Source organism: Lissotriton vulgaris, unplaced genomic scaffold, assembly GCF_964263255.1.
Source record: "Lissotriton vulgaris unplaced genomic scaffold, aLisVul1.2 SCAFFOLD_301, whole genome shotgun sequence".
Taxonomy (NCBI): domain Eukaryota; kingdom Metazoa; phylum Chordata; class Amphibia; order Caudata; family Salamandridae; genus Lissotriton; species Lissotriton vulgaris.
The window spans coordinates 547,049-607,996 of record NW_028244321.1 but is presented as its reverse complement, the minus strand read 5'-3'; the positions used below and the strand labels follow the sequence as shown (position 1 = coordinate 607,996).

Genomic DNA, 60,948 nt, shown 5'->3' with positions numbered 1-60,948 from the left:
GGGGAGAATAGAAAAGAAAATGCAGTTTTATGAAGTGTGTTTGCCTAATCCAGCTAGCACTTTTATTTTATTTCTCTATTTCTTTTATTGGTAAAGTAAGTTTCAAGTGCATGCACAGGTACGACCGAGAGAGCCAGGGTATAATAATTTCAAGCGTTTGCCCCAGCACTAATGAAGGACGAGAGTTATAGCAAAGATATGAAAAGGGGAGCGATAATAAATATGTGATATGGCAATAGTGACACCAAAATAAGCCACCTATTTATAAAACTGACATGGAAGAAATACTAAAGGTTAACTTCTGAAATTGTAGCCGATGTTAAAAAGATTCTCGTTGTCGGCAGGATTCGAACCTGCGCGGGGAGACCCCAATGGATTTCTAGTCCATCGCCTTAACCACTCGGCCACAACAACTGACTGTAAGGTGTGTGCACATAATCTGTATGCAAGTTTTCAAGGTGTCCCACAGCAAATTCCTGATATTCTGCAATGGACTTTTTAAAAAAAATGTTTTTTTCAGCAGGCACATTCTCTCCTAAAAACAAAAATTGCATGCGTGTATCTCTAGTTTGGAATACCATAGGCTTGCATGCATACTCTCATGGGTCACTCAAGTTTTTTGGACCCTATTGCACTCTGTTTTCGTGCTGCTTTTAGTATATGGCCCATATTACAGAAGTCTACCATCTTTGAGTATTTGAGGCTCCTTTGTAGGTGCTTTATATTTTTTCCTTGAAGAGCTATATAATAAAGGGGTCCGGGAAAGATTGCATTTATGGAAGATAAAAGAAGGCCCACTTGTCTCACCAAATGCTGTAGAGAAATCTGATGTTTTACTCATGTTATCCTTAGTTCGTTTTTGTTAGACCTTGCATTCTTAAGGTGGTCCCAACCCCACCTTATTGCTTTTCACCTCCGCATTTTGCTGTATCTTTTTGTTGGCCTTAGGACTCTGATCACTTTATCGTTACTAATCAGTGCTGAAGTGCACATGCTTCTTCCCTAATCATGTGTATAATTGGAGTATACCTGACTGACAGATTTAATTTACTTGAAAGCCCCTTGTAAAGTGGTATACCATATACCCAGGGACTGATTGTGCCGCCCAAAGAAATAGCATTTCAAACCTGTCTCAAGCCTGCTACTGCAGTGCCTGTGCTGCAGTGTACTGCCACTTCGACTTGGCATTTAAAACTACTTGCCAAGCCTTAAACTCCAATTTTATTACATATCAGTAACCCCTAAGGTAGGCCCTAAGTAGTCCTAGGGGCATCATGCTATGTAAGTAAAAGGTAAGACATGTACTGTGGTAGTTTGTATGTCCTAGTAGTATCAAACAGTATATTACATTTTTTACTACTGTGAGGTCTGCCCCTCTCATAGGTTAGCATTGGGTATTCCCTTATACTTTTTGGGGGGTAATTCCATATCAGAGAGGAGAAGCCTTATTTATTTATTGATAAATCCTGTCTACTGGTGAGGTTGGATTTAATCTTACTATTGTATAAATGCCATTTTTAGAGAGTCAAAGAATCAAAAGAGGGCCTTGACTCGTTACTCAGTGAGGCTGAGTCCAACTAATACTAATAACCAACAGAGGAGCCAAAACTGGGGTTCCAATAAAAGAACTGGTTTCAATGAGGGTTGTTTTGATTAAATCAAGTAACAACCGGTTGACTTGTTAAACCGAGCAATTTTATTTTTTGCAAGCGGTCTTGTTTTCAAATTTTAACACATTGTTTGTTGTGCGTGGAAAATACAAAAATGAACAATGAAATACGTTTTATATACAATATATACAGACATATAAATGCAACATATCATACACACTTGGCCATACATTCATACACAGACAATACAAAGTGAATGAAAATACAAAAAACGCTATGTCCAAGCAACTGGCAAGAAATCAGTAGAAGATAATATTTTCTATTTTACAATGTCGTTGTGATTGTCATGAGATCCCTCATGAAACCAAATTTATGAAAACTCTATTTCGACAAAATAATGGTAGCCAGAAGCGGGACAGAAAAGCTGGTCGACGCGTTTCAAACCCCTAAGAATAAGTGGGGTTCTCCTCAGGACCGGATGTTGGTTCTGAAATGTTAAAAATAACTAGCTTTAGCAAAGTGTTATAGAGCGACTATCAAGAAAATAAGACAAGGGCTCAACTACCAGAAGACAGCTGGCACTCCCTACCTCAATCCATAGGTTCAATCGACACCTTGAGAATATCTAATCAATGTTGTATTTCCCAACAGGTTTTTAACAGCAGCTGTGTGAGACAACAAAATACGTACAACAACGTTTTAGTGAGGTGCGCAACTCTCAAACATCATTCATCTTGCTTGCAGAGGGAACGTTACCTTACCTGCGAGCAGACGGATTCAATGGCGCTGCTTTGTTATTTTCTTTAGCGGCTGCTCCTAATCTGTAGGGCGGGGGCGAAAGCGTATGTTAGTAATGAGGCGGTAATCCGTGGGCGATATAGTTCTACATCAAACGGGTTGGCATACCGAGGCTGGAGCAAGGCAGAAGTCCTTCTCCCTCGCTGGTGTGTACGGATCCACCGTCTGGAGTCCTCGAGTAAGGGTGTGGCTTCAGTGCTTCCTGGTTGGTGTATAGGAAGGAGGGAGGCCCGGGAATTCTGGGACTTGTAGTCCAGCGACAGCGCGCTGAGAAACGGGAGTCAGAGGAAAGCTGGTTTACACAATCGGCTTATAAATTTCAGAAATTTCGTTAAGTCCTCTTGTGGCAGTGTTAAACTTCATGATGAGCATTGCTTCACGTTGTGCTAGTCTTGCTTCAATGTCCCCTCCTCTAGGGTCATTTTCAATTTTGGACACAACGGTCCAGCGTAAATCGGTAATCACATGTTTGCACCTAGTCCAATGGTTGACTAAGGGGGCATTCTCTACCCCTCTGCGGATACGTGATTTGTGTTGCGTAATCCTGGTCCTTATTTCCTGTGTTGTTTTGCCAATGTATACTGAAGGGCAAGGGCAGATGATTGCGTAAACAACGTTTTTAGATTTACAGTTCGTAAACGTCTCATGTTTCCAGTGGGTATCCTCGAATGTAAAAACTGTGTCTTCAATAGTTTCACTGCAGCAAGTGCACGTTCCGCACTTATGGTGCCCTTTTGGTGAAGGTAAACCAAAGATACTTTGTAGTGTGGGAGCCCTCGTCATTGGTAACGCTGCCCTGACAACGTAGTTGGCAACACTTTTGTCCTTTTTATACGCAAAGAGTGGTGGGGCTGCAAGATCCTCATGCAGATTTTTTAATAAATGCCAGTTAGACAAAATGAGCTTTCTGTGTGCGTTGGCTGCCGGACAGAAAGTGGTAACACATACTATCCTTTTAACTTCGGGTCTCAGTCTTTTTTCTAACAATGTCTCTCGCGGTGTCCACCACGCTCGTTTGAGTGAGTTTTTTAGTAATTTTTTAGGGTAGCCTCTCTGGATCAAACGATTCATTAAACGTTCAGCATGAATGAAGTACTCTTCTTTACTTGAGCAATTTCGATGTATTCTTAAGAATTGTCCAAAAGGAAGATTTTGTTTCAAGCTGCGGGGGTGGTTGCTGCTGAAATGCAACGCTTTATTCCTGTCCGAAGGTTTTCGGAAAAGTGTTGTGCTTAGGCCACCCTCACAGGGTGCCACTTTCACATCTAGAAAGTTGATGGATACATTAGATGCTGAAACAGAGAACTGAATGTCTATTGTTCTCGAATTGAGCCAGCTGACAAATTGACCAAGATCTTCATGTCCTCCAGTCCAAACCATGAATATATCGTCAATATAACGCATATAATGCGAAATACTCTTGTCAAAAGGATTGGTCTGGTAGATAAATTTCTCTTCGAATAGCCCCATAAACATGATGGCTAGCTCCGGGGCAAAGGGGCAACCCATTGCCACTCCTTTGATTTGATAAAAGAACTCCGAGTCGAATGAAAAAAAGTTCTTCTGTAGCGCAAAGCCTGCCAGGTCAAGGATAAACTTGGTGGGGACTCGCACTGGTCTTTCCCTTTTGTCCAAGAAAACTGTCAGAGTTTCCAGTGCTTGTTCTTGAGGGATCTGTGTGTATAGAGACACCACATCGAGTGTCACCAGAAGTTGACTGCTTTGATCGAATTTAATGGTGGAAATGCGATTAAGGAAAGCAGTGGTATCTTGGAGATGAGCCGGAATGGTTTCGATAAAGGGTTTCAAAAAATGATCAATATATTTAGCCACAGGCTCAAACAAAGATTCGCAGCCTGAAATGATAGGTCGTCCTGGAGGATTTTTCTCATCCTTATGTAATTTAGGGAGTACATAAAATACGGGCGTCCTTGGGTTTTTGTTTTGTAAGAATGCGAACTCCTTGGGACCTATAATCCCTTCTGCAAAGCCCCTTTGGATGATGTCAAATAATTGATTTTGTAATTCAGATGTAGGGTTCTTCCCTATGCGTCTATAGCAGTTCAGATCGTTAAGTTGACGGTGTACTTCGGACTTGTATTTGTTGTAGACATTCAGTTCTCTGTCTCAGCATCTAATGTATCCATCAACTTTCTAGATGTGAAAGTGGCACCCTGTGAGGGTGGCCTAAGCACAACACTTTTCCGAAAACCTTCGGACAGGAATAAAGCGTTGCATTTCAGCAGCAACCACCCCCGCAGCTTGAAACAAAATCTTCCTTTTGGACAATTCTTAAGAATACATCGAAATTGCTCAAGTAAAGAAGAGTACTTCATTCATGCTGAACGTTTAATGAATCGTTTGATCCAGAGAGGCTACCCTAAAAAATTACTAAAAAACTCACTCAAACGAGCGTGGTGGACACCGCGAGAGACATTGTTAGAAAAAAGACTGAGACCCGAAGTTAAAAGGATAGTATGTGTTACCACTTTCTGTCCGGCAGCCAACGCACACAGAAAGCTCATTTTGTCTAACTGGCATTTATTAAAAAATCTGCATGAGGATCTTGCAGCCCCACCACTCTTTGCGTATAAAAAGGACAAAAGTGTTGCCAACTACGTTGTCAGGGCAGCGTTACCAATGACGAGGGCTCCCACACTACAAAGTATCTTTGGTTTACCTTCACCAAAAGGGCACCATAAGTGCGGAACGTGCACTTGCTGCAGTGAAACTATTGAAGACACAGTTTTTACATTCGAGGATACCCACTGGAAACATGAGACGTTTACGAACTGTAAATCTAAAAACGTTGTTTACGCAATCATCTGCCCTTGCCCTTCAGTATACATTGGCAAAACAACACAGGAAATAAGGACCAGGATTACGCAACACAAATCACGTATCCGCAGAGGGGTAGAGAATGCCCCCTTAGTCAACCATTGGACTAGGTGCAAACATGTGATTACCGATTTACGCTGGACCGTTGTGTCCAAAATTGAAAATGACCCTAGAGGAGGGGACATTGAAGCAAGACTAGCACAACGTGAAGCAATGCTCATCATGAAGTTTAACACTGCCACAAGAGGACTTAACGAAATTTCTGAAATTTATAAGCCGATTGTGTAAACCAGCTTTCCTCTGACTCCCGTTTCTCAGCGCGCTGTCGCTGGACTACAAGTCCCAGAATTCCCGGGCCTCCCTCCTTCCTATACACCAACCAGGAAGCACTGAAGCCACACCCTTACTCGAGGACTCCAGACGGTGGATCCGTACACACCAGCGAGGGAGAAGGACTTCTGCCTTGCTCCAGCCTCGGTATGCCAACCCGTTTGATGTAGAACTATATCGCCCACGGATTACCGCCTCATTACTAACATACGCTTTCGCCCCCGCCCTACAGATTAGGAGCAGCCGCTAAAGAAAATAACAAAGCAGCGCCATTGAATCCGTCTGCTCGCAGGTAAGGTAACGTTCCCTCTGCAAGCAAGATGAATGATGTTTGAGAGTTGCGCACCTCACTAAAACGTTGTTGTACGTATTTTGTTGTCTCACACAGCTGCTGTTAAAAACCTGTTGGGAAATACAACATTGATTAGATATTCTCAAGGTGTCGATTGAACCTATGGATTGAGGTAGGGAGTGCCAGCTGTCTTCTGGTAGTTGAGCCCTTGTCTTATTTTCTTGATAGTCGCTCTATAACACTTTGCTAAAGCTAGTTATTTTTAACATTTCAGAACCAACATCCGGTCCTGAGGAGAACCCCACTTATTCTTAGGGGTTTGAAACGCGTCGACCAGCTTTTCTGTCCCGCTTCTGGCTACCATTATTTTGTCGAAATAGAGTTTTCATAAATTTGGTTTCATGAGGGATCTCATGACAATCACAACGACATTGTAAAATAGAAAATATTATCTTCTACTGATTTCTTGCCAGTTGCTTGGACATAGCGTTTTTTGTATTTTCATTCACTTTGTATTGTCTGTGTATGAATGTATGGCCAAGTGTGTATGATATGTTGCATTTATATGTCTGTATATATTGTATATAAAACGTATTTCATTGTTCATTTTTGTATTTTCCACGCACAACAAACAATGTGTTAAAATTTGAAAACAAGACCGCTTGCAAAAAATAAAATTGCTCGGTTTAACAAGTCAACCGGTTGTTACTTGATTTAATCAAAACAACCCTCATTGAAACCAGTTCTTTTATTGGAACCCCAGTTTTGGCTCCTCTGTTGGTTATTATTTTTAGAGAGTCAGCATTTCTCTGCACTTACTGCTCTATTTGCATGAAAACCTGTCTTCAATTGACGTCTGGATTGGGCTGCGAGACAGCTACATATGTGCATTCCCTGTAGACAGCCACAACACAGGTCACTCAACTGCAACTGCATTCATCTGCATTCTGATTGGCCTGGGGGAGAGCTCCGCTCCCCTTACCGCAAATATGTTCAAGAACGATAATTTATGTCAGTAAGTACAGTATACCTACATCTTATAATCATGTGTGTTTAAATAATTTGTCGTTAGATCGTTTAAATATTGAAAAGGATCTGTTTTTAATAGACATTTTACAAAAACAACTGGTACATTTGGGAATTCTGTAAAGGAAAAACCCAACTGCCGTGACATTGCCAACCACAATGCCGTGACTCGGATTCGAACCGAGGTTGCTGCGGCCACAACGCAGAGTACTAACCGCAATACGATCACGGCGAGCTACTTGGGCTCAATAACGTACAGTGACATGAAGAAATTATAATTCTGAACACTCAGGGCTACTCCTGTGATAGGCTGAATGTGTTCATTGCTTCCTCATTCCTTATACAAAGGCTTTATCTCCTCAGTGGTTGATAGGCTGAAACCGTTTCCTGGCCGCCTGCTTGTGAACTGGCAGGAGTCAAAGTTCACACATACACTGGTGGGCCTGTGATGGGACACCAATGCAGAGAAACACACCTGGCGCAGATATTCTATTCTGTTTATTAGACCTGCATCTCCCCTGTACCTCCTCAAGCCATCTGTATGTGAAGCAAGAAAGAGTTAAGGAACGGTCCATCTACGCTTTTATTGGGAGGATGCTGCCGTGAGCTCCTCCCAGCTAATCACACAAACAGCAGTAAAGCAAGATAACTACACAGTTAGGGGGGACTACATGGTTAGGTTTTTGAGGAATTATTGAAACTGACCTCAGTGACCCATAATCAGAGCTGTGGCTAATGACTGCATGCCTAATTATGATGAAGCAAGCACCATGGCTCGTAGGGGCCCCACAACACACTTTTCTTAGCTCATTGAATTAAAGTATAAACTCCTGCCATGTGTGAGTGGTAAAGGCTTGTTAATTTTGTTGCTTTTCAAATTCATGTCTGACAACAAGACGAAGGAACATTGGGGCATCATACGCTTTGGAAAGTAGCCACCAACCGCAGAGAAAGAGAGAAAAGGGAAAAGACAGGATGAGGTGTGGAGAAAACAGCAGCAGGTACAAGGAGCTCAAATGAGATTAATGGCGCCTGAATAGAGCACGTAAAGGAACAGTTACAAATCTAAGAAAAGGGAAAGAAAAGATTAGGAAAAAACACAGTAAGAGCTTGTAGATGAAATTCTCTTCCAGGAACAGCAGGTTAAGAGAAATTACACAGGGAGCAGTTAAGCTTGTAACACGGGGGAGAATAGAAAAGAAAATGCAGTTTTATGAAGTGTGTTTGCCTAATCCAGCTAGCACTTTTATTTTATTTCTCTATTTGCTTCTTTTATTGGTAAAGTAAGTTTCAAGTGCATGCACAGGTATGACCGAGAGAGCCAGGGTATAATAATTTGAAGCGTTTGCACCAACGCTAATGAAGGACGAGAGTTATAGCAAAGATATGAAAGGGGAAGCGATAATAAATATGTGATATGGCAATAGTGACACCAAAATGAGCCACCTATTTATAAAACTGACATGGAAGAAATACTAAAGGTTAACTTCTGAAATTGTAGCCGATGTTAAAAAGATTCTCGTTGTCGGCAGGATTCGAACCTGCGCGGGGAGACCCCAATGGATTTCTAGTCCATCGCCTTAACCACTCGGCCACAACAACTGACTGGGAGGCATGTGCACATAATCTGTATGCAAGTTTTCAAGGTGTCCCACAGCAAATTCCTGATATTCTGCAATGCACTTTTTAATAATGTTTTTTTCAGCAGGCACATTCTCTCCTAAAAACAAAAATTGCATTGGTATATCTCTAGTTTGGAATACCATAGGCTTGCATGCATACTCTCATGGGTCACTCAAGTTTTTTGGACCCTATTGCACTCTGTTTTCGTGCTGCTTTTAGTATATGGCCCATATTACAGAAGTCTACCATCTTTGAGTATTTGAGGCTCCTTTGTAAGTGCTTTATATTGTTTCCTTGAAGAGCTATATAATAAAGGGGTCCGGGAAAGATTGCATTTATGAAAGATAAAAGAAGGCCCACTTGTCTCACCAAATGCTGTAGCGAAACCTGATGTTTTACTCATGTTATCCTTAGTTCGTTTTTGTTAGACCTTGCATTCTTAAGGTGGTCCCAACTCCACCTTATTGCTTTTCACCTCCGCATTTTGCTGTATCTTTTTGTTGGCCTTAGGACTCTGATCACTTTATCGCTACTAATCAGTGCTGAAGTGCACGTGCTTCTTCCCTAATCATGTGTATAATTGGAGTATACCTGACTGACAGATTTAATTTACTTGAAAGCCCCTTGTAAAGTGGTATACCATATACCCAGGGACTGATTGTGCCGCCCAAAGAAATAGCATTTCAAACCTGTCTCAAGCCTGCTACTGCAGTGCCTGTGATGCAGTGTACTGCCACTTCGACTTGGCATTTAAAACTACTTGCCAAGCCTTAAACTCCAATTTTATTACATATCAGTAACCCCTAAGGTAGGCCCTAAGTAGTCCTAGGGGCATCATGCTATGTAAGTAAAAGGTAAGACATGTACTGTGGTAGTTTGTATGTCCTAGTAGTATCAAACAGTCTATTACATTTTTCACTACTGTGAGGTCTGCCCCTCTCATAGGTTAGCATTGGGTATTCCCTTATACTTTTTGGGGGTAATTCCATATCAGAGAGGAGAAGCTTTATTTATTTATTGATAAATCCTATCTACTGGTGAGGTTGGATTTAATCTTACTTTTGTATAAATGCCATTTTTAGAGAGTGAGCATTTCTCTGCACTTACTGCTCTATTTGCATCAAAACCTGTCTTCAATTGACGTCTGGATTGCGCTGCGAGACAGCTACATATGTGCATTCCCTGTAGACAGCCACAACACAGGTCACTCAACTGCAACTGCATTCATCTGCATTCTGATTGGCCTGGGGGAGAGCTCCGCTCCCCTTACCGCAAATATGTTCAAGAACGATAATTTATGTCAGTAAGTACAGTATACCTACATCTTATAATCATGTGTGTTTAAATAATTTGTCGTTAGATCGTTTAAATATTGTAAAGGATCTGTTTTTAATAGACATTTTACAAAAAACAACTGGTACATTTGGGAATTCTGTAAAGGAAAAACCCAATTGCCGTGACATTGCCAACCACAATGCCGTGACTCGGATTCGAACCGAGGTTGCTGCGGACACAACGCAGAGTACTAATCACTATACGATCACGGCAAGCTACTTGCGCTCAATAACGTACAGTGACATGAAGAAATTATAATTCGGAACACTCAGGGCTACTCCTGTGAAAGGCTGAATGTGTTCATTGCTTCCTCATTCCTTATACAAAGGCTTTATCTCCTCAGTGGTTGATAGGCTGAAACCGTTTCCTGGCCGCCTACTTGTGAACTGGCAGGAGTCAAAGATCACACATACACTGGTGGGCCTGTGATGGGACACCAATGCAGAGAAACACACCTGGCACAGATATTCTATTCTGTTTATTAGACCTGCATCTCCCCTGTACCTCCTCAAGCCATCTGTATGTGAAGCAAGAAAGAGTTAAGGAACGGTCCATCTACACTTTTATTGGGAGGATGCTGCCGTGAGCTCCTCCCAGCTAATCACACAAACAGCAGTAAAGCAAGATATCTACACAGTTAGGGGGGACTGCATGGTTAGGTTTTTGAGGAATTATTGAAACTGACCTCAGTGACCCATAATCAGAGCTGTGGCTAATGACTGCATGCCTAATTATGATGAAGAAAGCACCATGGCTCGTAGGGGCCCCACAACACACTTTTCTTAGCTCATTGAATTAAAGTATAAACTTCTGCCATGTGTGAGTGGTAAAGGCTTGTTAATTTTGTTGCTTTTCAAATTCATGTCTGACAACAAGACGAAGGAACATTGGGGCATCAGACGCTTTGGAAAGTAGCCACCAACCGCAGAGAAAGAGAGAAAGAGGGAAAAGACAGTATGAGGTGTGGAGAAAACAGCAGCAGGTACAAGGAGCTCAAATGAGATTAATGGCGCCTAAATAGAGCACGTAAAGGAACAGTTACAAATCTAAGAAAAGGGAAAGAAAAGACTAGGACAAAACACAGAAAGAGCTTGTAGATGAAATTCTCTTCCAGGAACAGCAGGTTAAGAGACATTACACAGGGCGCAGTTAAGCTTAACACTGGAGAGAATAGAAAAGAAAATGCAGTTTTATGAAGTGTGTTTGCCTAATCCAGCTAGCACTTTTATTTTATTTCTCTATTTGCTTCTTTTATTGGTAAAGTAAGTTTCAAGTGCATGCACAGGTATGACCGAGAGAGCCAGGGTATAATAATTTGAAGCACATGCACCAGCGCTAATGAAGGACGAGAGTTATAGCAAAGATATGAAGGGGGAGCGATAATAAATATGTGATATGGCAATAGTGACACCAAAATAAGCCACCTATTTATAAAACTGACATGGAAGAAATACTAAAGGTTAACTTCTGAAATTGTAGCCGATGTTAAAAAGATTCTCATTGTCGGCAGGATTCGAACCTGCGCGGGGAGACCCCAATGGATTTCTAGTCCATCGCCTTAACCACTCGGCCACAACAACTGACTGTAAGGCGTGTGCACATAATCTGTATGCAAGTTTTCAAGGTGTCCCACAGCAAATTCCTGATATTCTGCAATGGACTTTTTAAAAAAAATGTTTTTTTCAGCAGCCACATTCTCTCCTAAAAACAAAAATTGCATGCGTATATCTCTAGTTTGGAATACCATAGGCTTGCATGCATACGCTCATGGGTCACTCAAGTTTTTTGGACCCTATTGCACCCTGTTTTCGTGCTGCTTTTAGTATATGGCCCATATTACAGAAGTCTACCATCTTTGAGTATTTGAGGCTCCTTTGTAAGTGCTTTATATTTTTTCCTTGAAGCGCTATATAATAAAGGGGTCCGGGAAAGATTGCATTTATGGAAGATAAAAGAAGGCCCACTTGTCTCACCAAATGCTGTAGAGAAACCTGATGTTTTACTCATGTTATCCTTAGTTCATTTTTGTTAGACCTTGCATTCTTAAGGTGGTCCAACCCCACCTTATTGCTTTTCACCTCCGCATTTTGCTGTATCTTTTTGTTGGCCTTAGGACTCTGATCACTTTATCGCTACTAATCAGTGCTGAAGTGCACGTGCTTCTTCCTTAATCATTTGTATAATTGGAGTATACCTGACTGACAGATTTAATTTACTTGAAAGCCCCTTGTAAAGTGGTATACCATATACCCAGGGACTGATTGTGCCGCCCAAAGAAATAGCATTTCAAACCTGTCTCAAGCCTGCTACTGCAGTGCCTGTGCTGCAGTGTACTGCCACTCCGACTTGGCATTTAAAACTACTTGCCAAGCCTTAAACTCCAATTTTATTACATATCAGTAACCCCTAAGGTAGGCCCTAGGTAGTCCTAGGGGCATCATGCTATGTAGGTAAAAGGTAAGACATGCACTGTGGTAGTTTGTATGTCCTAGTAGTATCAAACAGTCTATTACATTTTTCACTACTGTGAGGTCTGCCCCTCTCATAGGTTAGCATTGGGTTTTCCCTTATACTTTTTGGGGGGTAATTCCATATCAGAGAGGAGAAGCTTTATTTATTTATTGATAAATCCTATCTACTGGTGAGGTTGGATTTAATCTTACTATTGTATAAATGCCATTTTTAGAGAGTGAGCATTTCTCTGCACTTACTGCTCTATTTGCATGAAAACCTGTCTTCAATTGACGTCTGGATTGGGCTGCGAGACAGCTACATATGAGCATTCCCTGTAGACAGCCACAACACAGGTCACTCAACTGCAACTGCATTCATCTGCATTCTGATTGGCATGGGGGAGAGCTCCGCTCCCCTTACCGCAAATATGTTCAAGAACGATAATTTATGTCAGTAAGAACAGTATACCTACATCTTATAATCATGTGTGTTTAAATAATTTGTCGTTAGATCGTTTAAATATTGAAAAGGATCTGTTTTTAATAGACATTTTACAAAAACAACTGGTACATTTGGGAATTCTGTAAAGGAAAAACCCAACTGCCGTGACATTGCCAACCACAATGCCGTGACTCGGATTCGAACCGAGGTTGCTGCGGCCACAACGCAGAGAACTAACCACTATACGATCACGGCGAGCTACTTGGGCTCAATATCGTACAGTGACATGAAGAAATTATAATTCGGAACACTCAGGGCTATTCCTGTGATAGGCTGAATGTGTTCATTGCTTCCTCATTCCTTATACAAAGGCTTTATCTCCTCAGTGGTTGATAGGCTGAAACCGTTTCCTGGCCGCCTGCTTGTGAACTGGCAGTAGTCAAACATCACACATACACTGGTGGGCCTGTGATGGGACACCAATGCAGAGAAACACACCTGGCGCAGATATTCTATTCTGTTTATTAGACCTGCATCTCCCCTGTACCTCCTCAAGCCATCTGTATGTGAAGCAAGAAAGAGTTAAGGAACGGTCCATCTACACTTTTATTGTGAGGATGCTGCCGTGAGCTCCTCCCAGCTAATCACACAAACAGCAGTAAAGCAAGATAACTACACAGTTAGGGGGGACTGCATGGTTAGGTTTTTGAGGAATTATTGAAACTGACCTCATTGACCCATAATCAGAGCTGTGGCTAATGACTGCATGCCTAATTATGATGAAGCAAGCACCATGGCTCGTAGGGGCCCCGCAACACACTTTTCTTAGCTCATTGAATTAAAGTATAAACTTCTGCCATGTGTGAGTGGTAAAGGCTTGTTAATTTTGTTGCTTTTCAAATTCACGTCTGACAACAAGACAAAGGAACATTGGGGCATCAGACGCTTTGGAAAGTAGCCACCAACCGCAGAGAAAGAGAGAAAGAGGGAAAAGACAGTATGAGGTGTGGAGAAAACAGCAGCAGGTACAAGGAGCTCAAATGAGATTAATGGCGCCTAAATAGAGCACGTAAAGGAATAGTTACAAATCTAAGAAAAGGGAAAGAAAAGACTAGGAAAAAACACAGAAAGAGCTTGTAGATGAAATTCTCTTCCAGGAACAGCAGGTTAAGAGAAATTACACAGGGAGCAGTTAAGCTTGTAACACGGGGGAGAATAAAAAAGAAAATGCAGTTTTATGAAGTGTGTTTGCCTAATCCAGCTAGCACTTTTATTTTATTTCTCTATTTGCTTCTTTTATTGGTAAAGTAAGTTTCAAGTGCATGCACAGGTATGACCGAGAGAGCCAGGGTATAATAATTTGAAGCGTTTGCACCAGCGCTAATGAAGGACGAGAGTTATAGCAAAGATATGAAAGGGGGAGCGATAATAAATATGTGATATGGCAATAGTGACACCAAAATAAGCCACCTATTTATAAAACTGACATGGAAGAAATACTAAAGGTTAACTTCTGAAATTGTAGCCGATGTTAAAAAGATCCTCGTTGTCGGCAGGATTCGAACCTGCGCGGGGAGACCCCAATGGATTTCTAGTCCATCGCCTTAACCACGCGGCCACAACAACTGACTGTAAGGCGTGTGCACATAATCTGCATGCAAGTTTTCAAGGTGTCCCACAGCAAATTCCTCATATTCTGCAACGCACTTTTTAAAAATAATGTTTTTTTCAGCCGGCACATTCTCTCCTAAAAACAAAAATTGCATGCGTATATCTCTAGTTTGGAATACCATAGGCTTGCATGCATGCTCTCATGGGTCACTCAAGTTTTTTGGACCCTATTGCACTCTGTTTTCGTGCTGCTTTTAGTATATGGCCCATATTACAGAAGTCTACCATCTTTGAGTATTTGAGGCTCCTTTGTAAGTGCTTTATATTTTTTCCTTGAAGAGCTATATAATAAAGGGGTCCGGGAAAGATTGCATTTATGGAAGATAAAAGAAGGCCCACTTGTCTCACCAAATGCTGTCGAGAAACCTGATGTTTTACTCATGTTATCCTTAGTTCGTTTTTGTTAGACCTTGCATTCTTAAGGTATTCCCAACCCCACCTTATTGCTTTTCACCTCCGCATTTTGCTGTATCTTTTTGTTGGCCTTAGGACTCTGATCACTTTATCGCTACTAATCAGTGCTGAAGTGCACGTGCTTCTTCCCTAATCATGTGTATAATTGGAGTATACCTGACTGACAGATTTAATTTACTTGAAAGCCCCTTGTAAAGTGGTATACCATATATCCAGGGACTGATTGTGCCGCCAAAGAAATAGCATTTCAAACCTGTCTCAAGCCTGCTACTGCAGTGCCTGTGCTGCAGTGTACTGTCACTTCGACTTGGCATTTAAAACTACTTGCCAAGCCTTAAACTCCAATTTTATTACATATCAGTAACCCCTAAGGTAGGCCCTAGGTAGTCCTAGGGGCATCTTGGTATGTAAGTAAAAGGTAAGACATGTACTGTCCTAGCTTGGAAAACGAAAACAGATCAATCCAGAAACAATATTTTAAACATATATAATCAGGATCAATCAACCGTCTCTTCAGATTATGTCGCAATAAGAAAGGAATTCTTCAATTTCTTCACTTCAATATATAAGGAGGACACAAATCCAACAGAAGAAGAAATTGAAAATTACCTTGAAAAGATCCAACTCCCGCATTTGACGGAGGAAGAGGCGGAGCTTATGAATTCTGAAATAACAGTAGAAGAAGTAAGGAGCGCCATAAGTCAACTAAAGAAAGGAAAAGCGGCAGGTCCAGACGCATTGCCCAACGAATTTTATACCGCGCTGAAAGAAACACTAATCGAACCTCTAACTGAAACGATGAACAAGATATATCTGGAACATGAAATGATCCCAGACTCATGGAACAATGCCACGATAAGCATACTGCTTAAACCAGGAAAAAACCCAAAGATCTGCGCATCATATAGACCAATATCGCTCCTAAATTGCGATTATAAGATCTTCATGAACATAATAGCAAAAAGAGTATCTAAAGTTATGCCTAAATTAATCGATCAGGACCAAAAGGGTTTTATAAAAGGCAGACAGATACAAGAAATCACGCATGAACTAATAGCAACAATCGACATAGCGATACTGGAAAATCTTCCTCTTACACTTATCACATATGATGCCGCCAAAGCTTTCGATTGTGTAAATTGGGCTTTTCTAATCAAAAGCATAGAGAAAAGCAAGTTCGGTTTCAACTTCATCCACATGGTTAGCGAAATTTATTCGAACCCAAGAACAAAGGTAGCTGTCAACGGCAACCTTACAGAAAATATTGAGATCCAAAGAGGCACAAGTCAGGGATGTCCTTTATCTCCATTACATTTTAATTTATATATTGAACCCTTGGCATGCTCCATTAGAAATAACATCAATATCACACCTTTCAGATATTTACAATGGACAAGGAAAGTAGCGCTCTACGCAGATGACCTAATGGTGTTCACGGATAATTACAATTTCTCTAAAATGGCAATTGATGAAGAAATGAATAAATTTGGAAAAGTTTCAGGATATCTGATAAATACTGACAAAACGGAGATAATGAGCTGGAACTCACAATTAACTTCACCGCTTTTGAAGGATAAAATAAAATATTTAGGAATTACCATAACACAAGATCTTGGGAAACTAGCGGAAATAAACCTCAACCTAATTATGAATGAAACGAGAAGGCTCTTCAAAATCTGGTCAGGTCTACCATTAAGCTTTTTCGGTATTCTAATATAATTAAAATGTCAATTATTCCAAAATTTACCTATCTTTTCAATAACATTCCATCAGAATTCGAGAAGGATGCCCTAAAAAAAATACAAGGAGAAATATCTAGCTTTATTTGGTCATCAAAGAGTGCAAGAATTTCATGGAATAAACTCAGGAGAAAGAAGGAACAAGGGGGCATAGCAAGTCCAGATTTATATGAATATTACAGATCCTTCCAATTCAAAAACGCTAGAGTCTTACTGAAAGCACACCAAGCATATCCAATATACTTGCAATACCTGACAAATGGCGAAGATTATTTCCTCTTCAAGTTTGGCCACCCGAAATTTTTCAAAAAAGTCAAACTAAAAGTTCTGAAGAATGCCGTCAAGATCTGGAATCAAATAAGATCCATTACACAGATTCCATATTATAGTAATATGGCTCCAATTTGGGACTCCCCAGGCACCCCTGACTGTTTAAAAGACTCTTTATCAAAACCACTTAGGCAGCATGGCATTGAAAAATGGGGACAACTTTTATCTGGACACTCCCTGATATCATGGGATCATTTGCAAATAATTACAGACCGCAAAATTTCAAAATTTAAATATTATCAACTGAGCAGTTGGGTAAGCAACATTCCAAAGGGAGCCTCAGATCCGGAAAACCTAGAACCAGAAATGGTGGGTGAAACGGTATTAAAGAAGGAAGTATCAAAATGGTATTGGGCATTAATTGAAACAGAAAAAGAAGAATTAACAACTGCTGAAAAAATATGGAAGAAAGACTTACAATATGAAGCTTCAGACCTTTGTCAATTCTGGAAAAAATCAGTAGAAAAATGTTGGTTATGTGTAAAGTCCGCCCCACTAAAGAGGAATCACCTTTTCTCTATACACAGAGCGTACTGGACCCCCAAAAAGTTATCAAAGTTCAAAGGAACTTCCGTAAAATCATGCAGCAAATGCGGAGAGGAAAAAGCGGATGATATACATATGTTCTGTGGGTGCCCCTCGCTCACACAATATTGGCAAGAAATTGGTAAGACTCTAACCGCAATACTGGCAACTCCAATAACTGTGAGTATTATTTTAATTATTTTTGGGATATATTGCACTACTCAACTGAATCAGATAAAGTTAGACAATCACCAAGAAAACTTATTATTTGTCATGATCTTGTTAGCTCGCAGAGAGATTTGTATTAATTGGACAAAACCGGTTCCCCCAACACATGAAAGCTGGTTAAACACGGCAATAAGAATTAGTAGTCTAGATAGAAAAGGGAAACAAACCAAAAAAATGAAATACTGGGAGATCCTGGAAAATTATATTAAATCTAGACAATAATCAATAATCTCTTCCTGCCAGAGGCCCCTTTGCCGGTTTCCCTTTTTCTTTTCGTTTCTCTTTTTTTCTTTACTTTTTTTTCTTTTTTTTTTTTTCTAATTCCAATGATTAAGCGGACAATAATTCCTGGCATGACTTGAAGTCTGTCAAACATCCAAAGGGTCACATAACTCCTGAGCAGTGGAATTATTGAGTAAGATGGAGGTGTGCAGAGGAGAACTGATCAGATCAAGAACGAGGCCTACCCCTTGTACCTCTCGATAGACGATCAGGGGCAGTTTTGTGAAACACCTTGTTCAGATGTGTATGATCCCCCAAACGCCTTTCTTTTCGTTTTACTTAACCCGCAAAATGAGGATAAAAAAAAAAAAAAAAGACATGTACTGTGGTAGTTTGTATGTCCTAGTAGTATCAAACAGTCTAGTACATTTTTCACTACTGTGAGGTCTGCCCCTCTCATAGGTTAGCATTGGGTATTCCCTTATACTTTTTTGGGGGTAATTCCATATCAGAGAGGAGAGACTTTATTTATTTATTGATAAATCCTATCTACTCGTGAGGTTGGATTTAATCTTACTATTGTATAAATGCCATTTTTAGAGAGTGAGCATTTCTCTGCACTTACTGCTCTATTTGCATGAAAACCTGTCTTCAATTGGCGTCTGGATTGGGCTGCGAGACAGCTACATATGTGCATTCCCTGTAGACAGCCACAACACAGGTCACTCAACTGCAACTGCATTCATCTGCATTCTGATTGGCCTGGGGGAGAGCTCCGCTCCCCTTACCGCAAATATTTTCAAGAACGATAATTTATGTCAGTAAGTACAGTATACCTACATCTTATAATCATGTGTGTTTAAATAATTTGTTGTTAGATCGTTTAAATATTGAAAAGGATCTGTTTTTAATAGACATTTTACAAAAACAACTGGTACATTTGGGAATTCTGTAAAGGAAATACCCAACTGCCGTGACATTGCCAACCACAACACCGTGACTCGGATTCGAACCGAGGTTGCTGCGGCCACAACGCAAAGTACTAACCACTATACGATCACGGCGAGCTACTTGGGCTCAATAACATACAGTGACATGAAGAAATTATAATTAGGAACACTCAGGGCTACTCCTGTGATAGGCTGAATGTGTTCATTGCTTCCTCATTCCTTATACAAAGGCTTTATCTCCTCAGTGGTTGATAGGCTGAAACCGTTTCCTGGCCGCCTGCTTGTGAACTGGCAGGAGTCAAAGATCACACATACACTGGTGGGCCTGTGATGGGACACCAATGCAGAGAAACACACCTGGCGCAGATATTCTATTCTGTTTATTAGACCTGCATCTCCCCTGTACCTCCTCAAGCCATCTGTATGTGAAGCAAGAAAGAGTTAAGGAACGGTCCATCTGCACTTTTATTGGGAGGATGCTGCCGTGAGCTCCTCCCAGCTAATCACACAAACAGCAGTAAAGCAAGATAACTACACAGTTAGGGGGGACTGCATAGTTAGGTTTTTGAGGAATTATTGAAACTGACCTCAGTGACCCATAATCAGAGCTGTGGCTAATAACTGCATGCCTAATCAAGATGAAGCAAGCACCATGGCTCGTAGGGGCCCCACAACACACTTTTCTTAGCTCATTGAATTAAAGTATAAACTTCTGCCATGTGTGAGTGGTAAAGGCTTGTTAAATTTGTTTCTTTTCAAATTCACGTCTGACAACAAGACGAACATTGGAGCATCAGACGCTTTGGAAAGTAGCCACCAACCACAGAGAAAGAGAGAAAGAAGGAAAAGACAGTATGAGGTGTGGAGAAAACAGCAGCAGGTACAAGGAGCTCAAATGAGATTAATGGCGCATAAATAGAGCACATAAAGGAACAGTTACAAATCTAAGAAAAGGGAAAGAAAAGGCTAGGAAAAAACACAGAAAGAGCCTGTAGATGAAATTCTCTTCCAGGGACAGCAGGTTAAGAGAAATTACACAGGGAGCAGTTAGGCTTGTAACACGGGGGAGGATAGAAAAGAAAATGCAGTTTTATGAAGTGTGTTTGCCTAATCCAGCTAGCACTTTTATTTTATTTCTCTATTTGCTTCTTTTATTGGTAAAGTAAGTTTCAAGTGCATGCACAGGTATGACCGAGAGAGCCAGGGTATAATAATTTGAAGCGTTTGCACCAGCGCTAATGAAGGATGAGAGTTATAGCAAAGATATGAAAGGGGGAGCGATAACAAATATGTGATATGGCAATAGTGACACCAAAATAAGCCACCTATTTATAAAACTGACATGGAAGAAATACTAAAGGTTAACTTCTGAAATTGTAGCCGATGTTAAAAGATTCTCGTTGTCAGCAGGATTCGAACCTGCGCAGGGAGACCTCAATGGATTTATAGACCATCGCCTTAACCACTCGGCCACAAACACTGACTGTAAGGAGTGTGCACATAATCTGTATGCAAGTTTTCAAGGTGTCCCACAGCAAATTCCTGATATTCTGCAATGCACTTTTTAAAAATAATGTTTTTTTCAGCAGGCACATTCTCTCCTAAAAACTAAAATTGCATGCTTATATCTCTAGTTTGGAATACCATAGGCTTGCATGCATACTCTCATGGGTCACTCAAGTTTTTTGGACCCTATTGCACTCTGTTTTCGTGCTGCTTTTAGTATATGGCCCGTATTACAGAAGTCTACCATCTTTGAGTATTTGATGCTCCTTTGTAAGTGCTTTATATTTTTTCCTTGAAGAGCTATATAATAAAGGGGTCCGGTAAAGATTGCATTTATGGAAGATAAAAGAAGGCCCACTTGTCTCACCAAATGCTGTAGAGAAACCTGATGTTTTACTCATGTTATCCTTAGTTCATTTTTGTTAGACCTTGCATTCTTAAGGTGGTCCCAACCCCACCTTATTGCTTTTCACCTCCGCATTTTGCTGTATCTTTTTGTTGGCCTTAGGACTCTGATCACTTTATCGCTACTAATCAGTGCTGAAGTGCACGTGCTTCTTCCCTAATCATGTGTATAATTGGAGTATACCTGACTGACAGATTTAATTTACTTGAAAGCCCCTTGTAAAGTGGTATACCATATACCCAGGGACTGATTGTGCCGCCCAAAGAAATAGCATTTAAAACCTGTCTCAAGCCTGCTACTGCAGTGCCTGTGCTGCAGTGTACTGCCACTTCGACTTGGCATTTAAAACTACTTGCGAAGCCTTAAACTCCAATTTTATTACATATCAGTAACCCCTAAGGTAGGCCCTAGGTAGTCCTAGGGGCATCATGCTATGTAAGTAAAAGGTAAGACATGTACTGTGGTAGTTTGTATGTCCTAGTAGTATCAAACAGTCTACTACATTTTTCACTACTGTGAGGTCTGCCCCTCTCATAGGTTAGCATTGGGTATTCCCTTCTACTTTTTGGGTGGTAATTCCATATCAGAGAGGAGAAGCTTTATTTATTTATTGATAAATCCTATCTACTGGTGAGGTTGGATTTAATCTTACTATTGTATAAATGACATTTTTAGAGAGTGAGCATTTCTCTGCACTTACTGCTCTATTTGCATGAAAACCTGTCTCCAATTGACGTCTGGATTGGGCTGCGAGACAGCTACATATGTGCATTCCCTGTAGACAGCCACAACACAGGTCACTCAACTGCAACTGCATTCATCTGCATTCTGATTGGCCTGGGGAGAGCTCCGCTCCCCTTACCGCAAATATGTTCAAGAACGATAATTTATATCAGTAAGTACAGTATACCTACATCTTATAATCATGTGTGTTTAAATAATTTGTCGTTAGATCGTTTAAATATTGAAAAGGATCTGTTTTTATTAGACATTTTACAAAAACAACTGGTACATTTGGGAATTCTGTAAAGGAAAAACCCAACTGCCGTGACATTGCCAACCACAATGCCGTGACTCGGAATCGAACCGAGGTTGCTGCGGTCACAACGCAGAGTACTAACCACTATACGATCACGGCAAGCTACTTGGGCTCAATAACGTACAGTGACATGAAGAAATTATAATTCGGAACACTCAGGGCTACTCCTGTGATAGGCTGAATGTGTTCATTGCTTCCTCATTCCTTATACAAAGGCTTTATTTCCTCAGTGGTTGATAGGCTGAAACCGTTTCCTGGCCACCTGCATGTGAACTGGAAGGAGTCAAAGATCACACATACACTGGTGGGCCTGTGATGGGACACCAATGCAGAGAAACACACCTGGCACAGATATCCTATTCTGTTTATTAGACCTGCATCTCCCCTGTACCTCCTCAAGCCATCTGTATGTGAAGCAAGAAAGAGTTAAGGAACGGTCCATCTACACTTTTATTGGGAGGATGCTGCCGTGAGCTCCTCCCAGCTAATCACACAAACAGCAGTAAAGCAAGATAACTACACAGTTAGGGGGGACTGCATGGTTAGGTTTTTGTGGAATTATTGAAACTGACCTCAGTGACCCATAATCAGAGCTGTGGCTAATGACTGCATGCCTAATTATGATGAAGCAAGCACCATGGCTCGTAGGGGCCCCACAGCACACTTTTCTTAGCTCATTAAATTAAAGTATAAACTTCTGCCATGTGTGAGTGGTAAAGGCTTGTTAATTTTGTTGCTTTTCAAATTCACGTCTGACAACAAGACGAAGGAACATTGGGGCATCAGACGCTTTGGAAAGTAGCCACCAACCGCAGAGAAAGAGAGAAAGAGGGAAAAGACAGTATGAGGTGTGGAGAAAACAGTAGCAGGTACAAGGAGCTCAAATGAGATTAATGGCGCCTAAATAGAGCACGTAGAGGAACAGTTACAAATCTAAGAAAAGGGAAAGAAAAGACTAGGAAAAAACACAGAAAGAGCTTGTAGATGAAATTCTCTTCCAGGAACAGCAGGTTAAGAGAAATTACACAGGGAGCAGTTAAGCTTGTAACACGGGGGAGAATAGAAAAGAAAATGCAGTTTTATGAAGTGTGTTTGCCTAATCCAGCTAGCACTTTTATTTTATTTTTTCTATTGCCTTCTTTTATTGGTAAAGTAAGTTTCAAGTGCATGCACAGGTATGACCGAGAGAGTCAGGGTATAATAATTTGAAGCGCTTGCACCAGCGCTAATGAAGGACGAGAGTTATAGCAAAGATATGAAAGGGGGAGCGATAATAAATATGTGATATGGCAATAGTGACACCAAAATAAGCCACCTATTTATAAAACTGACATGGAAGAAATACTAAAGGTTAACTTCTGAAATTGTAGCAGATGTTAAAAAAAGATCTCCTTGTCGGCAGGATTCGAACCTGCGCGGGGAGACCCCAATGGATTTCTAGTCCATCGCCTGAACCACTCGGCCACAACAACTGACTGTGAGGCGTGTGCACATAATCTGTATGCAAGTTTTCAAGGTGTCCCACAGCAAATTCCTGATATTCTGCAATGCACTTTTTAAAAATAATGTTTTTTTCAGCAGGAACATTCTCTCCTAAAAACAAAAATTGCAGGCGTATATCTCTAGTTTGGATTACCATAATCTTGCATGCATACTCTCATGGGTCACTCAAGTTTTTGGGACCCTATTGCACTCTGTTTTCGTGCTGCTTTTAGTATATGGCCCATATTACAAAAGTCTACCATCTTTGAGTATTTGAGGCTCCTTTGTAAGTGCTTTATATTTTTTCCTTGAAGAGCTATATAATAAAGGGGTCCGGGAAAGATTGCATTTATGGAAGATAAAAGAAGGCCCACTTGTCTCACCAAATGCTGTAGAGAAACCTGATGTTTTACTCATGTTATCCTTAGTTCGTTTTTGTTAGACCTTGCATTCTTAAGGTGGTCCCAACCCCACCTTATTGCTTTTCACCTCCGCATTTTGCTGTATCTTTTTGTTGGCCTTAGGACTCTGATCACTTTATCGCTACTAATCAGTGCTGAAGTGCACGTGCTTCTTCCCTAATCATGTGTATAATTGGAGTATACCTGACTGACAGATTTAATTTACTTGAAAGCCCCTTGTAAAGTGGTATACCATATACCCAGGGACTGATTGTGCCGCCCAAAGAAATAGCATTTCAAACCTGTCTCAAGCCTGCTACTGCAGTGCCTGTGCTGCAGTGTACTGCCACTTCGACTTGGCATTTAAAACTACTTGCCAAGCCTTAAACTCCAATTTTATTACATATCAGTAACCCCTAAGGTAGGCCCTAGGTAGTCCTAGGGGCATCATGCTATGTAAGTAAAAGGTAAGACATGTACTGTGGTAGTTTGTATGTCCTAGTAGTATCAAACAGTCTATTACATTTTTCACTACTGTGAGGTCTGCCCCTCTCATAGGTTAGCATTGGGTATTCCCTTATACTTTTTGGGGGGTAATTCCATATCAGAGAGGAGAAGCTTTATTTATTTATTGATAAATCCTATCTACTGGTGAGGTTGGATTTAATCTTACTATTGTATAAATGCCATTTTTAGAGAGTGAGCATTTCTCTGCACTTACTGCTCTATTTGCATGAAAACCTGTCTCCAATTGACCTCTGGATTGGGCTGCGAGACAGCTACATATGTGCATTCCCTGTAGACAGCCACAACACAGGTCACTCAACTGGAACTGCATTCATCTGCATTCTGATTGGCCAGGGGGAGAGCTCCGCTCCCCTTACCGCAAATATGTTCAAGAACGATAATTTATGTCAGTAAGTACAGTATACCTACATCTTATAATCATGTGTGTTTAAATAATTTGTCGTTAGATCGTTTAAATATTGAAAAGGATCTGTTTTTAATAGACATTTTACAAAAACAACTGGTACATTTGGGAATTCTGTAAAGGAAAAACCCAACTGCCGTGACATTGCCAACCACAATGCCGTGACTCGGAATCGAACCGAGGTTGCTGCGGTCACAACGCAGAGTACTAACCACTATACGATCACAGCGAGCTACTTGGGCTCAATAACGTACAGTGACATGAAGAAATTATAATTCGGAACACTCAGGGCTACTCCTGTGATAGGCTGAATGTGTTCATTGCTTCCTCATTCCTTATACAAAGGCTTTATTTCCTCAGTGGTTGATAGGCTGAAACCGTTTCCTGGCCACCTGCATGTGAACTGGAAGGAGTCAAAGATCACACATACACTGGTGGGCCTGTGATGGGACACCAATGCAGAGAAACACACCTGGCACAGATATCCTATTCTGTTTATTAGACCTGCATCTCCCCTGTACCTCCTCAAGCCATCTGTATGTGAAGCAAGAAAGAGTTAAGGAACGGTCAATCTACACTTTTATTGGGAGGATGCTGCCGTGAGCTCCTCCCAGCTAATCACACAAACAGCAGTAAAGCAAGATAACTACACAGTTAGGGGGGACTGCATGGTTAGGTTTTTGAGGAATTATTGAAACTGACCTCAGTGACCCATAATCAGAGCTGTGGCTAATGACTGCATGCCTAATTATGATGAAGCAAGCACCATGGCTCGTAGGGGCCCCACAGCACACTTTTCTTAGCTCATTGAATTAAAGTATAAACTTCTGCCATGTGTGAGTGGTAAAGGCTTGTTAATTTTGTTGCTTTTCAAATTCACGTCTGACAACAAGACAAAGAAACATTGGGGCATCAGACGCTTCGGAAAGTAGCCACCAACCGCAGAGAAAGAGAGAAAGAGGGAAAAGACAGTATGAGGTGTGGAGAAAACAGCAGCAGGTACAAGGAGCTCAAATGAGATTAATGGCGCCTAAATAGAGCACGTAAAGGAACAGTTACAAAACTAAGAAAAGGGAAAGAAAAGACTAGGAAAAAACACAGAAAGAGCTTGTAGATGAAATTCTCTTCCAGGAACAGCAGGTTAAGAGAAATTACACAGGGAGCAGTTAAGCTTGTAACACGGGGGAGAATAGAAAAGAAAATGCAGTTTTATGAAGTGTGTTTGCCTAATCCAGCTAGCACTTTTATTTGATTTCTCTAATTGCTTCTTTTATTGGTAAAGTAAGTTTCAAGTGCATGCACAGGTATGACCGAGAGAGCCAGGGTATAATAATTTGAAGCGTTTGCACCAGCGCTAATGAAGGACGAGAGTTATAGCAAAGATATGAAAGGGGGAGCGATAATAAAAATGTCATACGGCAATAGTGACACCAAAATAAGCCACCTATTTATAAAACTGACATGGAAGAAATACTAAAGGTTAACTTCTGAAATTGTAGCCAATGTTAAAAAGATTCTCGTTGTCGGCAGGATTCGAACCTGCGCGGGGAGACCCCAATGGATTTCTAGTGCATCGCCTTAACCACTCGGCCACAACAACTGACTGTAAGGCGTGTGCACATAATCTGTATGCAAGTTTTCAAGGTGTCCCACAGCAAATTCCTGATATTCTGCAATGCACTTTTTAAAAATAATATATTTTTCAGCAGGCACATTCTCTCCTAAAAACAAAAATTGCATGCGTATATCTCTAGTTTGGAATACCATAGGCTTGCATGCATACTCCCATGGGTCACTCAAGTTTTTTGGACCCTATTGCACTCTGTTTTCGTGCTGCTTTTAGTATATGGCCCATATTACAGAAGTCTACCATCTTTGAATATTTGAGGCTCCTTTGTAAGTGCTTTATATTTTTTCCTTGAAGAGCTATATAATAAAGAGGTCCGGGAAAGATTGCATTTATGGAAGATAAAAGAAGGCCCACTTGTCTCACCAAATGCTGTAGAGAAACCTGATGTTTTACTCATGTTATCCTTAGTTCGTTTTTGTTAGACCTTGCATTCTTAAGGGGGTCCCAACCCCACCTTATTGCTTTTCACCTCCGCATTTTGCTGTATCTTTTTATTGGCCTTAGGACTCTGATCACTTTATCGCTACTAATCAGTGCTGAAATGCACGTGCTTCTTCCTTAATCATGTGTATAATTGGAGTATACCTGACTGACAGATTTAATTTACTTGAAAGCCCCTTGTAAAGTGGTATACCATATACCCAGGGACTGATTGTGCCGCCCAAAGAAATAGCATTTCAAACCTGTCTCAAGCCTGCTACTGCAGTGCCTGTGCTGCAGTGTACTGCCACTTCGACTTGGCATTCAAAACTACTTGCCAAGCCTTAAACTCCAATTTTATTACATATCAGTAACCCCTAAGGTAGGCCCTGTAGTCCTAGGGGCATCATGCTATGTAAGTAAAAGGTAAGACATGTACTGTGGTAGTTTGTATGTCCTAGTAGTATCAAACAGTCTATTACATTTTTCACTACTGTGAGGTCTGCCCCTCTCATTGGTTAGCTTTGGGTATTCCCTTATACTTTTTGGGGGGTAATTCCATATCAGAGAGGAGAAGCTTTATTTATTTATTGATAAATCCTATCTACTGGTGAGGTTGGATTTAATCTTACTATTGTATAAATGCCATTTTTAGAGAGTGAGCATTTCTCTGCACTTACTGCTCTATTTGCATGAAAACCTGTCTTCAATTGACGTCTGGATTGGGCTGCGAGACAGCTACATATGTGCATTCCCTGTAGACAGCCACAACACAGGTCACTCAACTGCAACTGCATTCATCTGCATTCTGATTGGCCTGGGGGAGAGCTCTGCTCCCCTTACCGCAAATATGTTCAAGAACGATAATTTATGTCAGTAAGTACAGTATACCTACATCTTATAATCATGTGTGTTTAAATAATTTGTTGTTAGATCGTTTAAATATTGAAAAGGATCTGTTTTTAATAGACATTTTACAAAAACAACTGGTACATTTGGTAATTCTGTAAAGGAAAAACCCAACTGCTGTGACATTGCCAACCACAATGCCGTGACTCGGATTCGAACCGAGGTTGCTGCGGCCACAACGCAGAGTACTAACCACTATACGATCACGGCGAGCTACTTGGGCTCAATAACATACAGTGACATGAAGAAATTATAATTCGGAACACTCAGGGCTACTCCTGTGATAGGCTGAATGTGTTCATTGCTTCCTCATTCCTTATACAAAGGCTTTATCTCCTCAGTGGTTGATAGGCTGAAACCGTTTCCTGGCCGCCTGCTTGTGAACTGGCAGGAGTCAAAGATCACACATACACTGGTGGGCCTGTGATGGGACACCAATGCAGAGAAACACACCTGGCGCAGATATTCTATTCTGTTTATTAGACCTGCATCTCCCCTGTACCTCCTCAAGCCATCTGTATGTGAAGCAAGAAAGAGTTAAGGAACGGTCCATCTACACTTTTATTGGGAGGATGCTGCCGTGAGCTCCTCCCAGCTAATCACACAAACAGCAGTAAAGCAAGATAACTACACAGTTAGGGGGGACTGCATGGTTAGGTTTTTGAGGAATTATTGAAACTGACCTCAGTGACCCATAATCAGAGCTGTGGCTAATGACAGCATGCCTAATTATGATGAAGCAAGCACCATGGCTCGTAGGGGCCCCGCAACACACTTTTCTTAGCTCATTGAATTAAAGTATAAACTCCTGCCATGTGTGAGTGGTAAAGGCTTGTTAATTTTGTTGCTTTTCAAATTCACGTCTGACAACAAGACGAAGGAACATTGGGGAATCAGACGCTTTGGAAAGTAGCCACCAACCGCAGAGAAAGAGATAAAGAGGGAAAAGCCAGTATGAGGTGTGGAGAAAACAGCAGCAGGTACAAGGAGCTCAAATGAGATTAATGGCGCATAAATAGAGCACGTAAAGGAACAGTTCAAATCTAAGAAAAGGGAAAGAAAAGACTAGGAAAAAACACAGAAAGAGCTTGTAGATGAAATTCTCTTCCAGGGACAGCAGGTTAAGAGAAATTACACAGGGAGCAGTTAAGCTTGTAACACGGGGAGAATAGAAAAGAAAATGCAGTTTTATGAAGTGTGTTTGCCTAATCCAGCTAGCACTTTTATTTTATTTCTCTATTTGCTTCTTTTATTGGTAAAGTAAGTTTCAAGTGCATGCACAGGTATGACCGAGAGAGCCAGGGTATAATAATTTGAAGCGTTTGCACCAGAGCTAATGAAGGACGAGAGTTATAGCAAAGATATGAAAGGGGGAGCGATAATAAATATGTGATATGGCAATAGTGACACCAAAATAAGCCACCTATTTATAAAACTGACATGGAAGAAATACTAAAGGTTATCTTCTGAAATTGCAGCCGATGTTAAAAATATTCTCGTTGTCGGCAGGATTCGAACCTGCGTGGGGAGACCCCAATGGATTTCTAGTCCATCGCCTTAACCACTCGGCCACAACAACTGACTGTAAAGCATGTGCACATAATCTGTATGCAAGTTTTCAAGGTGTCCCACAGCAAATTCCTGATATTCTGCAATGCACTTTTTAAAAATAATGTATTTTTCAGCAGGCACATTCTCTCCTAAAAACAAAAATTGCATGCGTATATCTCTAGTTTGGAATACCATAGGCTTGCATGCATACTCCCATGGGTCACTCAAGTTTTTTGGACCCTATTGCACTCTGTTTTCGTGCTGCTTTTAGTATATGGCCCATATTACAGAAGTCTACCATCTTTGAGTATTTGAGGCTCCTTTGTAAGTGCTTTATATTTTTTCCTTGAAGAGCTATATAATAAAGGGGTCCGGGAAAGATTGCATTTATGGAAGATAAAAGAAGGCCCACTTGTCCCACCAAATGCTGTAGAGAAACCTGATGTTTTACTCATGTTATCCTTATCTTTTTTTTTTTAAATATATTTTTATTGCAGGAATTAGTAAATTGTTACATATCTGACCAGCATTATAGATCAATCAAAATCAGTGGAATACAACCCTCCGTCCCCCAGCAGGATGAACCCTTACACAGCCATTCAGCCCACAATCCAATGGTCGGGCGGCGATATCCAATGGGGACTCAACAGGGAGTCGAAGCTGGTCCGGATGATCCACTGTCCGTCATCTGCTTTTCTAAACAATCCTACAAAACCAAAAGAAAAACTCCTCCCTCAAAACACTATGCACCAAATTAACCCCTGCCCAACCCCACCACCAGTGCACGGCAACAACCGTAATAGGATCTGTGAGAGGACCCACGAGGAAAGCAACAGACCTGTAAAGTGCAATCGCCTATCGGGACTCGGGGCGAGCTGCTTCCTCACTTTCGGAATCGCTGGGGGCGCAATAATCCCTGAGGGCCTGCACTAATGTCTCCCATTCTAGCGCTGCCTCCTGCGCCTTCTCGTTGTGTTGTCTCCTAGCTAACTGGTACCTCAGCGTGCTTTCTCCCGCCGCCCATTTCAAGAGTTCGCTGTGCCATCGGGCCCCCGTCGGACCAACCCGTGCCTTCCAGTTCCTGGTCACCTCTCGTTTAGCAAGGAGAAGCCCCAAATCAATGAATTTACTAGTAATTTTGTTTTTGGGGGTATGTGGAAACCAGTGTAGGAGTCCCACTGCTGCATCAACCGATAAGGATCTCCCCGTTAACTCCTCCAGGGTCTTCCCCACTTCCAGCCAGTAGGAGGACAATCCCGGGCAGGACCACAACATGTGGAGGAGGTCTGCATCCGGCGCCTCGCATCTGGGGCAGTCCGCGGAGCCCGTGGCAAAATACTGTTGGATTTTCGCCGGGGTCAAATATGCCCTATGGAGTACGTAGTAGTGGACCAATTGAAAGCGGGTGTGGCGCGTGCCCTTCCAGGCTCGCCGCACGAGTTGGGACCAGGTCGTCTCTGGGATCTCCTTACCTATGTCTTCCTCCCAACGGGTTCTTAAGGTAGTGAGGGGGGCCAACCCCTCATTGAGCAGTCTACCGTATAGGCAAGTGACCGCCTTCACCGTACCCGCAGACATCATGACGTATTGGCACACCGGTGACGTAGGAGGTTCCTCCTGCCCGTGCTTCCAGTGCGCCTGGATCGCTCGGACCAGGGCCGAGTGCAATAGAAAGTTGCTGCGAGGAACCTCGAAGCGATCAGTGAGCTCCTGAAAGGGCAAAAGCGCCCCGTCCTCGTAGAGGTCACCCACCAATTGTAGGCCCGCGTCCTCCCAGTCCGCTAATCGTGACCAATCACCGCCATGAGGCAGGGCCGTCAGCATACCCAAAGGTATTTCGGGTGCATACGGTGTTCGCAACTGGCCCCGGGCGTGGACTCGGTTCCAACACAGGCGAATGGTCTTCTCCTCAAGCGTCAAGTCCTGCAAGGCCAAACACTGTCGCAGCGCTATGAAGGAGAGAACATGCCTGGCCATCCCCGTGCCTCTTCTGTCCTCCGGGCCTCGGAATTCCCTGGCGACCTCCTGGGTGAGGGTCTGTAGCTGCGCCGCCAAGTAGTACTTTTCAAAGTCCGGCACCGCAAGCCCACCCTCAGCTTTCGGCCTCATCAGGGTCTTGAGGGCCACTCTTCGGCGGCCCGAACCCCAGAGGAATCCGACCACCATTGACCGTAACAGTTGAAATGTGGCCGTTGGGACCCAGATCGGTAGCGCCCGGAAATAATACAGCAACCGGGGGAGCGCCACCATTTTGAGCAAAGCGATCCGCCCTGCCACCAAGAGCGGTAGAACAGCCCAGAAGTCCATGCTACCCCGCAGCGCTCGAGTGCTGTGAGCTATGTTCCCATCCAGGAGATCAGATGGTTCATGGTAGACGTACACCCCCAGGTACTTAAAGCAGTCAGGTTCCCACCTAATCTCTCTACTGATATCAGGGCTAGGTGTGCCCTTGCGAACCGGGAAAAGACAGGTCTTAGCCCAATTCACCCGAAGGCCCGAGACCTCCCCAAACGCCGTGAGCGCCGTCGCAGCTCCATTCAGGGCAGCAACCGGGTCCTCAAGGAAGAGCAACAGGTCATCGGCGTACAGCGAGATGTAGTGTGGGCCCGAAGGTGTCCACAAGCCATTATAATGGACTCCCGATCGGAGTAGCAGCGCCAGTGGCTCCACCGCTAACGCAAAGAGAAGCAGGGATAATGAACAACCCTGTCTCGTGCCTCTCTCCACCGGGTATTGTGAGGAGATCAGCGGGCCTGCCCGAACCCTGGCCGATGCCGAGGCATATAGGACCGTGGTCCATCTGATGAAACCCTCGCCGAGGCCGAATCGCAGTAACACAGTGCGCAGGTAGTCCCATTCCAGGCTGTCAAAAGCCTTCTCCAAATCTACCGATAGGACCACCGGGCATGGGGCGTCCACGAGCGGTTCTCCCAGCAAGCGGAACAACCTACGGATGTTCATGGTCGTGTTTCGTCTGGGGATGAATCCAGCCTGGTCCTCATGTACCAGGGAGCTCATGTGACCTAGCAACCTCGAAGGCAAGATGCTGCTCAGTATTTTATAATCGACCGTCAGCATTGATAAAGGACGGTAGGACGCCGGATCGGACGAGTCCCTTCCCGGCTTGAGGAGGGGAACCACTAAGGCCTCGCACATTGAGCCGGGGAGCCGACCAAGCCGCTTCGCCTCTCTATACACTATCAGCAACCTTGGTGCTAGGAGATCAGCATAAGCTGCATAAAATTCAACAGGAAGGCCGTCCAGGCCCGGGGTCTTATTCCTCGCCATCTTTTGAATGGCGCTGCGAATCTCCCCCAGTTCTATGTCGGACCCCAGGGCTTTCGCTACGTCAGGCTCCACTGTTGGGAGCTCCAGGGGTCGCAGATAATCATCGAGCAGGTCAGGGTCTCTGGCAGAACGACTGCGGTACAAACGTTCGTAGTAGTGCAGGTAACAGCTCAGAATCTCAGGCTGAGTGTGTACTTCGGTCCCGTCCGCTGTGCGCATGGACGTCGTCAGAGAGGTCTGGCGCGTAGGGTTAGCTAGCCATGCCAGCAATGCGCTCGATCTATCCCCCTCTGCGAGGGACCTAACAGTATAGGCCTTGTAGTCGAAACAGCGCAGCCGTTCGACCTCCGCCGCTACCGCCTCCTTCGCCTCCGCCGTGCGTTCCTGGAGTTCAGGGCGCCCGGGGCGGCGGAGTTCCAACTCACGGAGTTTCCGATCAGCTGTATCTAAGTCGTCAAGGATAACTCGCCTCATGCCTACCTTTTTGGAGATGCAGTAACCCCTTACCACCACCTTAAAAGCGTCCCATTCAGGCGCCCTCGAACTCGCAGTGCCCCCGTTGGACGCGAAGTATTCCGAGATCTTATCTCCTAGGTCCGCTTTGAATAAACTGTCTTCTAGGATTTCGGGACGCAACTTCCAGGTGGGCACTGCAGGCCGCCCCAGGAAACCTGCGAAGGTCCAGCAGGAGAGGGTTATGATCTGAGATGGTCCTGGTCAAATATTCAGACCGGACCGCCGCTGAAACCAAGTCAGTCGAGCCAAGAAATCCGTCCAGTCGGACGTGTAACTCGTGCAGGCCTGAGAAGTAGGAATAGTCTCTAGTGTCGGGGTGTTGCGCCCTCCAGATATCCGTCAGACCCCAGTGTGTCTGCCAGTCCCTACGACCTTTAGCCACACGGCGAACCGGAGAGTCAGGGAGGGGGGGATGTGAGCGGTCATTCTCCACATCTACTACTGAATTGAAATCCCCACAGATCAGGAGGGGCCCGGAGAAGAAGTGGGCCAACGAGCCCGATAACCTGGAAAGGAAGGCAAGCTGGTCCACATTGGGCGCGTAAACACAGCAAACGTTTAGGTCCCTCCCCCCCAGAGTGCCCAAAATGGCCACGTAGTGCCCCTCCGGATCCACCACTGATTTCGTGACCTGGAAGGGAACCCCAGCTCTGATCCAAATTAGCGCCCCCCTGGCATACGCGGAGTACGAAGTGCAAAAGACCTGCCCTCTCCACCTACGCTGTAGCGCCGCCCCTTCCGCCTTGTTCAGATGGGTCTCCTGCAGCAGCGCTATTTGTACCCCTCTACGCACTAAATAAGCGTGGACTTTGTGACGCCTAGACATGGTGTGAAGCCCCCGCACGTTCCAAGTAATACATTTCACATTAGCAACATCAGCCATTGTCCCACATTGTTCGTGCAAAGTCTCCCCATCGGGGTCCCAACAAAGAAAGAGCAACAATCGACCCAGCACTGATGGTGGCCATTTTCCCCAACCAAAACTCAACAACCCCGATTCGACCCAAACCCCTGCCCACCCTCCCCAGAACAGGACCCAAATAACACCATCTAGTTCCCATCCAAACCATACCCCCAGAAAACCCCCTATCCCCGACTAATCCTGCGGTCGCCACCGTAGGAAGGCCTTAAGGGCCAGGTGCGGGCTGGGCGTTGGCAGTGGGCCCTCGATGCTCGGGCTACCAGGACTAAAGCAAGCCCAAAACAGTAAAAGAAACCCTCAGGGCACGAGCATGGCACCCCACCCCCACTTCCCCGGGATTCATGATCAATCACCGGCCCCCGCCACCCCCGCTGCGGGCCCCCACCCAAATGGATGCAGCTCACCCCGTCAACCCTGTCCATCCAGAAGGTCCTCAACCGATTTCGGTGTGATCACCGGCCTGTGGACGCTATCGGTCACCGATTCCTCCGAGTCTGTTGGCACCCCCTCGTCACCAGGGTCCGCTTCCTCTTCAATGGTACCGTCCCGTGAGCCAGACAGCGCAGACAACACCTCCAACACTCCCTTCCGCTCCGTCGACGTCTCCGCAGTCGAGGGTCCACCTGACCGGCCACGGCGACTCCGAATCCTTTTGGACCGCCGTCGCTGTCCAGGCTCCACTGCTAGCTGAGATGAGGAGCCAAAGCCATCTTTTCCGGCTCTATAGAGTTCGAGCCAGTTACAGACATCCTCCGGGGAATCAAAGAATTGAGTCTTGTTATCGACAATTATGCGGAGCCTTGCAGGAAACAGGAGCGAGTATTGGATGCCCTCGCTCCGGAGCTCGCGCTTGACCGCCAGGAATGAGAACCGCCTGCGTTGGGTCTCATAGGTGTAGTCCGGGAAGATGTTCACCTGGCTGTTCGCCACCTTGAAGGGGCCATTATGTCTGGCGGCATTAAGGATGAGGTCTCTGTCCCGAAAGTGCAATAACCGTGCCACCACCGGTCGCGGGGCACGGCCCCGTTGCGGTGGCCTCGCTGGGACTCTATGTGCTCGCTCCAGGGTGTAGAAGGAGGATAGACCCTCCGGGGCCACCGTGTCTCGGAGCCAGGCTTCCAAGTAGGCCACCATGTCGCCATCTTCAATCTTCTCCGGCAGGCCCACCACTCGAATGTTGTTTCGCCTGTTACGGCCTTCCGCGTCTTCCGCTCGCTGCTCCAGGGCATCAATCCGGGATAGGGCATCCTTCATTGTCGCGGCCAGGGTTCGCTGTGCTGGCTCCAAGGTTTTTATCGAGCCCTCCACTTCCTTGACCCTATCCGAGAGCTTGCCGTGATCCGCTCTAAGGAGGCCTCACTCGTCGCCACCTGGGCAATGTCCTGCTGGAGGGCCGAGCGTGTGGTCGCGATCGCCTCCAAGACACGGTCAAATTGTTGCTGCAATGGTGCGCCACCAGAACTCTCCGGGTCTCCACGTTCCTCTTTGTCCGGGGCCTCCGAGTCTGAGGCGGCTGCGGTAGTCCCCTTGGCTCCCCTCCGTTTCCCCATGTCGCAGGAATCACACGGTGGGGAGTCAGGTAGAGGCGCCACCGAGTGCGGGCGTCGGCTATGTCTCTCCCGGTTGGTGGTCTTCGGGCCGAGGGCCGGCGATCTCCGTCTCCAGGGCCTATTGGACCTCCACAGCTTCGGGCCGCGCCACCACCACGTCGTCGGAGGGCACTGAGGAGGAGGCGGAGACAATCGGCGCCAGGTCGGGCAGGCCCGTTTGGCTGATGAGGACCTGGAGCGAGGGTCACCAACACCACCGGAGACTTTGTGGCGCCAAGGGGCCGTGCTGCCCATGGAAGTCAGTCGATCGGGGAGATGCAGCCAAGTGCGGCTCGGGGGGTCGGCACCGTGGCTAGGGCCGCCAGGCGTCCGTGGGTCGAGGTCCACTATAGTGAGGGCATCCGACCATCTAGGAGCGATCCCCGTTGCCAGAGTCCAATCAGATCGATACCCGGACCATCATATCACAGGGAGATGAAAGGGTGGAGGGTGCGCTGTAGCTAGAGATGCTCCTCCAGTCTAATGGTCCCGACCAAGGGGACAAAGAGGTCCGGGCGCCATGTTGGGGCGCACTCCGCGGATCCACAAACTTCGATTTTCCGTCGGATCAACTCATGTTCAAGTTGCGCCAGGTGCTTCGGCAGGTCCCAATCGGTTCGATCAACGGTTTGCGGGGATTAGGGTGCCCCACGGCCTCCGATTTACAGGATAATCCCGGGCTCAGTCCCGGAGCCGAGCTCTCAGGCGACCATCGCCATCGGCGTCCAAGCCACGCCCCCCCTCATGTTATCCTTAGTTCGTTTTTGTTAGACCTTGCATTCTTAAGGTGGTCCCAACCCCACCTTATTGCTTTTCACCTCCGCATTTTGCTGTATCTTTTTGTTGGCCTTAGGACTCTGATCACTTTATCGCTACTAATCAGTGCTGAAGTGCACGTGCTTCTTCCTTAATCATGTGTATAATTGGAGTATACCTGACTGACAGATTTAATTTACTTGAAAGCCCCTTGTAAAGTGGTATACCATATACCCAGGGACTGATTGTGCGGCCCAAAGAAATAGCATTTCAAACCTGTCTCAAGCCTGCTACTGCAGTGCCTGTGCTGCAGTGTACTGCCACTTCGACTTGGCATTTAAAACTACTTGCCAAGCCTTAAACTCCAATTGTATTAAATATCAGTAACCCCTAAGGTAGGCCCTAGGTAGTCCTAGGGGCATCATGCTATGTAAGTAAAAGGTAAGACATGTACTGTGGTAGTTTGTATGTCCTAGTAGTATCAAACAGTCTATTACATTTTTCACTACTGTGAGGTCTGACCCTCTCATAGGTTAGCATTGGGTATTCCCTTATACTTTTTGGGGGGTATTTCCATATCAGAGAGGAGAAGCTTTGTTTATTTATTGATAAATCCTATCTACTGGTGAGGTTGGATTTAATCTTACTATTATATAAATGCCATTTTTAGAGAGTGAGCATTTCTCTGCACTTACTGCTCTATTTGCATGAAAACCTGTCTTCAATTGACGTCTGGATTGGGCTGCGAGACAGCTACATATGTGCATTCCCTGTAGACAGCCACAACACAGGTCACTCAACTGCAACTGCATTCATCTGCATTCTGATTGGCCTGGGGGAGAGCTCCGCTCCCCTTACCGCAAATATGTTCAAGAACGATAATTTATGTCAGTAGGTACAGTATACATACATCTTATAATCATGTGTGTTTAAATAATTTGTCGTTAGATCGTTTAAATATTGAAAAGGATCTGTTTTTAATAGACATTTTACAAAAACACCTGGTACATTTGGGAATTCTGTAAAGGCAAAACCCAACTGCCGTGACATTGCCAACCACAATGCCGTGACTCGGATTCGAACCGAGGTTGCTACGGCCACAACGCAGAGTACTAACCACTATACGATCACGGTGAGCTACTTGGGCTCAATAATGTACAGTGACATGAAGAAATTATAATTCGGAACGCTCAGGGCTACTCCTGTGATAGGTTGAATGTGTTCATTGCTTCCTCATTCCTTATACAAAGGCTTTATCTCCTCAGTGGTTGATAGGCTGAAACCGTTTCCTGCCCGCCTGCTTGTGAACTGGCAGGAGTCAAAGATCACACATACACTGGTGGGCCTGTGATGGGACACCAATGCAGAGAAACACACCTGGTGCAGATATTCTATTCTGTTTATTAGACCTGCATCTCCCCTGTACCTCCTCAAGCCATCTGTATGTGAAGCAAGAAAGAGTTAAGGAACGGTCCATCTGCACTTTTATTGGGAGGATGCTGCCGTGAGCTCCTCCGAGCTAATCACACAAACAGCAGTAAAGCAAGATAACTACACAGTTAGGGGGGACTGCATGGTTAGGTTTTTGAGGAATTATTGAAACTGACCCATAATCAGAGCTGTGGCTAATGACTGCATGCCTAATTATGATGAAGCAAGCACCATGGCTCGTAGGGGCCCCACAACACACTTTTCTTAGCTCATTGAATTAAAGTATAAACTTCTGCCATGTGTGAGTGGTAAAGGCTTGTTAATTTTGTTGCTTTTCAAATTCACGTCTGACAACAAGACGAAGGAACATTGGGGCATCAGACGCTTTGGAAAGTAGCCACCAACCGCAGAGAAAGAGAGAAAGAGGGAAAAGACAGTATGAGGTGTGGAGAAAACAGCAGCAGGTACAAGGAGCTCAAATGAGATTAATGGCGCCTAAATAGAGCACGTAAAGGAACAGTTACAAATCTAAGAAAAGGGAAAGAAAAGACTAGAAAAAAACACAGAAAGAGCTTGTAGATGAAATTCTCTTCCAGGAACAGCAGGTTAAGAGAAATTACACAGGGAGCAGTTAAGCTTGTAACACGGGGGAGAATAGAAAAGAAAATGCAGTTTTATGAAGTGTGTTTGCCTAATCCAGCTAGCACTTTTATTTTATTTCTCTATTTGCTTCTTTTATTGGTAAAGTAAGTTTCAAGTGCATGCACAGGTATGACCGAAAGAGCCAGGGTATAATAATTTGAAGCGTTTGCACCAGCGCTAATGAAGGACGAGAGTTATAGCAAAGATATGAAAGGGGGAGCGATAATAAATATGTGATATGGCAATAGTGACACCAAAATAAGCCACCTATTTATAAAACTGACATGGAAGAAATACTAAAGGTTATCTTCTGAAATTGTAGCCGATGTTAAAAAGATTCTTGTTGTCGGCAGGATTCGAACCTGCGCGGGGAGACCCCAATGGATTTCTAATCCATCGCCTTAACCACTCGGCCACAACAACTGACTGTAAGGCATGTGCACATAAGCTGTATGCAAGTTTTCAAGGTGTCCCACAGCAAATTCCTGATATTCTGCAATGCACTTTTTAAAAATAATGTATTTTTCAGCAGGCACATTCTCTCCTAAAAACAATAATTGCATGCGTATATCTCTAGTTTGGAATACCATAGGCTTGCATGCATACTCCCATGGGTCACTCAAGTTTTTTGGACCCTATTGCACTCTGTTTTCGTGCTGCTTTTAGTATATGGCCCATATTACAGAAGTCTACCATCTTTGAGTATTTGAGGCTCCTTTTTAAGTGCTTTATATTTTTTCCTTGAAGAGCTATATAATAAAGGGGTCCGGGAAAGATTGCATTTATGGAAGATAAAAGAAGGCCCACTTGTCTCACCAAATGCTGTAGAGAAACCTGATGTTTTACTCATGTTATCCTTAGTTCGTTTTTGTTAGACCTTGCATTCTTAAGGTGGTCCCAACCCACCTTATTGCTTTTCACCTCCGCATTTTGCTGTATCTTTTTGTTGGCCTTAGGACTCTGATCACTTTATCGCTACTAATCAGTGCTGAAGTGCACGTGCTTCTTCCCTAATCATGTGTATAATTGGAGTATACCTGACTGACAGATTTAATTTACTTGAAAGCCCCTTGTAGAGTGGTATACCATATACCCAGGGACTGATTTTTTTTTTTTTTTTTTTATTCCTCATATACCAGAAGTGGGTATTCTAGAAAGGGTATCTCCTCCTCTCCTCAATGCGATGTTCCGACCAACTGGACTAAAGCTACCGTCTTGGCTCCAGATTGGGAGAGAAGGTCGGATACCCCTCCAGTCTCCACTGTGAGCTAGGTCCACTCCCTACCCTATAGTCGATACGGCCCTCTGTTGGGTAGGATACCAAGCGTCCACAGGACCCAGGTGAAATCATTGGAATATATATCATCGGTTCCGCCAAGCCACCAGGGCCGCCCAGGTTTTGTCAAGGCAAGAATTATCACATGCAAGATCAGCTTCACTAATATATACAATATAGCTTAAAAAATCTGCAAAGGTAGGAATGATCTCTGACTTCCAAAGCTTACAGATTTCTCGTCTAGCTATAATCATTGCATAAAATATAAATTTAGTCCTCATCTCGTTAAGCGGAGAACCAAGCTCTAACCCAAAAAAAATGGTCATCGGAGTAATTTTAAACCGTATATTACACACTTCTATTATAAATTCCTCTATTTTGGACCAAAAGAGAGATAATTTAGGGCACTCAGCGAACATATGTATGTCATCTGCCTTGGAAAGTTTACAGCGCAAACAAGAGTAATCCATATTTGTAAACTTAGACAGCTTCTTGGGTGAAAAATACGCTCTATATAATGTAAACAGATGGTTTCGCTTTAAGGGGGCAGATTTAACAACCGTATGCAACAGTTTAAAAGAATCTCCCCAAAGACCTTGTAGTTCGCCATGTTGTAGAGTTATTTCTTCTCCCCATAATTTGTTAAGTTCAGGTTCCGTGACTTGATCTTTTTCATTTAGTGCGTCGTACCAAAAGGCAACTTCTTTTTTCCAGCTCCCTTTTCTCTTTACTAGATCAAATGTAGGATTAGATGCGAGATTCCAAGTTATAGTACTACACCAGTTGGATAATTGATAAAATTTGAATCTAGTAAGGGTTCTACTTGTTAATCTGGATAATGAATCCCACTCCATTAGTCTAGAGTCTACGATGAGGTCTTGCCAATGTCCAATGCCCGCTGTTCTGAGAGGAATTGATAATTGATCTCTGAGGCATTCCGGTGTTCCAGGGGAATCCCATATGGGGGCAAGGGGAGTGTAGTAAGAAATATCCAGTTTTTTCCTGAAAAATACCCAATTTCGCAAAGCTGTTCCCAAGATTTTTAATCTGACCTTCTTGTAGAACTTCGGGTCTCCGAACTTAAATAAAAAATATTCTTTACCTTGAGGAATATTGTGTAACAAAGCTTGGAATAATTGACCCAAACAGGATGAGTCGGCTTTATCGGCCATTGACCTAAAGTTTTTAAAGTGAAAAGCTTGACAGTAGTGGAGAATGTCTGGCATAGCTAACCCACCTGTTTTAATCTTTCTTCTAAGTTTTTTCATAGAGATTCTGGGCGCTTTGGAATTCCAAATAAAGGACCCTATCCGTCCCTGTATTTTGGCAATATCTTTGGGGCTAAATGAAAGAGGTATTGAATTGAAAAGGAAGGTGATCTTTGGTAGGATGATCATCTTCAACAGATTAATTCTACCAAAGATGTTTAACGCCAATCCCGACCATCGGTGTAAAAGTGTGTTAATATCTTTAAGTACCCTCTCCAAATTAACTTTAGGTATGTCCGTAATATTTTGCACAAGCTGGATACCCAGGTATCTCATACGGGTCTTTACCCCAGGAAACCTAACCTCCTGGTTCCATTGCATGACCTCTGTTTTTTCTTTATTTACTTTGTACCCAGAAACTTCTCCAAATGCTTCTGCTTGTTGAAATAATTGAGGGATTGACGTTTCAGGGTTAGATGTAAACATTAGGAGATCATCAGCATATAGGGCAAATTTCAAATTTAGCTCATTCAGGCGAAAAGGTTCGATTAGATTATCTGATCGTAATTTGATAACGAAGGGCTCCAAGTATAGATTAAATAATAAGGGGGATAGGGGACAACCCTGCCTAGTACCACGTGTAATTTTAACCCAATCTGTAAGCATGTTATTTACTAAGAATTTAGCTCTGGGTTGGCAATATAACGCTTTTATTGATGTTATAAAGTTAGTCGGTATGCCAAACTTTGACAGGGATTCCCATAAGTACATCCAACTTACTTGGTCGAAGGCCTTAGCGGCATCGATGGCTACTATACTTAATGGGACCTCCTCCACTAAAGCAAAATCAATTGCCGCGATAGCCTGAAAGGTCAACTCATTTAATTGCCTGCCCGGCATAAAGCCCCTCTGGTCCTCATGAACAATAGTCTTAATAATTTTGGCCAATCTCGCTGCCAACACCCCTGCAAAGATTTTATAGTCCACGTTCAGCAGCGAGATTGGCCTAAACGACTCAACCAGTGAGGGGTCTTTATTAGGTTTCAAAACCAGAGTTACTGTGGCCTCTGACCATGTCGGGGGTATAGGATCTCCTTCTAAGTGTATTCGATTGAAAAGGGCTGTTAAAATGGGACATAAGATTTCCGCCCCTATTTGGTATATTTCGGCTGGGAGCCCATCTGGGCCTGCAGCCTTACCACTGGCCATCCTCTTAATTTGATCGTGTACCTCTCCCTCTTTAATTGGTGAGCTTAAAAAAGAGCTATCCGTCTCTGTTAGGTGTGGTACACTTACTCCCTCCAACCATTGATCTACCTCTTCCAAACATATTTTGTCATTGCTCCCCATATATAAATTTTGCATGTAGGTTTGAACTTCTCTCAAGATCTCACCGCTATCTGATGATATATCGCCAGAGCTCTGTATTCTCAAACCGGATATCTGATTCCTAACACGATCTGCTCTGGCTTTCCAAGCTAGTATTCGCCCACATTTCTCCCCATATAAAAAATTCTGAAGTCTACTCGTATCCCACCTTGATTTAATAATTTTATCTAGGTTGGCCCGGTATTTAATTTTTAGGTTCTCTAACTCTTTTTGAATGGATGTTACATCGATCCGTTGTTCTAAGCAAGCTTTCTGTAAATCTTGCTCTTTTTGCTTTATAAGAGATAAAAAGTCTTCATTTTCCTTTTTTCTAATTTTATTTCTTTTTATCATTTCAGATGTAAATATACCTCTTAAGAAAGGCTTGAAAGCATCCCATAATGTTTGCTCCGATACAGTGCTCTTATTTAGTTCAAAATATTCTGTCATATGATTCGATAGTTCAAGCTTTAGATTCTCTTGTGATAATAAGGATCTATCTAAGGTCCATCTCCTAACTTGTAAATTCTGTGGGAGCTTAATCACTAGCTCCACTAAGGAATGATCTGATAATATTGCCGGAATATAAGCAGTGGAAAGGGTCTCAGAAAGAAGACTTTGATCAATAAGAAAGAAGTCAATTCGTGAGTGGTGTTTATGTCTGTGGCTATAAAATGAATAATCTCTGTTATTCCGATTCTTGGTCCTCCAAACATCTATCAAATTGAAGTCCTTTATTATGTTTCCAAGCTCCCTTTTAGATCTAAGTAGTGGAGGTACAGGTGCCTTAGAAGTACGATCCAATATAGGATCGAATACCAAATTAAAATCGCCACCTAATATAATGGGGGCATTCAGCTCGATAAGACTAGTTTTCAGACTCACCAAGGCCTCTGGTGCATCTAGGTTTGGGCCATAATATACAGTACATGTTATTTTTATGTTTTTCACTAACAATGATGCGGTCAGCCATCTGCCTGTATTATCCGTTTCATATTTCTCAACCCTTATTCCGCTATTAATTCTGATAATTATCATCACACCTCTAGTATTATTGCACTGCTGGGAGCATAAGATATCCTGTATCCATTTTTGATTTTTAAAAGCCAATCTACACTCCTGTGAATTAAGGTGGTTTTCTTCTAATAGAAGAATGTGGGCGCCAGACTTATTTAGGAATTCACAAATTCTACCGATTTTTCTGCTTTCCCTCAGTCCATTGACATTCCAGCTGATTATTTTTAATTTATTCTCCATATTCCTTGATTATCCCCTAAGGGGAAGTGGATCTTAATTGCATATTGACTCTTAGTGCTCTCGTAGTTTCTAGCTATATGAGGATTTTTTTTTTTTTAAGCGCTCCCTCCCTACCCTCCCCACCCTCCTCCCCCCATGAGGAACCTTCCCATATTACCTTTGGCGAAGATATCGCCATTTGAGGCCCCTCCCCCCAACTGGAGATCTGGTCCAATCTATGCGTACTATACAATTGTATGTACCTTCACCCAACTAATCACACCAAGAAAAAAAAAACATCACTTTTTTTTCTTTTTTTTTTTTCTTTCCTTCTCTCTTTTTTTTTCCCTTTCTCCCTCTCCCCCCTTCTTTATTGTGCCTTACAATTTTTTTTTTTCACTTTCTTTTCCTTTTCTCTTCCTTCTCTCTCCCTTTTTTTTTTTTTTTTTTTAAAGTATCTCTTTTTGTCTTATTTCTCCTTCATCCCCCCCTTATATTCCAAGACTAAAACTTTAATATAACTATTTATGATGATATTTTCTACAAAAGTAGTCCACTAAAGTCTCATGTTTAAGCATACCGTTATTCTCATACTTTCTGAGCCTCTTTCAAACTTACTACAAAGTCATCTACTTCGTGGGGGAATGTGAAATTATAAGTCTTGTTATTCCATACCACTCGTAGGGAGGCAGGAAATCTCATCATCACCTGAGCACCCAGACCTCTCAATTCCTGCATTCTGGATCCTAACTCCCACTGTCTTTGGGCCGTCACTCTACCCACATCAGAACGAATCAAATACTTTGAGGACCCTATCTGGAGTGAAGAATCCCTCAGAGCCCTACTTAGTATTAATTCTTTCACAGAATAAGATAGGAAATTAACCAAAATTTTTCTTGGGGTATTTCTATCAGAATGTCTACGAAAGGGATCTCTATGGGCTCTCTGAATTTCGCGTTCTAAGTCAATATCTGGTCTGTCTTTTAAGATACCTTCTCTCAGGAGCTTGCAAATCATGGTTTTAACATCACCATTCTCAGACTCCTCTGGTATTCTCAAAAATTTCAAATTATTGCGTCTTGCGTGGATTTCCAATCTTTCCATATCCTGTTGGAGGGTCTGATTTTTGGCTCTCAGGTCAGATATTGCGTTGGACTGCGCTTGTGAGGCCCTTGAAAGCACAGCGACCTCTCCCTCTAATGCAGCTGTTCTTGTGCATACATCATCCAATTTTCCTTCCAGGATAGAGCATTTCTGGGCGATTTCCTTTTGGTTACCTTCAGAGATTTCAAATTTAGGTAAAAGTTTTGCCAAAAGATCATCCTGTAGAGATCTAAACAAGTGCTCTATACTTTCACCTCCTGCTTTATGATGTTTATCCTCACATAAATCATTTCCAGTGGGAGAGCCAGCTAGCTCAGGGCCTGTATTGTTAATTATGGAAACCACAGGTTGTGCGTCATCTCTGTGTAAATCACCACTTGGGACGTCCTCGGATACATCCTCTGTTACCTCCATTTCTGGGTCTATCAATAAGGGTGTATATCTATTTTGCAAGGCCACTTCATGCAAGTTTTGTGAAGCCACGGGGGTTGAAAGTTGCTCAGTGGTGGAAGGTTCTAGACTGGATGCTGTTTTTTCCATAATTTTGAAATATGACGTTAAGGAGGGGGCTTGTTTTGAGGCTGCGAATGTCTTTTTTTTTTGCTTTTTCCCCTCTACGTTCTTATTCCTTTCTCTCTTTTCTTTTTTCTGTAATGGGGTAAGAGGAACTGGCCCACGATCTCGTTTAAAGGAGGGATATGAGAGTTCTCTGTCTGGCAAAGAACGGAGGAGGTATCTACTTCTTACTACCGGAGGGGCAGCAGCTTGCAAAAGATCGCTTGTATTTAAATCAAGATTAGGGCTTATTATCTTACAGGCCTGTTGCTGCAGACAAGCTCTCTCCGTTATATCCAAAGGGACCTGGGACTTTGAGCCAGTACCTGAGTCCATTCCCTTAGGTTCTATAAGTTTATAAGAGGCCAATCTCCCCCTCCGTGTCCCAGAGTCATTCGTTCTTAATCCCTGCTGTGCCTGTGCCTTTGATGTAAATATACCACACTCACTACACTCATTAACCAGCTTCTCCTCCGCCCCCCAACCACCATATCCGCTCACCGCAATCGATGTGTGGCCTCTAGGATAAACTCTAGCAGCAGCCCCTCGTAATCTCCTCCACAAGAAGCCAAACCTGCTCGCCGCGTAGAAACCACCTTTCTTGCCTCGTCCGTGCAGATCACAATCGTCCCTTCTGCCTCCACCTCCAGCCTCCACGTCAACGCCCATCAATCACGAAGGTATCCCGCCGGGTCCTAATGCCTCCGGCTCCGGCTCTGCAGCACCGTTTCCCCCGGAGAGATCCTCCGTAAGAAAGAAAGTAGACACCCCCTTTTTAGTTTACTGCACGAAAGTAAGGGGGAAAGCTGCACACTGCTCGCTTACCGCATAAACTTCCAAAACGGGCGGCGATACATTAAACCGAGTGACCAGACTTCCCCAGTCAGGAGGGAGCTCTCACGACCGCCGTCAGCCGGCCGCCATCTTCCTCGACCCTCACAGCGTTCTCAGGGTAGGATGCACATCATGGCTATACTCTTGATATCCATTCGTACCGGCACTATAAGGTCGGACTTGGGAAGGCAAGACTAGCAATCCCCACATGACGCAAACTCCACCACATGGGTGGTCTGATGGGAATTTTCTTAGCTTTCTGTCACAATAGTTCCTTGTCTCTACCAGCATGTTTTCACGCATTCGCCACAGTGCCACACGGTCACCGTTGTTAGTACACACCCCCCTAGACCTGGTCTGCTCTTTTGTGTGTTTTATAATTGGAGTATACCTGACCGACAGATTTAATTTACTTGAAAGCCCCTTGTAAAGTGGTAGTTTGTATGTCCTAGTAGTATCAAACAGTCTATTACATTTTTCACTACTGTGAGGTCTGCCCCTCTCATTGGTTAGCATTGGGTATTCCCTTATACTTTTTGGGGGGTAATTCCATATCAGAGAGGAGAAGCTTTATTTATTTATTGATAAATCCTATCTACTGGTGAGGTTGGATTTAATCTTACTATTGTATAAATGCCATTTTTAGAGAGTGAGCATTTCTCTGCACTTACTGCTCTATTTGCATGAAATCCTGTCTTCAATTGACGTCTGGATTGGGCTGCGAGACAGCTACATATGTGCATTCCCTGTAGACAGCCACAACACAGGTCACTCAACTGCAACTGCATTCATCTGCATTCTGATTGGCCTGGGGGAGAGCTCCGCTCCCCTTACCGCAAATATGTTCAGTATGTCAGTAAGTACAGTATACCTACATCTTATAATCATGTGTGTTTAAATAATTTGTCGTTAGATCATTTAAATATTGAAAAGGATCTGTTTTTAATAGACATTTTACAAAAACAACTGGTGCATTGGGGAATTCTGTAAAGGAAAAACCCAACTGCCGTGAGATTGGCAACCACAATGCCGTGACTCAGATTCGAACCGAGGTTGCTGCGGCCACAACGCAGAGTACTAACCACTATACGATCACGGCGAGCTACTTGGGCTCAATAACGTACAGTGACATGAAGAAATTATAATTCGGAACACTCAGGGCTACTCCTGTGATAGGCTGAATGTGTTCATTGCTTCCTCATTCCTTATACAAAGGCTTTATCTCCTCAGTGGTTGATAGGCTGAAACCGTTTCCTGGCCGCCTGCTTGTGAACTGGCAGGAGTCAAAGATCACACATACACTGGTGGGCCTGTGATGGGACACCAATGCAGAGAAACACACCTGGCGCAGATATTCTATTCTGTTTATTAGACCTGCATCTCCCCTGTACCTCCTCAAGCCATCTGTATGTGAAGCAAGAAGGAGTTAAGGAACGGTCCATCTACACTTTTATTGGGAGGATGCTGCCGTGAGCTCCTCCCAGCTAATCACACAAACAGCAGTAAAGCAAGATAACTACACAGTTAGGGGGGACTGCATGGTTAGGTTTTTGAGGAATTATTGAAACTGACCTCAGTGACCCATAATCAGAGCTGTGGCTAATGACAGCATGCCTAATTATGATGAAGCAAGCACCATGGCTCGTAGGGGCCCCGCAACACACTTTTCTTAGCTCATTGAATTAAAGTATAAACTCCTGCCATGTGTGAGTGGTAAAGGCTTGTTAATTTTGTTGCTTTTCAAATTCACGTCTGACAACAAGACGAAGGAACATTGGGGCATCAGACGCTTTGGAAAGTAGCCACCAACCGCAGAGAAAGAGAGAAAGAGGGAAAAGCCAGTATGAGGTGTGGAGAAAACAGCAGCAGGTACAAGGAGCTCAAATGAGATTAATGGCGCATAAATAGAGCACGTAAAGCAACAGTTCAAATCTAAGAAAAGGGAAAGAAAAGACTAGGAAAAAACACAGAAAGAGCTTGTAGATGAAATTCTCTTCCAGGGACAGCAGGTTAAGAGAAATTACACAGGGAGCAGTTAAGCTTGTAACACGGGGAGAATAGAAAAGAAAATGCAGTTTTATGAAGTGTGTTTGCCTAATCCAGCTAGCACTTTTATTTTATTTCTCTATTTGCTTCTTTTATTGGTAAAGTAAGTTTCAAGTGCATGCACAGGTATGACCGAGAGAGCCAGGGTATAATAATTTGAAGCGTTTGCACCAGCGCTAATGAAGGACGAGAGTTATAGCAAAGATATGAAAGGGGGAGCGATAATAAATATGTGATATGGCAATAGTGACACCAAAATAAGCCACCTATTTATAAAACTGACATGGAAGAAATACTAAAGGTTATCTTCTGAAATTGTAGCCGATGTTAAAAATATTCTCGTTGTCGGCAGGATTCGAACATGCGTGGGGAGACCCCAATGGATTTCTAGTCCATTGCCTTAACCACTCGGCCACAACAACTGACTGTAAAGCATGTGCACATAATCTGTATGCAAGTTTTCAAGGTGTCCCACAGCAAATTCCTGATATTCTGCAATGCACTTTTTAAAAATAATGTATTTTTCAGCAGGCACATTCTCTCCTAAAAACAAAAATTGCATGCGTATATCTCTAGTTTGGAATACCATAGGCTTGCATGCATACTCCCATGGGTCACTCAAGTTTTTTGGACCCTATTGCACTCTGTTTTCGTGCTGCTTTTAGTATATGGCCCATATTACAGAAGTCTACCATCTTTGAGTATTTGAGGCTCCTTTGTAAGTGCTTTATATTTTTTCCTTGAAGAGCTATATAATAAAGGGGTCCGGGAAAGATTGCATTTATGGAAGATAAAAGAAGGCCCACTTGTCCCACCAAATGCTGTAGAGAAACCTGATGTTTTACTCATGTTATCCTTATCTTTTTTTTTTTTTAAATATATTTTTATTGCAGGAATTAGTAAATTGTTACATATCTGACCAGCATTATAGATCAATCAAAATCAGTGGAATACAACCCTCCGTCCCCCAGCAGGATGAACCCTTACACAGCCATTCAGCCCACAATCCAATGGTCGGGCGGCGATATCCAATGGGGACTCAACAGGGAGTCGAAGCTGGTCCGGATGATCCACTGTCCGTCATCTGCTTTTCTAAACAATCCTACAAAACCAAAAGAAAAACCCCTCCCTCAAAACACTATGCACCAAATTAACCCCTGCCCAACCCCGCCACCAGTGCACGGCAACAACCGTAATAGGATCTGTGAGAGGACCCACGAGGAAAGCAACAGACCTGTAAAGTGCAATCGCCTATCGGGACTCGGGGCGAGCTGCTTCCTCACTTTCGGAATCGCTGGGGGCGCAATAATCCCTGAGGGCCTGCACTAATGTCTCCCATTCTAGCGCTGCCTCCTGCGCCTTCTCGTTGTGTTGTCTCCTAGCTAACTGGTACCTCAGCGTGCTTTCTCCCGCCGCCCATTTCAAGAGTTCGCTGTGCCATCGGGCCCCCGTCGGACCAACCCGTGCCTTCCAGTTCCTGGTCACCTCTCGTTTAGCAAGGAGAAGCCCCAAATCAATGAATTTACTAGTAATTTTGTTTTTGGGGGTATGTGGAAACCAGTGTAGGAGTCCCACTGCCGCATCAACCGATAAGGATCTCCCCGTTAACTCCTCCAGGGTCTTCCCCACTTCCAGCCAGTAGGAGGACAATCCCGGGCAGGACCACAACATGTGGAGGAGGTCTGCATCCGGCGCCTGGCATCTGGGGCAGTCCGCGGAGCCCGTGGCAAAATACTGTTGGATTTTCGCCGGGGTCAAATATGCCCTATGGAGTACGTAGTAGTGGACCAATTGAAAGCGGGCGTGGCGCGTGCCCTTCCAGGCTCGCCGCACGAGTTGGGACCAGGTCGTCTCTGGGATCTCCTTACCTATGTCTTCCTCCCAACGGGTTCTTAAGGTAGTGAGGGGGGCCAACCCCTCATTGAGCAGTCTACCGTATAGGCAAGTGACCGCCTTCACCGTACCCGCAGACATCATGACGTATTGGCACACCGGTGACGTAGGAGGTTCCTCCTTCCCGTGCTTCCAGTGCGCCTGGATCGCTCGGACCAGGGCCGAGTGCAATAGAAAGTTGCCGCGAGGAACCTCGAAGCGATCAATGAGCTCCTGAAAGGGCAAAAGCGCCCCGTCCTCGTAGAGGTCACCCACCAATTGTAGGCCCGCGTCCTCCCAGTCCGCTAATCGTGACCAATCACCGCCATGAGGCAGGGCCGTCAGCATACCCAAAGGTATTTCGGGTGCATACGGTGTTCGCAACTGGCCCCGGGCGTGGTCTCGGTTCCAACACAGGCGAATGGTCTTCTCCTCAAGCGTCAAGTCCTGCAAGGCCAAACGCTGTCGCAGCGCTATGAAGGAGAGAACATGCCTGGCTATCCCCGTGCCTCTTCTGTCCTCCGGGCCTCGGAATTCCCTGGCGACCTCCTGGGTGAGGGTCTGTAGCTGCGCCGCCAAGTAGTACTTTTCAAAGTCTGGCACCGCAAGCCCACCCTCAGCTTTCGGCCTCATCAGGGTCTTGAGGGCCACTCTTCGGCGGCCCGAACCCCAGAGGAATCCGACCACCATTGACCGTAACAGTTGAAATGTGGCCGTTGGGACCCAGATTGGTAGCGCCCGGAAATAATACAGCAACCGGGGGAGCGCCACCATTTTGAGCAAAGCGATCCGCCCTGCCACCGAGAGCGGTAGAGCAGCCCAGAAGTCCATGCTACCCCGCAGCGCTCGAGTGCTGTGAGCTATGTTCCCATCCAGGAGATCAGATGGTTCATGGTAGACGTACACCCCCAGGTACTTAAAGCAGTCAGGTTCCCACCTAATCTCTCTACTGATATCAGGGCTAGGTGTGCCCTTGCGAACCGGGAAAAGACAGGTCTTAGCCCAATTCACCCGAAGGCCCGAGACCTCCCCAAACGCCCTGAGCGCCGTCGCAGCTCCATTCAGGGCAGCAACCGGGTCCTCAAGGAAGAGCAACAGGTCATCGGCGTACAGCGAGATGTAGTGTGGGCCCGAAGGTGTCCACAAGCCATTATAATGGACTCCCGATCGGAGTAGCAGCGCCAGTGGCTCCACCGCTAACGCAAAGAGAAGCAGGGATAATGAACAACCCTGTCTCGTGCCTCTCTCCACCGGGTATTGTGAGGAGATCAGCGGGCCTGCCCGAACCCTGGCCGATGCCGAGGCATATAGGACCGTGGTCCATCTGACGAAACCCTCGCCGAGGCCGAATCGCAGTAACACAGTGCGCAGGTAGTCCCATTCCAGGCTGTCAAAAGCCTTCTCCAAATCTACCGATAGGACCACCGGGCATGGGGCGTCCACGAGCGGTTCTCCCAGCAAGCGGAACAACCTACGGATGTTCATGGTCGTGTTTCGTCTGGGGATGAATCCAGCCTGGTCCTCATGTACCAGGGAGCTCATGTGACCTAGCAACCTCGAAGGCAAGATGCTGCTCAGTATTTTATAATCGACCGTCAGCATTGATAAAGGACGGTAGGACGCCGGATCGGACGAGTCCCTTCCCGGCTTGAGGAGGGGAACCACTAAGGCCTCGCACATTGAGCCGGGGAGCCGACCAAGCCGCTTCGCCTCTCTATACACTATCAGCAACCTTGGTGCTAGGAGATCAGCATAAGCTGCATAAAATTCAACAGGAAGGCCGTCCAGGCCCGGGGTCTTATTCCTCGCCATCTTTTGAATGGCGCTGCGAATCTCCCCCAGTTCTATGTCGGACCCCAGGGCTTTCGCTACGTCAGGCTCCACTGTTGGGAGCTCCAGGGGTCGCAGATAATCATCGAGCAGGTCAGGGTCTCTGGCAGAACGACTGCGGTACAAACGTTCGTAGTAGTGCAGGTAACAGCTCAGAATCTCAGGCTGAGTGTGTACTTCGGTCCCGTCCGCTGTGCGCATGGACATCGTCAGAGAGGTCTGGCGCGTAGGGTTAGCTAGCCATGCCAGCAATGCGCTCGATCTATCCCCCTCTGCGAGGGACCTAACAGTATAGGCCTTGTAGTCGAAACAGCGCAGCCGTTCGACCTCCGCCGCTACCGCCTCCTTCGCCTCCGCCGTGCGTTCCTGGAGTTCAGGGCGCCCGGGGCGGCGGAGTTCCAACTCACGGAGTTTCCGATCAGCTGTATCTAAGTCGTCAAGGATAACTCGCCTCATGCCTACCTTTTTGGAGATGCAGTAACCCCTTACCACCACCTTAAAAGCGTCCCATTCAGGCACCCTCGAACTCGCAGTGCCCCCGTTGGACGCGAAGTATTCCGAGATCTTATCTCCTAGGTCCGCTTTGAATACACTGTCTTCTAGGATTTCGGGACGCAACTTCCAGGTGGGCACTGCAGGCCGCCCCAGGAAACCTGCGAAGGTCCAGCAGGAGAGGGTTATGATCTGAGATGGTCCTGGTCAAATATTCAGACCGGACCGCCGCTGAAACCAATTCAGTCGAGCCAAGAAATCCGTCCAGTCGGACGTGTAACTCGTGCAGGCCTGAGAAGTAGGAATAGTCTCTAGTGTCGGGGTGTTGCACCCTCCAGATATCCGTCAGACCCCAGTGTGTCTGCCAGTCCCTACGACCTTTAGCCACACGGCGAACCGGAGAGTCAGGGAGGGGGGGGATGTGAGCGGTCATTCTCCACATCTACTACTGAATTGAAATCCCCACAGATCAGGAGGGGCCCGGAGAAGAAGTGGGCCAACGAGCCCGATAACCTGGAAAGGAAGGCAAGCTGGTCCACATTGGGCGCGTAAACACAGCAAACGTTTAGGTCCCTCCCCCCCAGAGTGCCCGAAATGGCCACGTAGTGCCCCTCCGGATCCACCACTGATTTCGTGACCTGGAAGGGAACCCCAGCTCTGATCCAAATTAGCGCCCCCCTGGCATACGCGGAGTACGAAGTGCAAAAGACCTGCCCTCTCCACCTACGCTGTAGCGCCGCCCCTTCCGCCTTGTTCAGATGGGTCTCCTGCAGCAGCGCTATTTGTACCCCTCTACGCACTAAATAAGCGTGGACTTTGTGACGCCTAGACATGGTGTGAAGCCCCCGCACGTTCCAAGTAATACATTTCACATTAGCAACATCAGCCATTGTCCCACATTGTTCGTGCAAAGTCTCCCCATCGGGGTCCCAACAAAGAAAGAGCAACAATCGACCCAGCACTGATGGCGGCCATTTTCCCCAACCAAAACTCAGCAACCCCGATTCGACCCAAACCCCTGCCCACCCTCCCCAGAACAGGACCCAAATAACACCATCTAGTTCCCATCCAAACCATACCCCCAGAAAACCCCCTATCCCCGACTAATCCTGCGGTCGCCACCGTAGGAAGGCCTTAAGGGCCAGGTGCGGGCTGGGCGTTGGCAGTGGGCCCTCGATGCTCGGGCTACCAGGACTAAAGCAAGCCCAAAACAGTAAAAGAAACCCTCAGGGCACGAGCATGGCACCCCACCCCCACTTCCCCGGGATTCATGATCAATCACCGGCCCCCGCCACCCCCGCTGCGGGCCCCCACCCAAATGGATGCAGCTCACCCCGTCAACCCTGTCCATCCAGAAGGTCCTCAACCGATTTCGGTGTGATCACCGGCCTGTGGACGCTATCGGTCACCGATTCCTCCGAGTCTGTTGGCACCCCCTCGTCACCAGGGTCCGCTTCCTCTTCAATGGTACCGTCCCGTGAGCCAGACAGCGCAGACAACACCTCCAACACTCCCTTCCGCTCCGTCGACGTCTCCGCAGTCGAGGGTCCACCTGACCGGCCACGGCGACTCCGAATCCTTTTGGACCGCCGTCGCTGTCCAGGCTCCACTGCTAGCTGAGATGAGGAGCCAAAGCCATCTTTTCCGGCTCTATAGAGTTCGAGCCAGTTATAGACATCCTCCGGGGAATCAAAGAATTGAGTCTTGTTATCGACAATTATGCGGAGCCTTGCAGGAAACAGGAGCGAGTATTGGATGCCCTCGCTCCGGAGCTCGCGCTTGACCGCCAGGAATGAGAACCGCCTGCGTTGGGTCTCATAGGTGTAGTCCGGGAAGATGTTCACCTGGCTGTTCGCCACCTTGAAGGGGCCATTATGTCTGGCGGCATTAAGGATGAGGTCTCTGTCCCGAAAGTGCAATAACCGTGCCACCACCGGTCGCGGGGCACGGCCCCGTTGCGGTGGCCTCGCTGGGACTCTATGTGCTCGCTCCAGGGTGTAGAAGGAGGATAGACCCTCCGGGGCCACCGTGTCTCGGAGCCAGGCTTCCAAGTAGGCCACCATGTCGCCATCTTCAATCTTCTCCGGCAGGCCCACCACTCGAATGTTGTTTCGCCTGTTACGGCCTTCCGCGTCTTCCGCTCGCTGCTCCAGGGCATCAATCCGGGATAGGGCATCCTTCATTGTCGCGGCCAGGGTTCGCTGTGCTGGCTCCAAGGTTTTTATCGAGCCCTCCACTTCCTTGACCCTATCCGAGAGCTTGCCGTGATCCGCTCTAAGGAGGCCTCACTCGTCGCCACCTGGGCAATGTCCTGCTGGAGGGCCGAGCGTGTGGTCGCGATCGCCTCCAAGACACGGTCAAATTGTTGCTGCAATGGTGCGCCACCAGAACTCTCCGGGTCTCCACGTTCCTCTTTGTCCGGGGCCTCCGAGTCTGAGGCGGCTGCGGTAGTCCCCTTGGCTCCCCTCCGTTTCCCCATGTCGCAGGAATCACACGGTGGGGAGTCAGGTAGAGGCGCCACCGAGTGCGGGCGTCGGCTATGTCTCTCCCGGTTGGTGGTCTTCGGGCCGAGGGCCGGCGATCTCCGTCTCCAGGGCCTATTGGACCTCCACAGCTTCGGGCCGCGCCACCACCACGTCGTCGGAGGGCACTGAGGAGGAGGCGGAGACAATCGGCGCCAGGTCGGGCAGGCCCGTTTGGCTGATGAGGACCTGGAGCGAGGGTCACCAACACCACCGGAGACTTTGTGGCGCCAAGGGGCCGTGCTGCCCATGGAAGTCAGTCGATCGGGGAGATGCAGCCAAGTGCGGCTCGGGGGGTCGGCACCGTGGCTAGGGCCGCCAGGCGTCCGTGGGTCGAGGTCCACTATAGTGAGGGCATCCGACCATCTAGGAGCGATCCCCGTTGCCAGAGTCCAATCAGATCGATACCCGGACCATCATATCACAGGGAGATGAAAGGGTGGAGGGTGCGCTGTAGCTAGAGATGCTCCTCCAGTCTAATGGTCCCGACCAAGGGGACAAAGAGGTCCGGGCGCCATGTTGGGGCGCACTCCGCGGATCCACAAACTTCGATTTTCCGTCGGATCAACTCATGTTCAAGTTGCGCCAGGTGCTTCGGCAGGTCCCAATCGGTTCGATCAACGGTTTGCGGGGATTAGGGTGCCCCACGGCCTCCGATTTACAGGATAATCCCGGGCTCAGTCCCGGAGCCGAGCTCTCAGGCGACCATCGCCATCGGCGTCCAAGCCACGCCCCCCCTCATGTTATCCTTAGTTCGTTTTTGTTAGACCTTGAATTCTTAAGGTGGTCCCAACCCCACCTTATTGCTTTTCACCTCCGCATTTTGCTGTATCTTTTTGTTGGCCTTAGGACTCTGATCACTTTATCGCTACTAATCAGTGCTGAAGTGCACGTGCTTCTTCCTTAATCATGTGTATAATTGGAGTATACCTGACTGACAGATTTAATTTACTTGAAAGCCCCTTGTAAAGTGGTATACCATATACCCAGGGACTGATTGTGCGGCCCAAAGAAATAGCATTTCAAACCTGTCTCAAGCCTGCTACTGCAGTGCCTGTGCTGCAGTGTACTGCCACTTCGACTTGGCATTTAAAACTACTTGCCAAGCCTTAAACTCCAATTGTATTAAATATCAGTAACCCCTAAGGTAGGCCCTAGGTAGTCCTAGGGGCATCATGCTATGTAAGTAAAAGGTAAGACATGTACTGTGGTAGTTTGTATGTCCTAGTAGTATCAAACAGTCTATTACATTTTTCACTACTGTGAGGTCTGACCCTCTCATAGGTTAGCATTGGGTATTCCCTTATACTTTTTGGGGGGTATTTCCATATCAGAGAGGAGAAGCTTTGTTTATTTATTGATAAATCCTATCTACTGGTGAGGTTGGATTTAATCTTACTATTATATAAATGCCATTTTTAGAGAGTGAGCATTTCTCTGCACTTACTGCTCTATTTGCATGAAAACCTGTCTTCAATTGACGTCTGGATTGGGCTGCGAGACAGCTACATATGTGCATTCCCTGTAGACAGCCACAACACAGGTCACTCAACTGCAACTGCATTCATCTGCATTCTGATTGGCCTGGGGGAGAGCTCCGCTCCCCTTACCGCAAATATGTTCAAGAACGATAATTTATGTCAGTAGGTACAGTATACATACATCTTATAATCATGTGTGTTTAAATAATTTGTCGTTAGATCGTTTAAATATTGAAAAGGATCTGTTTTTAATAGACATTTTACAAAAACACCTGGTACATTTGGGAATTCTGTAAAGGAAAAACCCAACTGCCGTGACATTGCCAACCACAATGCCGTGACTCGGATTCGAACCGAGGTTGCTACGGCCACAACGCAGAGTACTAACCACTATACGATCACGGTGAGCTACTTGGGCTCAATAATGTACAGTGACATGAAGAAATTATAATTCGGAACGCTCAGGGCTACTCCTGTGATAGGTTGAATGTGTTCATTGCTTCCTCATTCCTTATACAAAGGCTTTATCTCCTCAGTGGTTGATAGGCTGAAACCGTTTCCTGGCCGCCTGCTTGTGAACTGGCAGGAGTCAAAGATCACACATACACTGGTGGGCCTGTGATGGGACACCAATGCAGAGAAACACACCTGGTGCAGATATTCTATTCTGTTTATTAGACCTGCATCTCCCCTGTACCTCCTCAAGCCATCTGTATGTGAAGCAAGAAAGAGTTAAGGAACGGTCCATCTGCACTTTTATTGGGAGGATGCTGCCGTGAGCTCCTCCGAGCTAATCACACAAACAGCAGTAAAGCAAGATAACTACACAGTTAGGGGGGACTGCATGGTTAGGTTTTTGAGGAATTATTGAAACTGACCCATAATCAGAGCTGTGGCTAATGACTGCATGCCTAATTATGATGAAGCAAGCACCATGGCTCGTAGGGGCCCCACAACACACTTTTCTTAGCTCATTGAATTAAAGTATAAACTTCTGCCATGTGTGAGTGGTAAAGGCTTGTTAATTTTGTTGCTTTTCAAATTCACGTCTGACAACAAGACGAAGGAACATTGGGGCATCAGACGCTTTGGAAAGTAGCCACCAACCGCAGAGAAAGAGAGAAAGAGGGAAAAGACAGTATGAGGTGTGGAGAAAACAGCAGCAGGTACAAGGAGCTCAAATGAGATTAATGGCGCCTAAATAGAGCACGTAAAGGAACAGTTACAAATCTAAGAAAAGGGAAAGAAAAGACTAGAAAAAAACACAGAAAGAGCTTGTAGATGAAATTCTCTTCCAGGAACAGCAGGTTAAGAGAAATTACACAGGGAGCAGTTAAGCTTGTAACACGGGGGAGAATAGAAAAGAAAATGCAGTTTTATGAAGTGTGTTTGCCTAATCCAGCTAGCACTTTTATTTTATTTCTCTATTTGCTTCTTTTATTGGTAAAGTAAGTTTCAAGTGCATGCACAGGTATGACCGAAAGAGCCAGGGTATAATAATTTGAAGCGTTTGCACCAGCGCTAATGAAGGACGAGAGTTATAGCAAAGATATGAAAGGGGGAGCGATAATAAATATGTGATATGGCAATAGTGACACCAAAATAAGCCACCTATTTATAAAACTGACATGGAAGAAATACTAAAGGTTATCTTCTGAAATTGTAGCTGATGTTAAAAAGATTCTTGTTGTCGGCAGGATTCGAACCTGCGCGGGGAGACCCCAATGGATTTCTAATCCATCGCCTTAACCACTCGGCCACAACAACTGACTGTAAGGCATGTGCACATAAGCTGTATGCAAGTTTTCAAGGTGTCCCACAGCAAATTCCTGATATTCTGCAATGCACTTTTTAAAAATAATGTATTTTTCAGCAGGCACATTCTCTCCTAAAAACAATAATTGCATGCGTATATCTCTAGTTTGGAATACCATAGGCTTGCATGCATACTCCCATGGGTCACTCAAGTTTTTTGGACCCTATTGCACTCTGTTTTCGTGCTGCTTTTAGTATATGGCCCATATTACAGAAGTCTACCATCTTTGAGTATTTGAGGCTCCTTTTTAAGTGCTTTATATTTTTTCCTTGAAGAGCTATATAATAAAGGGGTCCGGGAAAGATTGCATTTATGGAAGATAAAAGAAGGCCCACTTGTCTCACCAAATGCTGTAGAGAAACCTGATGTTTTACTCATGTTATCCTTAGTTCGTTTTTGTTAGACCTTGCATTCTTAAGGTGGTCCCAACCCACCTTATTGCTTTTCACCTCCGCATTTTGCTGTATCTTTTTGTTGGCCTTAGGACTCTGATCACTTTATCGCTACTAATCAGTGCTGAAGTGCACGTGCTTCTTCCCTAATCATGTGTATAATTGGAGTATACCTGACTGACAGATTTAATTTACTTGAAAGCCCCTTGTAGAGTGGTATACCATATACCCAGGGACTGATTTTTTTTTTTTTTTTTTTTTTTTATTCCTCATATACCAGAAGTGGGTATTCTAGAAAGGGTATCTCCTCCTCTCCTCAATGCGATGTTCCGACCAACTGGACTAAAGCTACCGTCTTGGCTCCAGATTGGGAGAGAAGGTCGGATACCCCTCCAGTCTCCACTGTGAGCTAGGTCCACTCCCTACCCTATAGTCGATACGGCCCTCTGTTGGGTAGGATACCAAGCGTCCACAGGACCCAGGTGAAATCATTGGAATATATATCATCGGTTCCGCCAAGCCACCAGGGCCGCCCAGGTTTTGTCAAGGCAAGAATTATCACATGCAAGATCAGCTTCACTAATATATACAATATAGCTTAAAAAATCTGCAAAGGTAGGAATGATCTCTGACTTCCAAAGCTTACAGATTTCTCGTCTAGCTATAATCATTGCATAAAATATAAATTTAGTCCTCATCTCGTTAAGCGGAGAACCAAGCTCTAACCCAAAAAAAATGGTCATCGGAGTAATTTTAAACCGTATATTACACACTTCTATTATAAATTCCTCTATTTTGGACCAAAAGAGAGATAATTTAGGGCACTCAGCGAACATATGTATGTCATCTGCCTTGGAAAGTTTACAGCGCAAACAAGAGTAATCCATATTTGTAAACTTAGACAGCTTCTTGGGTGAAAAATACGCTCTATATAATGTAAACAGATGGTTTCGCTTTAAGGGGGCAGATTTAACAACCGTATGCAACAGTTTAAAAGAATCTCCCCAAAGACCTTGTAGTTCGCCATGTTGTAGAGTTATTTCTTCTCCCCATAATTTGTTAAGTTCAGGTTCCGTGACTTGATCTTTTTCATTTAGTGCGTCGTACCAAAAGGCAACTTCTTTTTTCCAGCTCCCTTTTCTCTTTACTAGATCAAATTTAGGATTAGATGCGAGATTCCAAGTTATAGTACTACACCAGTTGGATAATTGATAAAATTTGAATCTAGTAAGGGTTCTACTTGTTAATCTGGATAATGAATCCCACTCCATTAGTCTAGAGTCTACGATGAGGTCTTGCCAATGTCCAATGCCCGCTGTTCTGAGAGGAATTGATAATTGATCTCTGAGGCATTCCGGTGTTCCAGGGGAATCCCATATGGGGGCAAGGGGAGTGTAGTAAGAAATATCCAGTTTTTTCCTGAAAAATACCCAATTTCGCAAAGCTGTTCCCAAGATTTTTAATCTGACCTTCTTGTAGAACTTCGGGTCTCCGAACTTAAATAAAAAATATTCTTTACCTTGAGGAATATTGTGTAACAAAGCTTGGAATAATTGACCCAAACAGGATGAGTCGGCTTTATCGGCCATTGACCTAAAGTTTTTAAAGTGAAAAGCTTGACAGTAGTGGAGAATGTCTGGCATAGCTAACCCACCTGTTTTAATCTTTCTTCTAAGTTTTTTCATAGAGATTCTGGGCGCTTTGGAATTCCAAATAAAGGACCCTATCCGTCCCTGTATTTTGGCAATATCTTTGGGGCTAAATGAAAGAGGTATTGAATTGAAAAGGAAGGTGATCTTTGGTAGGATGATCATCTTCAACAGATTAATTCTACCAAAGATGTTTAACGCCAATCCCGACCATCGGTGTAAAAGTGTGTTAATATCTTTAAGTACCCTCTCCAAATTAACTTTAGGTATGTCCGTAATATTTTGCACAAGCTGGATACCCAGGTATCTCATACGGGTCTTTACCCCAGGAAACCTAACCTCCTGGTTCCATTGCATGACCTCTGTTTTTTCTTTATTTACTTTGTACCCAGAAACTTCTCCAAATGCTTCTGCTTGTTGAAATAATTGAGGGATTGACGTTTCAGGGTTAGATGTAAACATTAGGAGATCATCAGCATATAGGGCAAATTTCAAATTTAGCTCATTCAGGCGAAAAGGTTCGATTAGATTATCTGATCGTAATTTGATAACGAAGGGCTCCAAGTATAGATTAAATAATAAGGGGGATAGGGGACAACCCTGCCTAGTACCACGTGTAATTTTAACCCAATCTGTAAGCATGTTATTTACTAAGAATTTAGCTCTGGGTTGGCAATATAACGCTTTTATTGATGTTATAAAGTTAGTCGGTATGCCAAACTTTGACAGGGATTCCCATAAGTACATCCAACTTACTTGGTCGAAGGCCTTAGCGGCATCGATGGCTACTATACTTAATGGGACCTCCTCCACTAAAGCAAAATCAATTGCCGCGATAGCCTGAAAGGTCAACTCATTTAATTGCCTGCCCGGCATAAAGCCCCTCTGGTCCTCATGAACAATAGTCTTAATAATTTTGGCCAATCTCGCTGCCAACACCCCTGCAAAGATTTTATAGTCCACGTTCAGCAGCGAGATTGGCCTAAACGACTCAACCAGTGAGGGGTCTTTATTAGGTTTCA

At 44.7% G+C, this 60,948-nt stretch overlaps 10 non-coding genes across 10 annotated transcripts; all 10 read right to left on the bottom strand.

Moving 5' to 3' along the window:
- Window positions 1–332: 332 nt before the first annotated feature.
- TRNAS-AGA (transfer RNA serine (anticodon AGA)) lies at window positions 333–414 on the bottom strand. The gene has a single exon. It is a non-coding gene; the product is annotated as a tRNA-Ser (tRNA).
- An 8,000-nt stretch (window positions 415–8,414) lies between these two features.
- Window positions 8,415–8,496, bottom strand: TRNAS-AGA (transfer RNA serine (anticodon AGA)). Its single transcript has one exon. It is a non-coding gene; the product is annotated as a tRNA-Ser (tRNA).
- Window positions 8,497–11,350: 2,854 nt separating this feature from the next.
- On the bottom strand, window positions 11,351–11,432 carry TRNAS-AGA (transfer RNA serine (anticodon AGA)). Its single transcript has one exon. It is a non-coding gene; the product is annotated as a tRNA-Ser (tRNA).
- Window positions 11,433–20,224: 8,792 nt separating this feature from the next.
- Window positions 20,225–20,306, bottom strand: TRNAY-AUA (transfer RNA tyrosine (anticodon AUA)). Its single transcript has one exon. It is a non-coding gene; the product is annotated as a tRNA-Tyr (tRNA).
- A 1,498-nt stretch (window positions 20,307–21,804) lies between these two features.
- TRNAH-GUG (transfer RNA histidin (anticodon GUG)) lies at window positions 21,805–21,876 on the bottom strand. Its single transcript has one exon. It is a non-coding gene; the product is annotated as a tRNA-His (tRNA).
- Window positions 21,877–24,748: 2,872 nt separating this feature from the next.
- On the bottom strand, window positions 24,749–24,820 carry TRNAH-GUG (transfer RNA histidin (anticodon GUG)). The gene has a single exon. It is a non-coding gene; the product is annotated as a tRNA-His (tRNA).
- Window positions 24,821–27,688: 2,868 nt separating this feature from the next.
- Window positions 27,689–27,760, bottom strand: TRNAH-GUG (transfer RNA histidin (anticodon GUG)). Its single transcript has one exon. It is a non-coding gene; the product is annotated as a tRNA-His (tRNA).
- Window positions 27,761–29,047: 1,287 nt separating this feature from the next.
- Window positions 29,048–29,129, bottom strand: TRNAS-AGA (transfer RNA serine (anticodon AGA)). Its single transcript has one exon. It is a non-coding gene; the product is annotated as a tRNA-Ser (tRNA).
- A 9,457-nt stretch (window positions 29,130–38,586) lies between these two features.
- Window positions 38,587–38,668, bottom strand: TRNAS-AGA (transfer RNA serine (anticodon AGA)). Its single transcript has one exon. It is a non-coding gene; the product is annotated as a tRNA-Ser (tRNA).
- A 19,086-nt stretch (window positions 38,669–57,754) lies between these two features.
- On the bottom strand, window positions 57,755–57,836 carry TRNAS-AGA (transfer RNA serine (anticodon AGA)). Its single transcript has one exon. It is a non-coding gene; the product is annotated as a tRNA-Ser (tRNA).
- Between the last annotated feature and the right edge of the window lie 3,112 nt (window positions 57,837–60,948).